Source organism: Xenopus tropicalis, unplaced genomic scaffold (assembly GCF_000004195.4).
Source record: "Xenopus tropicalis strain Nigerian unplaced genomic scaffold, UCB_Xtro_10.0 Sca4, whole genome shotgun sequence".
Taxonomy (NCBI): Eukaryota; Metazoa; Chordata; class Amphibia; order Anura; family Pipidae; genus Xenopus; species Xenopus tropicalis.
Genome location: NW_022279350.1, coordinates 1 through 61141, shown reverse-complemented (window position 1 = coordinate 61141; position 61141 = coordinate 1). Strand labels below are relative to the sequence as shown.

At 56.2% G+C, this 61141-nt stretch overlaps 3 protein-coding genes across 3 annotated transcripts; 2 read left to right on the top strand and 1 right to left on the bottom strand.

Annotated features, from left to right (window-relative positions):
* Positions 1-5908: 5908 nt before the first annotated feature.
* On the top strand, positions 5909-12781 carry LOC116408196 (acanthoscurrin-2-like). The gene is given in 3 exon segments (XM_031894892.1): positions 5909-6170; positions 6218-6364; positions 12690-12781. Coding segments are annotated over 3 exon segments (501 nt in total).
* A 5409-nt stretch (positions 12782-18190) lies between these two features.
* On the top strand, positions 18191-33401 carry grm8l (glutamate receptor, metabotropic 8 like). The gene is made up of 11 exons (XM_018090524.2): positions 18191-18276; positions 22428-22996; positions 27219-27435; positions 27879-28014; positions 28128-28282; positions 28360-28500; positions 29060-29260; positions 30038-30177; positions 30256-31191; positions 32033-32298; positions 33163-33401. Exons 2-10 carry the CDS (start codon positions 22517-22519, stop codon positions 32285-32287), a joined length of 2661 nt encoding a protein of 886 aa, XP_017946013.2. The 5' UTR covers positions 18191-18276; positions 22428-22516; the 3' UTR covers positions 32288-32298; positions 33163-33401.
* Positions 33402-35042: 1641 nt separating this feature from the next.
* On the bottom strand, positions 35043-60565 carry LOC100216185 (caM kinase-like vesicle-associated protein; the record flags this gene model as incomplete). Its single annotated transcript, NM_001142154.1, is given in 8 exon segments — positions 35043-36508; positions 37640-37727; positions 38098-38176; positions 43148-43284; positions 43378-43453; positions 47512-47635; positions 50467-50605; positions 60491-60565. Coding segments are annotated over 8 exon segments (934 nt in total), but the record flags the coding sequence as incomplete, so codon positions are not given.
* Between the last annotated feature and the right edge of the window lie 576 nt (positions 60566-61141).

The following is a 61141-nucleotide window of genomic DNA, read 5'->3' as shown; positions in this document are numbered from 1 at the left end:
GAGATGGCGGGGGCTGGCGAGGCATGGGCAAGAGGGATGGTCGGGGGCAGAGGGCATTGGCAGAGGGGCGGGGGGGGCATTGGGGCAGAGAGGGACTGGGGGGCATGGGGGGGCAGAGAGGGATGCGTGGCAGAGGGAGGCGGCGGGGCCATGGGGGCAGAGAGGGACAGGGGGCATGGGCAGAGAAGGGATGGGGCAGAGAGGGGCATGGGTGCAGAAGATGGACGGGGGCATGGGCAGAGAGGGACGTGGGGGCATGGGCGGCCCAGAGAGGGACAGGGGCATGGGGGCAGAGGGACGGGGCGGCAATGGGGGCAGAGAGGGACAGGGGGCATAGGGGCAGAGAGGGACGGGAGGCTCATGGCAGAGAGGGACGGGGGCATGGGGGCAGAGAGGCGCACGCGGGGGCATGTGGGCAGAAGAGGGATGGGGGAGAAGAGACGGAGGCATTGGGGGGCAGAGAGGGATGGGGGCAGAGGTGAAAGGTGGGGTGGCATGGGGCAGAGATGACAAGGGGCATGGGGCAGAGAGGACGGTGGCAGAGAGGGGCAGGGGGCATGGGGCAGAGAGGGACGGGGGGCAGAGAGGGGCAGGGGGCATGGGCAGAGAGCGGACTGGAGGGCACGGAGAGGGGCAGGGGGCATGGGGCAGAGAGGGACGGGGGCAGAGAGGGGCAGGTGGGCATGGGGCAGAGAGGGACAGGCGGGCATGGGCAGAGAGCGGACAGGGGGCATTGGGGGCAGAGAAGGGAAATGGGGCGCAGAGAGGGGCAGGGGCATGGGGGCAGAGAGGGCACGGGGCAGGAGAGGGGCAGGGGCATGGGGCAGAGGGGCATGGGGCAGGGGGCATGGGGCAGAGAGAGACGGGGGCAGAGAGGGGCAGGGGGCGATGGCGGCAGAGAGGGATGGCGGGCAGAGAGGGGGCAGGGGTTCATGGGGCAAGAGAGGGATGGGGGGCAGGAGAGGGCAGGGGGGACATGGGGCATTCCCACGGTGCCGCCCCCCCTATAAATAATAACGTTACCCCAATGGGGCATTCCCACGGTGCCGCCCCCTCCTATAAATAATAATGTTACCCCAATGGGGCATTCCCACGGTGCCGCCCCCTCCTATAAATAATAATGTTACCCCAATGGGGCATTCCCACGGTGCCGCCCCCTCCTTAAATAATAATGTTTACCCCAATGGGGCATTTCCCGCGGTGCCGCCCCTCCATATAATAATGTTATAGGAGAGGGACAGGGGGCATGGGCAGATTAGGGAGACGGGGGCATGGGGCAGAGGAAGGGATGAGGGGCCATTGGGCGGGCAGAGGAGTACGGAGGGCATGGGGCAGAGAGGGCCGGGGGGCTATGGGGGCAGAGAAAGGGGAGGGGGGCAGAGCTGTGGCGGGGGGATGGGGCAGAGCAGGTGATGGGGCCATTGGAGGACAGAGTAGGGAATGGGGGCAGAGGGGGCGGGGAGGCAATGAAGGCAGAGAAAGAGATGGGGAGGCAGAGAGGGAAATGGGGGGCGGGGGGCATGCGGGCAGAGAGGGATGGGGGGCGGGGGGCATGGGCAGAGAGGACGGGGCTGGGAGCAGACGCAGGGACGGGGGCAGAGAGGGGCGGGGGGCATGGGGCAGAGAGGGACGGGGGGCATGGGCGGCCAGAGAGGGACGGGGGCATGGGGGCAGCAAGAGGATGCGGGACAGAAGTTAGGGATGGGGCCAGACGGGGAAGCGCGGGGCAGGGTGGAGAGAGGGACAGGGGCATCGGAGGGCAGAGAGGACGGGGAGGCATGGGGGCAAGAGAGCGGGACAATGGGGCAGAGAGGCATAGGGGAGTGGACAGAGGGGGCATGGGCAGAAGAGGGACGGGGGCAGAGAGGCATGGGGCGCAGAGCGGGCGCTGGGGGGCAGGCAGGAGTAGGACGGGGCATGGGCAGAGAGGGACCGGGGGGCATGTGGGCAGAGAGGGACGGGGCATGGGGGCAGAGAGGGATGGGCAGAAGGGGGCGGGGGGCCATGGGGCAGAGAGGGACAGGGGGCATGGACAAGAGCAGGCAGGGGCATGAAAGGCGGCAGAGAGGGGATGGGGGGCAGAGGGGCGTGGGGGCATGGCAGAGGCAGTAGATGGGGCAGAGGGCGCAGAGAGGGGTGGGGGGCATGGGGCAGAGCAGGGATGGTGGGCATGGGGGCAGAGAGGGATGGGGGGTGGAGAGGGCTGGGGCAGAGAGGGAGAGGGATGGGCAGAGCGGGAGCGGGGGCATGGGGCAGAGAGGATGGGGGGCAGAGAGGGGGTGGGGGGCATGGGGCAGAGAGGGATGGGGGGCATGGGGCAGAGAGGATGGGGGGGCCGGAGGGCATGGCAGAGATGGGGAGAGAGGGGCAGGGGGCATTGGGCAGAGGGGGCGGGGGCATGGGCAGAGGGAGATGGGGGGCATGGGGGGCAGAAGAGGAAGGGGCATGGGGGCAGAGAGGGACGGGCGGCATGGGGCAGAGAGGGGTGGGGCAAAGAGCGGACGGGGGGCATGGGGGCACAAGAAGGGATGGGGGGGCGGAAGGGATGGCGGCAGGCAGAGGGTGGGGCGGCAGAAGGGGGGCATGGGGCAGAGGGAGAAGGAGGGGCATGGGCAGAGGAGGAACGGGGGGGACAATGCGGAGGACAGAAGAGGGATGGGGGCATGAGGGGCCGGGGGCTATGGGGCAGCAGAGGGACAGGCGGGCAGCGGCAGAGAGGGCATGGGGCGCAGAAGAGGGGCAGGGGGCATGGGGGCAGCATAGAGCGGCAGGGCGGCATAGGGGCAGAGAGGGACGGGGGCATGGGCAGAGAGGGGAACGGGGCGGCATGGGGGACAGAAGAGGGACGGGAGGGCATGGGGGGCAGAGAGATGATGGGGAACAGAGGGGGACGGGGGCATGGGGGCCAGAGAGCGTGCATGGGGGCAAGACGGGGTGGGGGGCATGGGGGCAGAGAGGGACAGGGGGCATGGGGCAGAGAGGGAACGCGGGGCACGAGAGGGGCAGGGGGCATGGGGCAAGAGAGCGGACGGGGTCAGAGAGGGGCCAGGGGGCATGGGCAGAGCAGGACGGGGGGCATGGCGGCCGAGAGGGATGGGGGCAGATGGGGGCGGGCGGCGCATGGGCGGCAGAGAGGACAGGGGGCATGGGGCCCAGAGGAGGATGGGGCCAGAGAGGGGCAGGGGGCATTGGGGCGCAGAGAGGGGCAGGGGGCATGGGGGCAGAGAGCGGACGGGGCATGGGGCAGAGAGGGACGGGGGGGCATGCGCGCGGCAGAGAGGGACGGGGGGCCATGGCGGTCAGAGAGGGATGGGGGCAGAGCAGGGACGGGGGCATGGGGCAGAGAGGGATTGGGGGCAGTCAGAGGGCCGTGGGGGCATGGGGAGCAGAAGAGGACCCAGGTGGCATTGGGGCAGGAGGATGGGGGCAGAAGAGGCATGGGGCAGATGGGGCGCGCGGGGGGCATGGGGCAGAGAGTGGACGCGGGGGCATTGGGAGGCAGAGAGGGATGGGGGCAGAGGGGGCGGGGGGCATGGGGCAGAGAGGGACAGGGGGCATGTGGGCAGAGAGGATGGGCAGAGGAGGGCGCAGGGGGCAGATGGGGCAGAGAGGGGCAGGGCATGGGGCAGAGAGGGAACGGGGGCATTGGGGCAGAGCAGGGTACGGGCGGGGCATGGGGCAGAGTAGGGACGGGGGGCATGGGGGGCATGAGACGGCATGGCGCGGCAGAGAGGGACGCGGCGGGCATGGGGCAGAGAGGGATGGGGGCAGAGGGGGTGGGGGGATGGGGGCAGAGAGGACAGGGGGCATGGGGCAGAGAGGGACGGGGGCAGAGAGGGGCAGGGGGCATGGGCAGAGAGGGACGGGGGCAGAGAGCGCGGCATCGGCATGGCGCGCAGAGAGGGAACGGGGGGCATGGCGGGCAGAGAGGGATGGGGGGCAGGGGTACTATGGGGAGGCGGCTGGGCATGGGGGCAGAGAGGCGACAGGGGGCATGGGGCAGAGAGGCATTGGGGCAGAGAGGGCGGCAGGCGGCATGGGGGAAAGAGGGGCAGGCCGGGCATGGGGCAGAGAGGCGGCAGGGGCAATGGGGGCAAGAGAGCGTAACGGGGGGCATGGTGCAGGAGCGGACGGGGCATGGGGGCAGAGAGGACGGGGGGCATGGGCGGGCAGAGAGGCGATGGGGGCAGAGCAGAGACGGGGGGCAGGGCGGCAGAGAGGATGGCGGGCAGAGGGGGTGGGGGCATTGGGTCGGGACAGAGACGGGGACAGGGGGCATGGCAGAGAGCGGACAGGGGCAGAAGAGGCCGCGCAGGGGAGCATGCGGGCAGAGAGGGACGGGGGCAGATGAGGGCCAGGGGGCATGGGGCGCAGAGAGGGACGGGGGCAGGAGAGGTCGGCAGGGGGCATGGGGCAGAGAGGACGGGGGCAGAGCAGGGACAGGGGCAGGGAGAAGCAGAGAGGGACCAGGTGGGAATGGCGGCAGAGTATGGGATGGCGGAGCAGAGAGTGGCAGGGCGGCATGGGGGCAAAGAAAGGGACGGCAGAGAGGGGCATGGCGGCCAGAGCAAGGGAATGCGGCACGAAGGGGGCACTGGGGGCATGGGGGGACAGAGATGGGACGGGGGCAGAGAGGGGCAGAGAGGGCCATGGGGTCAAGCAGGGGGCGGGGCATGGGGCAGACGAGGGATAGAGGCGGGCAGCACGAGGGGGTGGGGAGGCATGGGGCAGAGAGGAATGGGGGCATGGGGGCAGAAGAGGGCTTGGAGCGGGGGCGGAGGGCATGGGGCAGAGAGGCGAGAGGGGCAGGGGGCATGGGGCAGAGGGGGGCGGGGGGCATGGGGGCAGAGAGGATGGGGCAGTGGCGGGCCAGAGAGGGACGGGGGGGCATGAGGCGGCAGAGCAGGGACGGGGACGGCATGGGCAGAGTGAGGGCATTGGGGGCAGAGATGGACGGGGCATGAGGGGCAGAGAGGAGATGGTGGGGCGCGAGGGCATGGCAGAGGAGGGATGGGGGGCAGAGGGCGGCATGGGGGCAGAGGGGCGGGGGGCATGGGGCAGAGATGGACGCGGGGGCATGGGGCAGAGAGCGGATGGGGGGCAGAGGGCGGGGGCATTGGGCGGCAGAGAGGGACAGGGGCATGGGGCAGAGAGGGAATTGGGGGCATAGGAGGGGCCAGGGGGCAGAGAGGGCAGGCGGGCATGCGTGGGCAGAGAGGGAGCGGGGGGCGATGCGGGAGAGAAGCGGACGCGGGGGCATGGGGGCAGAGGAAGGCACGGAGGGGGCATGGGGCAGAGAGGATGGGGGCAAGAAGAGGACGGGGGGCATGGGGGCAGAGAGGGATGGGGCAGCAGGGGGTGGAGGGCATGGGCCAGATAGGGACAGGGGGCATGGGGCAGAGAGCGAGACGGGCGGCAGAGAGGGCAGGAGGGCATGGGCAGAGAGGACGGGGCAGAGAGGGCAGGGGGCATGGGCAGAGGAGGCGACGGGGTCAGAGAGGTGGCAGGCGAGGCATGCGGCACGAGAGGGGCAGGGGGCATGGCGGCAGAGAGGGGACGGGGGCAGAGAGGGGGCAGGCGGGCATTGGGGCAGAGAGGGTCACGGGCGCGGCATAGGAGCAGAGAAGGACGGGGCAGAGAGGGCAGGGGCATGGGCAGAGAGGGACAGGGGGCATGGGCAGAGAGGGTACGGCGGGCAGAGAGGGGCAGGGGGCCATTCGGAGGCGCAGAGGGGACGGGGCAGAGAGGGGCAGGGGCATGGGGCAAGAGAGGGCGAGAGGGCGAGAGGGCAGGGCATGGGGCAGGAGTAGGGACGGGCGGCAGAGAGGGGCACGGGGGCAATGGGGCAGAGAGGACGGCAGGGCAGAAGAGGGACAGGGGGCATGGCGGGCAGAGAGGGACAGGAGGAATGGGGCCAGAGAGGGCATGGGGGCACGAGAGGGGCACGGGCGCATGGGGCAGAGAGGGACGGGGGCAGAGAGAGCGGCATGGGGCAGAGAGGGATGGGGCAGGAAGAGGGGCAGGGGGCATCGGCGGCAGAGAGGGACGGGGCACGAGAGGGGCCAGGGGGCATGGCGGCAGAAGAGGGATGGGGGGCAGCAGAGGGAATGGGGGGCAGAGAGGGGCAGGGGCAATGGGGCAGAGAGGGATGGGGGGGCAGAGAGGGGCAGGTGGGCATGGGGCATGAGAGGGAATGGGGGGGCATGGGGCAGACGAGGGATGGCGGGCAGAGAGGGGCAGGACGGCATGGGGCCAGAGGAGGAGATGGGGCGAAAGGACATGGCAGGGGGCAGAGAGGGCATGGGGCAGAGAGGAGATGGGGGCAGAGAGAAGGGCAGAACACAATGGGACATGGGCAAGAGAGGTACGGGCAGAGAGGGGCAGCGGGCATGGGGCAGAGAGGGATGGGGGCAGGAGGGGCAGGGGCGCATGGGCGAGAGGGATGGGGCCAGAGAGGGATGGGGCAGAGAAGGGGCATGGGGAACAGAGACTGGGATGGGGGCCAGAAGGGGCAGGGGGGCATGGCGGCAGAGAGAGACAGGGGGCAGAGAGGGACAGGGCATGGCGGGCAGAGAGAGGACAGGGGAATAAGGCGGCAGAGAGGGATGGGGCAGAGAGGCAAGGGGCAATGGGGCAGAGCAGGCCGGACGGGGGCAGAGAGGGCATCCGGCAGAGAGGTGATGGGGGCAGAGAGGGCAGGGGAGGCATGGGGCAGAGAGCGGGCACGGGGGCAGACGAGGGGCAAGGGGGCATGGGGCAGAGAGGGCATGGGGGCAGAGAAGGAGATGGGGAGCAGAGAGGGGCAGGGGGCATGGGGCAGAGATGGGATAGGGGGCAGAGAGGGGCAGGGGGCATGGGGCAGAGAGGGATGCGGGGCCATGGGCAGAGAGGGATGGGGGGCAGAGAGGGGCAGGGGGCATGGGGCAGAGAGGGATGGGGGCAGAGAGGGGCAGGGGGCACAAGTACAAAGCAGACTATCACTGACGAGATCATTAGGAAATTAAAACCTTGTTCATAATTAGAAGCAAGATGTGCGGGTGGGGGGAGGGTATGATGATGCCGGGGGGGGGGGTATAATTAATAGAATGTGGCACAGTGTGGCAGGGAGGGCAGGGATTTGGGAGAAAGTTTAATTCGGGGAGCAGACAGCTGGCCACCAGGCAGGGATTATACACAGAGCTGCGCTGCTCACCCAAAGCTTCTACCCTTCGCCCATTATATCTCGCCCCAACGCCCCTCTATGTTTATGGGAGACTGTAGGGTATTTCCCCCCCCTGCCTGTCCCTGCCCCTTGCCTGTCCCTGACTGCTACCTATTCCTGCCCCTCGCTGTTCCCCCCCCTGCATGTTCCTGCCCCTGCCTGTCCCGCCTCCTGCCCCTGCCTGCTCCTTCCCCTGCCTTTTCCTGCCCCTGCCTGCTCCTTCCCCTGCCTTTTCCTGCCCCTGCCCCTGCCTGTTCCTGCCCCTGCCCCTGCCTGTTCCTGCCCCTGCCCCTGCCTGTTCCTGCCCCTACCGTATTTCTGCCTCCATTCCCTGCCCCTGCCTATATTCCTGCCCCTGCACTGTTCCCATAGCCCCTGCCTGATTCCTGCCGCCTGCCTGCTCCTTTCCCCTCGCCTATTTCCTGCCCCTGCCTGTTCTGCCCTATAGCTCGCTCACTTCCCTGCCTTTTCAATGCCCCTGCCTGCTCCTTCCCCTGCCTTTTCCTGCCCTTGCCTGCCCTATTCTCTGCCCCTGGCTATTCCTGCCCCTGCACTATTCACTGCCCCGCCTGCTCTTCCCCTGCCTTTTCCTGCCCCCTGCCATGCTCCTTTCTTCCTGCCCCTGCCTGCTCCTTTCCCCTGAAACCTGCTTTCCTTTCCCTACCATTTCCTGCCCCCTGCCTATTCCTTGCCCTCTGCCTGCTCCTTCCCCTGCCATATTTCCTTGCCCCTAGCCTGCTCCATCCCCTGCCTGTTCCTGCCCCCTGCCTGTTCCGCCCCTGCCTGTTTCCTGCCCCGCCTGCCCTGCCCCTGCCTTTTTCCAAATGCCCCTGCCTATTCCTGCCCCTGCCTGCTCCTGCCCCTGCCTTTCCTGCCCCTGCCTTCTTTCCTGCCCTCCTGCCTATTCCTGCCCCCTACTTGCCATATGCCCCTGCCTTTTCCTGCCCCTGCCTGCTCCTTCCCCTGCCTTCCTGCCCCTGCTTGCTCGCTTCCCCCTTGCCTGCTCCTTCCCCTGACCTGCTTCCTTACCCCTTGCCTTTCCTGCCCCTGCTTGCTCCTTCCCCTCTGCTCCTTCCCCCTGACCTATTATTCCTGCCCCTGCCATTCCTGCGCCATGCCCTTCCTGCCCCTTGCCTTTTTCCTGTGCCCCTGCCTTTTCCTGCCCCTGCCTTTTCCTGCCCCTGCCTGTTCCTTCCCCTGCCTTTTCCTGCCCCTGCCTGCTCCTTCCCCTGCCTTTTCCTGCCCCTGCCTTTCCTGCCCCTGCCTATTCCCGCCCTGCCTATTCCTGCCCCGCCTGGCTCCTTTCCCCTGCCTTTTACACTTGCCCCTGAACCTGCTCCTTCCCCCTGCCTGTATTCCTGCCCCCTACCTTTCTCCCCTTGCCTATTCCTGCCCCTGCCTATTCCTGCCCTGCCTGCTCTTCCCCCTGCCCTTTTCCTGGCCCCGCCTTTTTCCTGCCCTGCCTTTTCCTTGCCCCTGCCCTTTTCCTGCCCCTGCCTATTCCTTCCCCTGCCTTTATCCCTGGCCCCTGCCTATTCCTGCCCTGCCTAGTTCCTGCCCCTACCACTTATATTGCCCAATTGCTCTATTCCTGCCCCTGCCTGCTCCTTTCCCCTGGCCTTTTTCCTGCCCCTTGCCTGCTCCTTTCCCCCTGCCTTTTCCTGCCCTGCCTGCTCTTCCATGCCTTTTCCTTGCCCCTGCCTATTATCCTGCCCTGCACTTTCTCCTTGCCCCTGGCCTGCGTCCTATCCCCTTGCCTTTTCCTGCCCCTGCCTATTTCCTGCCCCGTGCCTTATTCCTGCCCTGCCTTCCTGCCCCTGCCATGCTCCTACCCCTTGCCTTTTCCTGCCCCTGCCGTATTCCTGCCCCTGCCTTGCTCCTTCCCCTGCCTTTTCCTGCCCCTGCCTATTCCTGCCCCTCCTGCCTCCTTTCCCCCCATGCCTTTTCCGTGCCCCTGCCCTATCTCCATGGCCTGCCATGCTCCTTCCCCTGCCTATTCCTGCCCCTGCCTATTCCTGCCCCTGCCTGCTCCTTCCCCTGCCTTTTCCTGCCCCTGCCTATTCCTGCCCCTGCCTGCTCCTTCCCCTGCCTATTCCTGCCCCTGCCTATTCCTGCCCCTGGCCTATTCCTGCCCTGCCTTTTTCCTGCCCCCTCCTTATCCTGCCCTAGCCTGCTTCCTTCCCCTTGCCTTTCCTGCCCCTGCCTATTCCTGCCCCCTGCCCTGCTCCTTCCCCTGCCTATTCCTGCCCCTGCCTATTCCTGCCCCTGCCTGCTCTTACCCCTGCCTATTTTCCTTAGCCCCTGCCTTTCCTTTGCCCCGCTAATTCCTAGGCCCGCCTGCTCCTTCCCCTCCTTTTTCCCTGCCCCTGCCTATTCCTGCCCCTGCCTATGCTCCTCCCCTGCCTTTTCCTGCCCCTGCCTGCTCCTGCAACCTGGCCTGCTCCTTCCCCTGCCTCTCCATTTCCCCTGCCTATTACCTAGCCCCATTGCCTATTCCTGCCCCTGCCTTATTTCCTGCCCTGCCTATTCCTGCCCACTGCTATTCCTAGCCACCTGCCTATTCCTGGCCCCTGCCTATTTCCTGCCCCTAGCCTGCTCCTTTCCCTGCCTATTCCTGCCCCTGCCTGTCTCCTGCCCCTGCCTGTTTCCTGCCCCTGCCTATTCCTGCCCTGCCTGCTCCTGCCCTACCTATTCCTGCCCCTGCCTGCTTCCTTCCCCTGCCTATTCCTAGCCCCTGCCTGTTCCTGCCCCTGCCGCCCCTGCCTATTCCTGCCCCTGCCTGCCTCCTTCCCCTGACCTATTCCTGCCCTGCCTATTCCTAGCCCCTGCCTGCTCTTCCAACCTGCCTATTCCTGCCCCTGCCTGCTCCTGCCCCTGCTATTCCTGCCCTGCCTGCTCCTGCCCCTACCCTATCCTGCCCCTACTATCCTGCCCTTCCTGCTCCTTCCCTTGCCTTGCTCCTTCCCCTAGCCTATTCCTGCCCCTGCCTGCTATCCTGCCCCTACCTATTCCTGCCCCATGCCTATTACCTGCCCCTGCCTGCTCTGCCCCTACCTATTCCTTGCCCCCTAACCTATTCCTGCCCCTGCCTGCTCCTTCCCCTGCCCTGCTCCTTCCCCTGCCATATTCCCTGCCCCTGCCTGCTCCTGCCACCATACACACTATTCTGCCCTGCCTATAATTCCTGCCCCTGCCTAGCTAATCCTGCCTGCTCCTGCCCCCTGACCCTATTCACTGCCCCTGCCTGCTCCTTGCCCTACCTATTCCTGCCCCCTTGCCTATTACCTGCCCCTGCCTGCTCCTTCCCTGCTATTCCGCCCCTGCCTGCTCCTTGCCCCTACCTATTCCTGCCCCTGCCTGATTCCTGCCCCTGCCTGCTTCCTGCCCCTGACCATGCTTCCTGACCCCTGCCTGCTCTGCCCCTGACTAATTCCTGCCCCTGCCTGTATCCTGCCCCCTGACCTGTTACCTAAGCCCCTGCACTGTTTCCTGCCCTGCCTGACTCCTTAAGCACCCTAGCCTAATATCTGCCCCTGCAACTGTTCTGCACCCTGCCTATTTCTGCCCTGCACTGAATTCCTGCCCCTGCCTATTACCTGCACCCTGCCTGTTCCTGCCACCTGCCTGTTCCTTGCCCACTGCCTGTTCCTTGCCCTACCTTGTTTCCTGCCCCTGGCCTGTTCTCCTGCCCCTACCTGTTCCTGCCCCTGCCTGTTCCTGCCCCTACCTGTTTTCCTGCCCCTGCCTATCCCCTCCTTTTACCACCCCATGCCCCTGGCCTTTGTTCCTGCCACCTTGCCATGTCACTGCCCTGCCTGGTTCCGCTGCCCCTGCCTGTTTCCTGCCCAGACCTATTCCTGCCCCTGCCTTTTCCTGCCCCTGCCTATTTCCTATGCCCCTGCCTGTATCCTGCCCTGCCTTGTTCCTGCCCTGCCTATTCCTGCCCCATCCTGTTCCAATGACCCAATGCCTTATTCCTGCCCCATGGCCTGTTCCTGCCCCTACCTGTTTCCTGCCCCTGCCTATTCCTGCCCCTGCCTGTTCCTGCCCCTGCCTGTTCCTGCCCCTGCCTGTTCCTGCCCCTGCCTGTTCCTGCCCCTGCCTGTTCCTGCCCCTGCCTGTTCCTGCCCCTGCCTGTTCCTGCCCCTGCCCGTTGCTGCCAGTTTCTGTGCTGTTCGTGCCCTGACCCCCTGCCCCGCACATTGCCGTGTAGTTGCCCCGGGGGCACTCGCTGATGACGGCTGCCTCCCTAAATTAAGTGGGAGGTTTCTGGAGCTGAGAAGCTCAGACAATAAGAAGCACTCAGGGGGGGGGGGAGCGAGGAGGCAGGTACTGGCATTAGTCTGCATCTATTATTCCTGCCTCCTATAGTGAAATAATGTGCCCCCCCGACTCCCCCTCACTCTCCCCTGTGCCCCCACAATACGGCCCCTGCCCTCCTGCTGTTACCCCAAAGTGGCCCCAAATAACTGCCCCAGAACTACTCACTGTCTCCTCCCACTACTGGGGCTATTTATTGCTTTTCTTACCTGCAACTCACTGACATAGGGCAAATTCTCTCTCCTGTGCCTCTTACTCCTGTCATGTGACACCTGTGCCCCTTACTCCTGTAAGGAATAGAGGGCACAGGTAATGCTGGGAGGGAATAGGGGGCACAGGTAATGCTGGGAGGGAATAGGGGGCACAGGTAATGCTGGGAGGGAATAGGGGGCACAGGTAATGCTGGGAGGGAATAGGGGGCACAGATAATGCTGGGAAGGAATAGGGGGCACAGGTAATGCTGGGAGGAATAGGCCGGGCACAGGAATGCTGGGAGGAATTAGGGGGCACAGGTAATGCTGGGAAGGAATAGGCACAGGTATGCATGGAAGGAAAGGGGGCACAGGTAATGCTGGGAGGGAATAGGGGGCACAGTAATGCTGGGAGGAATAGGGGCACAGTGTAATGCAGGGAGGGAATAGGGGGCCACAGGTTTAATGCTGGGAGGGAATAGGCGGGGCACAGGGAATGCTGTGAGGGAATTAGGGGGCCACAGGGATATGCTGCGGAAGGAAATAGGGGGCACATGTAATGCTGGAGGAAGTAGGGGCCACAGGGTAATGCTGGGAAGGATAGGGGCACAGGGAAATGCTGGGAGGGAATAGGGGCACAGCGGTAATTGCTGGGGAGGAATAGGGGGCACAGGCTAATGCTGGGGAGGGAATAGCGGGGGCACAGCGTAATGCTGGGAGGGAATAGGGGGCACATAGGTAATGCTGGGAAGGAATTGGCGGGCACAGAAATGCTGGGAGGAATAGGGGGCACAGGGAATGACTGCGGAAGGAATAGGGGGCGACAGATAATAGCTGGGTGAGGAATAGGGGGCACAGCAGGTAATGCTGGGGGAGGAATAGGGGGCACAGGTAATGCTGGGAGGGAATAGGGGGCACAGGGAATGCTGGGAGGGAATAGGGGGCACAGGGAATGCTGGGAGGGAATAGTGGCACAGGTAATGCTGCTGAGGGAATAGGCGGCACAGGTAATGCTGGGGAGGAATAGGGGCACAGGTAAATGCTGGTGGGGAATAGGGGGCACAGGTAATGCTGGGAATGGAATAGGCGGCACAATAATGCTGGGAGGGAATAGGGGGCACAGGGAATTGCTGGAAGGAATAGGCGGGCACAGATTAATGCTGGGAGGGAATAGGGGGGCCCCACAGGTTAATGCTGGGAGGGAATAGGTCGGCGCCAGTAATGCTGGGAGGAATAGGGTGGCACAGGAATGCTGGGAGGGAATAGGGGCACAGGAATGCTGGGAGGGAATAGGGGGCACAGTAATGCTGGGAGGGAAATAGGGCAGGCACAGGTAATTGCTGGGAGGGAATAGGGGCACAGGTAATTGCTGGAGGGAATAGGGGGCACAGGCTAATGCTGGAGGGAATAGGGGGCCACAGGTAATGCTGGGAGGAATAGGGGCACATGCTAATTGTGGAGGGAATAGTGGGGCACAGGTTAATTTAGCTGGCGAGGGATAGGGGGCACAGGGATGCTGGGAGGGAATATGGGGGCAATGGAATGCTGGGGAGGCGAAATAGGGGCACAGGTAATGCTGGGAGGGAATAGGGGGCACAGGTAATGCTGGGAGGGAATAGGGGGCACAGGTAATGCTGGGAGGGAATAGGGGGCACAGGTAATGCTGGGAGGGGAATAGGGCCACAGGTAATGCTGGGAGGAATAGGGGACAGGCGAATGCTGGAGGGATAGGGGGGCACAGGTAATGCTGCGGAGGCGATAGGGGGCACAGGTAATGCTGGGAGGGAATAGGGGGCACAGGTAATGCCGGGAGGAAAGGGGGCCACAGGTAATGCCGGAGGGAATAGGGGGCACACGGTAATGCCGGGAAGAATAGGGGGCACAGGGAATGCTGGGAGGGCAAACTAGAGGGGCACAGGTAATGCTGGGAGGCGAATTAGGGGGCCAGGGAATTGCTGGGAGGCGAATAGGGACAGGGAAATTGCTGGGAGGGGAACTAGGGGGCCAGCAGGCGAATGCTGGCGAGGATATAGGGTGGCAATGTGAATGCTGGGAGGGAGTAGGGGGCATAGGTAATGCTGGGAGGGGAATAAGGGGGCACAGGTAATGCTGGGGAGGGCGAAAGGCGGGCACAGGGAATGCTGGGGAGGGAAATAGTGGGGCACCAGGGGAATGCTGGGAGGAATAAGGGGGCACAGGTAATGCTGGAGGTCTTAATAGGGGCCACAAGGTAATGCCTGGGAGGATAGGGGCACAGATAATGCTGGGGAGGGAATAGGGGGCACAGGTTAATGCTGGGAGGAGTAGGTGGGGGCACAGGTAATGATGCGGAGGAAAGGGGGCACAGGTTAATGCTGGAGGGAATTTAGGGGACACGGGACATGCGGGAGCGAATAGGGGGGCACAGGGATGCTTGGGAGGAATATGGGGGCCACAGTAATTGCGGGAGGAATAGGGGGCACAAGGTAGATGCTGGGAGGGAATAGGGGCACAGGGAATGCTGGGAGGGAATAGGGGCACAGGGAATGCTGGGAGGGAATAGGGGGCACAGGGGAAATGCTGGGAGGGAATAGGGGCACAAGTAATGCTGGAGGGAAATAGGGGCACAGTAATTGCCGGAGGAATAGGGGTACTGAGCGGCACAGGTAATGCTGGGAGGGAATAGGGGGCACAGTAATGCTGGGAGGAATTAGGGGCCACAGGGGAATAGCTGGGAGGGAAATAGGGCGGCACAGGGCAATGCTGGGAGGGAATAGGGGCACAGGTAATGCTTGGAGGAATAGGGGGCACAGGTAATGCTGGGAGAATAGGGGCACAGGAATGCTGGGAGGGAATATGGGGCACAGGCGAATGCTGGGAGGAATTAGGCGGCACAGGGAATGCTGGAGGAATAGGGGGCACAGGGGAATGCTGGGAGCGGAATAGGGGCACAGGGTAGATGCTGGGAAGGATAGGCTGGGCACAGGAAAGCTGGAGGAATAGGGGGCACAGGAATGCTGGGGAGGGAATAGGCGGGCCACAGGTTAATGCTGGGAAGGATTATAGGGGCACAGGAATGCTGGTGAGGGAATAGGCGGGCACAGGAATGCTGGAGGGTAATAGGGCACAGGTAATGCTTTGGAGGGATAGGGGGCACAGGTAGATGCTTGCGAGGAATAGGGGGCACAGGTAATGCTGTTGAGGAATAGGGGGCACAGGTAATGTCGGAGGGAGAATTAGGGCGGCACAGGGTAATGCCGGGAGGGAATAGGGGGCACAGATTATGCCGGGAGGGAATTAATAGGGGGCACAGGTAATGCCGGGAGGGAATAGAGGGGGGCACAGTTAATGCCGGGAGGGAAAGGGGGCACAAAGGGTTATGCCGAGAGGGAATAGGGGGGCACATGGTTAATGCCGGGAGGGAATAGGGGCACAGGTAATGCCGGGAGGGAATAGGGGCCACAGTTAATGCCGGGCAGGGAATAGGGGGCACATGGTAATGCCGGGAGGAATAGGGGGCACAGGTAATGCCGGGAGGGAAAGGGGGCACAGGTAAATGCCGCGCGAGGAATAGGGGGCCACAGTTAATGCTGGGACGAATAGGGGGCACAGGAATGCTGGGAGGGAATAGGGGCACACGGGGAATGCTGGGAGGCGTAATAGGGGCCACAGGGAATGCTGGGAGGAATAGGGGGCACAGGGAATGCTGGAGGCGAAATACGGGGGCACAAGGGAATGCTGGGAGGAACATAGGGGCACAGGAATGCTGGGAGGGAAATAGGGGCCACAGGGAATGCTGGGAGGGAATAGGGGGCACAGGAGATGCTGGGAAGGAATAGGGGGCACAGGTAATTGCTGTAGGATGGATAGGGGGCACAGGTAATGTCGGTAGGGAATAGGGGCACAGGTAATGCTGGGAGGAATAGGGGGCACAGGGAATGCTGGGGAGGGTAATAGGACGGGCACAGGTAATTGCTCGTGAAGGAATAGGGGGGCCACAGCAGGTAATTGCTGGGAGGAATTAGGGGCACAGGTAATGTCGGGAGGGAATAGGGGGCACAAGGTAATGCGGGATGGGAATTAGGGGGCACAAGGGAATGCCGGGAGGATTAGGAGCACAGGTAATGCGGGAGAGGGAATAGGGGCACAGGGAATGCTGGATGGAAATAGGAGGCACAGGGGAATGCTGGGAGGGAAATTAGGGGGCACAGGGAATGCTGGGAGGATATAGGGGGCACAGGGATGCTGGGAGGGAATAGGGGGCACAGGGAATGCTGGGAGGGTAATAGGGGCACAGGAATGCTGGGAGGAATAAGGGGCAACAGGGAATGCTGGGGGAATAGGGGGGCACAGGGAATGCTGGGAGGGAATAGGGGGCACAGTAATGCTGGAAGGAATAGGGGGGCCACAGGTAATGCTGGGAGGGAAATAGGCGGGCACAGGTAATGTCGGGAGGAATAATGGGGGCACAGGTAAGCCGGAGGGATTAGGGGGCCACATGGTAATTGCGGGAGGGAATAGGGCGCACAGGTAATGCCGGGGAGCGGAATAGGGCGCACAGGGAATGCCGGGAGGATAGGGGGCACAGGCGAATGCCGGGAGGGAATAGGGGGCACAGGGAATGCGGGATGGGAATAGGGGGCACAGGGACATGCTGGAGGGAATAGGGGCACAGGGAATGCTGGGATGGGAATAGGGGCCACAGGTAATTGCTGGAATGGAATACGGGGGCACAGGGAATGCTGGAGGAATAGGGGCACAGGAATGCCGGTGAGGGTCAAAGGGGGCACAGGGAATGCCGGGAGGGAATAGGGGCACAGGTAATGCCGGAGGGAATAGGGGGCACAGGTAATGCCGGAGGAATAGGGGCACAGGAATGCTGGGAGGGAATGGGGGCACAGGGATGCCGCGGAGAATAGTGGCACAGGTTAATGCCGGGAGGGAATAGGGCACAGGTAATGCCGGGAAGGAATAGGGCACAGGTAATGCCGGGAGGGAATAGGGGGCACACGGTAATGCGGTGAGGGAATAGGCGGGCACAGGTAATGCCGGAGGGAATTAGGGGGCACAGTAATGCCGGAGAATAGCGGGCACAGGTAATGCCGGGAGGCGAATAGGGGCACAGGAATGCCGGAGGGAATAGGGAGGCAACAGGAATGCCGGGAGGGAATAGGGCGGCACAGGGAATTGCCGGAGGGAATAGGGGGCGACAGGAATGCTGGGAGGGAATTAGGGGGCACAGGGAATTGCTGGGGAGGGAATTAGGGGCACAGGTATGCGGGAAGGAATAGGGGGCACAGGGAATGCCGGGAGGGAATTTTAGGGGCACAGGGAATGCTGGGAGGAATAGGGGGCACAGGAATGCCGGAGGGAATAGGGGGCACAGGTAAATGCGGGAGGGGGAAAAATAGGGGGGCACAGGTTAAATGCCAGGGAGGGAATAGGGGCACAGGGGATCTGGGAGGAATTAGGGGGCACAGGGATGCGATTGCTGGGAAGGAATAGGGGCAAGGTAATGCCGGGAGGAATAGGCGGGCACAGAATGCCGGATGGGAATAGGGGCACAGGTAATGCTGGGAGGGAATAGGGGGCACAGGTAATGCCGGGAGGGAATAGGGGGCACAGGTAATGCCGGGAGGGAATAGGGGGCCACAGGGAATCCGGAGGGAAATAGGGGACAGGCGAATGCCGGAGGGATAGGGGCACAGGAATTGCCGGGAAGGGAATAGGCGGGCACAGGCGCAATGCTGGGAGGGAATGAGGGGGCACAGGGTGAATGCTGGGAGGAATAGGGGCACAGGTAATGCTGCGGAAGGATAGGGGGCACATGGAATGCTGGGAGGTGAATAGAGGGGCACAGGGAGATGCTGGGATGGAATAGGGGCAAGGAATTGCCGGGAGGGAATAGGGGCACAGGTAATGCCGGGAGGGAATTAGGGGCACAGGTAATTGCCGGAGGGATTAGGGGGCACAGGTAATGCTGAGGAATAGGGGCACAGGGAATGCTGGGAGGGAATAGGGGGCACAGGTAATGCCGGGAGGGAATAGGGGGCACAGGTAATGCCGGGAGGGAATAGGGGGCACAGGTAATGCTGGGAGGGAATAGGGGGCACAGGTAATGCCGGGAGGGAATAGGGGGCACAGGTAATGCCGGGAGGGAATAGGGGGCACAGGAGGTTACCCCTACATTACCCTGTGCCTCCCCTTGCCCCGGTTACACCCGGTACGGATGCTACAGACCCCGGCGTTCCTGTGCCCCCCCTGTGCCCCCCCACACTCCCATTAGCCGCACTGGGATATAATGGAAGGGCAGAGGCTTTTCCCACATTAAATCTGTGCGGCTTTTAAGGGATTTAGAGGCACTCAAATCGTAAAGTGACCTCCGAGTGAGAGAGAGAGAGGGGGGAGCGGGGCCCCGGGGGGCGAGAGGGAATGAGAGCGCTGGGAGAGGGGGCCGGACTGAGAGACAGGCGCTAATAATAGGAGCTCATTCCTACAGGAGAGAGAGAGAGAGCAGCACCTGAGCCTGTGGGGAAGGAAGGGTTAACTGGGCCCAGACACAATGAGAGGGGCCCCCACCCCGAGGTACTGTACCCCCACAATATGGCTTCCTCCCTGTACCCCTATCTGTCCTGTGTGTGACCCACTAGTGGGGTATCGGGGGGTCACTGTGCCCCCTATTCCTTCCCAGCGTTCCCTGTGCCCCCTATTCCCTCCCAGCATTCCCTGTGCCCCCTATTCCTTCCCAGCGTTCCCTGTGCCCCCTATTCCCTCCCAGCATTCCCTGTGCCCCCTATTCCTTCCCAGCATTCCCTGTGCCCCCTATTCCCTCCCGGCATTACCTGTGCCCCCTATTCCCTCCCAGCATTACTGTGCCCCCTTTCCTCCGCATTCCTGTGCCCCCTTTCCCTCCCAGCATTACTGTGTGCCCCTTTCCTTCCAGCATTCCGTGCCCCCTATTCCCTCCCCAGCCATTACCTGTGCCCCCTATTCCTTCCCAGCATTCCCTGTGCCCCCTATTCCCTCCCAGCATTACCTGTGCCCCCTATTCCTTCCCAGCATTACCGTGCCCCCTATTCCTTCCAGGCATTTCCCTGTGCCCCTATCCCTCCCAGCATTCCCTGTGCCCCCTTCCCAGCATTCCCTGTGCCCCCTATTTCCCAGCATTCCCTGTGCCCCCTATTCCCTCCCAGCATTACCTGTGCCCCCTATTCCCTCCCAGCATTCCCTGTGCCCCCTATTCCCTCCCAGCATTCCCTGTGCCCCCTATTCCCTCCCAGCATTCCCTGTGCCCCCTATTCCCTCCCAGCATTCCCTGTGCCCCCTATTCCTCCCTATATCGGGCCTGGCAGTAGGGGGGTTCCAGCTGGTACATGTGGGGGCAGTTTGTGCCATATTAGTGCCAGTGTGCCCAGGGTACTGTGTATAATGGGCCTGGCAGTAGGGGGGTTCCAGCTGGTACATGTGGGGGCTCTGGGGGCAGTTTGTGCCATATTAGTGCCAGTGTGCCCAGGGTACTGTGTATAATGGGCCTGGCAGTAGGGGGGTTCCAGCTGGTACATGTGGGGGCTCTGGGGGCAGTTTGTGCCATATTAGTGCCAGTGTGCCCAGGGTACTGTGTATAATGGGCCTGGCAGTAGGGGGGTTCCAGCTGGTACATGTGGGGGCTGTGGGGGCAGTTTGTGCCATATTAGTGCCAGTGTGCCCAGGGTACTGTGTATAATGGGCCTGGCAGTAGGGGGTTCCAGCTGGTACATGTGGGGGCTCTGGGGGCAGTTTGTGCCATATTAGTGCCAGTGTGCCCAGGGTACTGTGTATAATGGGCCTGGCAGTAGGGGGCTTCCAGCTGGTACATGTGGGGGCTCTGGGGGCAGTTTGTGCCATATTAGTGCCAGTGTGCCCAGGGTACTGTGTATAATGGGCCTGGCAGTAGGGGGCTTCCAGCTGGTACATGTGGGGGCTCTGGGGGCAGTTTGTGCCATATTAGTGCCAGTGTGCCCAGGGTACTGTGTATAATGGGCCTGGCAGTAGGGGGCTTCCAGCTGGTACATGTGGGGGCTCTGGGGGCAGTTTGTGCCATATTAGTGCCAGTGTGCCCAGGGTACTGTGTATAATGGGCCTGGCAGTAGGGGGTTCCAGCTGGTACATGTGGGGGCTCTGGGGGCAGTTTGTTCCATATTAGTGCCAGTGTGCCCAGGGTACTGTGTATAATGGGCCTGGCAGTAGGGGGGTTCCAGCTGGTACATGTGGGGCTCTGGGGGCAGTTTGTGCCATATTAGTGCCAGTGTGCCCAGGGTACTGTGTATAATGGGCCTGGCAGTAGGGGGGTTCCAGTTGGTACATATGGGGGCTCTGGGGGCAGTTTGTGCCATATTAGTGCCAGTGTGCCCAGGGTACTGTGTATAATGGGCCTGGCAGTAGGGGGCTTCCAGCTGGTACATGTGGGGGCAGTTTGTTCCATATTAGTGCCAGTGTGCCCAGGGTACTGTGTATAATGGGCCTGGCAGTAGGGGGGTTCCAGCTGGTACATGTGGGGGCTCTGGGGCAGTTTGTGCCATATTAGTGCCAGTGTGCCCAGGGTACTGTGTATAATGGGCCTGGCAGTAGGGGGGTTCCAGCTGGTACATGTGGGGGCTCTGGGGGCAGTTTGTGCCTTATTAGTGCCAGTGTGCCCAGGGTACTGTGTATAATGGGCCTGGCAGTAGGGGGGTTCCAGCTGGTACATATGGGGGCTCTGGGGGCAGTTTGTGCCATATTAGTGCCAGTGTGCCCAGGGTACTGTGTATAATGGGCCTGGCAGTAGGGGGGTTCCAGCTGGTACATGTGGGGCTCTGGGGCAGTTTGTGCCATATTAGTGCCAGTGTGCCCAGGGTACTGTGTATAATGGGCCTGGCAGTAGGGGGGTTCCAGCTGGTACATATGGGGGCTCTGGGGGCAGTTTGTGCCATATTAGTGCCAGTGTGCCCAGGGTACTGTGTATAATGGGCCTGGCAGTAGGGGGTTCCAGCTGGTACATGTGGGGGCTCTGGGGGCAGTTTGTGCCATATTAGTGCCAGTGTGCCCAGGGTACTGTGTATAATGCGCCTGGCAGTAGGGGGGTTCCAGCTGGTACATGTGGGGGCTCTGGGGGCAGTTTGTGCCATATTAGTGCCAGTGTGCCCAGGGTACTGTGTATAATGGGCCTGGCAGTAGGGGGGTTCCAGCTGGTACATGTGGGGGCTCTGGGGGCAGTTTGTGCCATATTAGTGCCAGTGTGCCCAGGGTACTGTGTATAATGGGCCTGGCAGTAGGGGGCTTCCAGCTGGTACATGTGGGGGCTCTGGGGGCAGTTTGTGCCATATTAGTGCCAGTGTGCCCAGGGTACAGTGTATAATGGGCCTGGCAGTAGGGGGCTTCCAGCTGGTACATGTGGGGGCTCTGGGGGCAGTTTGGGACTCAGTATATTCCCATATATTTCTGCCCCCGAGAGGCACGAGAGCGAGGGATGTCTCACAGCTCAGAGAGTGTTACCTCACACTGTTCCCACGCTGTCTCCTCTCCCCACACTCTCTGTGCGTCTGTACGGAACCGCTCTGGTACCAGTACCCCCCCTGGGGCAGGGAAGTCTCATGTAGGCACTGACCCCCACCCGCTGGAGTTATTTCTGCCTCTGTACCGCCGGTACTACTGGGCCTCTAGCAGAATCACTGGTACCAGTACCCCCCCTGGGGCAGGGAAGCCTCATGTAGGCACTGACCCCCACCCGCTGGTGTTATTTCTGCCTCTGTACCGCCGGTACTACTGGGCCTCTAGCAGAATCACTGGTACCAGCAACATGGGGGCCATTATGAAGGTGATTAAGGTATTAACTATTTAATTACCCCTATTATTAAAGCCATGAATTTCCTTTTGGCGCAGTAGGCAGTGAGCGAGGGGGCAGAGGGCTGAGGGGTGGGCATGCTGCCCTATGGCTGAGTGGCACAGAGCCCCCCTAGAGGCTCCCCCAGCCTTGGCTGCCATATGGATTGTGCCCCTGTGTTTATTGGCTGAGGGGTGGGCATGCTGCCCTATGGCTGAGTGGCACAGAGCCCCCCTAGAGGCTCCCCCAGCCTTGGCTGCCATATGGATTGTGCCCCCGTGTTTATTGGCTGAGGGGTGGGCATGCTGCCCTATGGCTGAGTGGCACAGAGCCCCCCTAGAGACTCCCCCAGCCTTGGCTGCCATATGGATTGTGCCCCTGTGTTTATTGGCTGAGGGGTGGGCATGCTGCCCTATGGCTGAGTGGCACAGAGCCCCCCTAGAGACTCCCCCAGCCTTGGCTGCCATATGGATTGTGCCCCTGTGTTTATTGGCTGAGGGGTGGGCATGCTGCCCTATGGCTGAGTGGCACAGAGCCCCCCTAGAGGCCTCCCCCAGCCTTGGCTGCCATATGGATTGTGCCCCTGTGTTTATTGGCTGAGGGGTGGGCATGCTGCCCTATGGCTGAGTGGCACAGAGCCCCCCTAGAGGCTTCCCCCAGCCTTGGCTGCCATATGGATTGTGCCCCTGTGTTTATTGGCTGAGGGGTGGGCATGCTGCCCTATGGCTGAGTGGCACAGAGCCCCCCTAGAGGCTCCCCCAGCCTTGGCTGCCATATGGATTGTGCCCATCTCCATTCCTTGACTGGCTGCCCCTCCATTGTACATTTGTATAGGCGGAGTCTCGCCCGATTGGCCTGAGCAGGACCCTAACTAACCGTGCCACGTTTCTCCCCGCAGGCCTTCCTCAGCCCTGTAGCCATGGATACAGCCTGAATGCCAGAGGCAGCGAGGTGCCCGGGCCCCTTTGGAGGGCATCACACAGAACTATGGGGCCACTGCCATCTCCCAGAATCCTCTTCTTCCTGCTGGTGCAGAGAAGCGTCGGGGTGCAGGCAAGCACCGCCCAGCACTCTATAAAGATCGATGGAGACATTACCCTGGGCGGTCTCTTCCCCGTACATGCCAAGGGCCCGGCAGGGACTCCGTGTGGGGAGGTGAAGAAGGAGGCTGGGGTGCACCGCCTGGAGGCCATGTTGTATGCCTTAGATCAAATCAATGGGGACCCGGAGCTGCTCCCCAATCTGACTCTGGGCGCCCGCATTCTGGACACGTGCTCGCGGGACACGTACGCTCTCGAGCAGTCTCTCACCTTCGTGCAAGCTCTCATTCAGAAGGACACGTCAGATATTCGCTGCTCCAACGGAGACCCCCCCATTCTCAGCCGGCCGGAGAGGGTCGTGGGGGTCATCGGAGCCTCGGCCAGTTCCGTGTCCATCATGGTGGCCAACGTCCTGCGCCTCTTTTCTGTAAGAGATTCCTTAGCTCTCACTCTAGTCATGGTCTTCTCTTGCCCCAGGGGAGGGTAATAATGACAATCAGTGAGGGGCATCTTGTTAGTGACTGGTTGGTATCTATATGTATGTGTTTATTTATATAGCGCTACTTACGTACATATATAGGGGAGACTGTTGCGCCCCCTGTAGGCCTGTATGGTGGCCTATGTGCACCCCTGCCCTTTAGCGTAAAGCTTCCCAGCTCATTGCTCATTGGTCAAGTCTTATCTTACCCTGATAACGAGCACTCACTCTAATTGTAATTAGCAGCCAATGGGGAGTGCCCTCTGCTTCAGCTTAACGCTTTAATAACAGCAGTTATGGTAGAGCTCTGTAGTGAGACTGCCCCTAGTGGAGAAATGAGGGTATGGCAGATGTAGTGAGACTGCCCTAGTGGAGAGTTGAGGGAATGGTAGATGCAGCGAGACTGCCCCTAGTGGAGAGATGAGGGTATGGCAGGTGTAGCGAGACTGCCCCTAGTGGAGAGATGAGGGTATGGCAGATGTAGTGAGACTGCCCCTAGTGGAGAGATGAGGGTATGGCAGATATAGTGAGACTGCACCTAGTGGAGGGATGAGGGTATGGCAGATGTAGTGAGACTGCCCCTAGTGGAGAGATGAGGGAATGGCAGATGTAGTGAGACTGCCCCTAGTGGAGAGATGAGGGTATGGCAGATGTAGCGAGACTGCCCCTAGTGGAGAGATGAGGGTATGGCAGATGTAGCGAGACTGCCCCTAGTGGAGAGATGAGGGTATGGCAGATGTAGCGAGACTGCCCCTAGTGGAGAGATGAGGGAATGGCAGATGTAGTGAGACTGCCCCTAGTGGAGAGATGAGGGTATGGCAGATGTAGCGAGACTGCCCCTAGTGGAGAGATGAGGGTATGGCAGATGTAGCGAGACTGCCCCTAGTGGAGAGATGAGGGTATGGCAGATGTAGCGAGACTGCCCCTAGTGGAGAGATGAGGAAATGGCAGATGTAGTGAGACTGCCCCTAGTGGAGAAATGAGGGTATGGCGGATGTAGTGAGACTGCCCCTAGTGGAGAGATGAGGGTATGGCAGATGTAGCGAGACTGCCCCTAGTGGAGAGATGAGGAAATGGCAGATGTAGTGAGACTGCCCCTAGTGGAGAGATGAGGGTATGGCAGATGTAGTGAGACTGCCCCTAGTGGAGAGATGAGGGTGTGGCAGATGTAGCGAGACTGCCCCTAGTGGAGAGATGAGGGTATGGCAGATGTAGCGAGACTGCCTCTAGTGGAGAGTTGAGGGAATGGTAGATGTAGCGAGACTGCCCCTAGTGGAGAGTTTAGGGTATGGCAGATGTAGTGAGACTGCCCCTAGTGGAGAGATGAGGGTATGGCAGATGTAGTGAGACTGCCCCTAGTGGAGAGATGAGGGTATGGCAGATGTAGCGAGACTGCCCCTAGTGGAGAGATGAGGAAATGGCAGATGTAGTGAGACTGCCCCTAGTGGAGAGATGAGGGTATGGCAGATGTAGTGAGACTGCCCCTAGTGGAGAGATGAGGGTGTGGCAGATGTAGCGAGACTGCCCCTAGTGGAGAGATGAGGGTATGGCAGATGTAGCGAGACTGCCTCTAGTGGAGAGTTGAGGGAATGGTAGATGTAGCGAGACTGCCCCTAGTGGAGAGTTTAGGGTATGGCAGATGTAGTGAGACTGCCCCTAGTGGAGAGATGAGGGTATGGCAGATGTAGTGAGACTGCCCCTAGTGGAGAGATGAGGGTATGGCAGATGTAGCGAGACTGTCCCTAGTGGAGAGTTGAGGGTATGGCAGATGTAGCGAGACTGTCCCTAGTGGAGAGTTTAGGGTATGGCAGATGTAGCGAGACTGTCCCTAGTGGAGAGTTGAGGAAATGGCAGATGTAGCGAGACTGCCCCTAGTGGAGAGATGAGGGTATGGCAGATGTAGTGAGACTGCCCCTAGTGGAGAGATGAGGGTATGGCAGATGTAGTGAGACTGCTCCTAGTGGAGAGATTAGGGTATGGCAGATGTAGCGAGACTGCCCCTAGTGGAGAGATGAGGGTATGGCAGATGTAGCGAGACTGTCCCTAGTGGAGAGTTTAGGGTATGGCAGATGTAGCGAGACTGCCCCTAGTGGAGAGATGAGGGTATGGCAGATGTAGCGAGACTGCCCCTAGTGGAGAGTTGAGGGTATGGCAGATGTAGCGAGACTGTCCCTAGTGGAGAGTTTAGGGTATGGCAGATGTAGCGAGACTGCCCCTAGTGGAGAGATGAGGGTATGGCAGATGTAGCGAGACTGCCCCTAGTGGAGAGATGAGGGTATGGCAGATGTAGTGAGACTGCCCCAGTGGAGAGTTGAGGGAATGGTAGATATAGCGAGACTGTCCCTAGTGGAGAGATGAGGAAATGGCAGATGTAGCGAGACTGCCCCTGGTGGAGAAATGAGGGTATGGCGGATGTAGTGAGACTGCCCCTAGTGGAGAGATGAGGGTATGGCAGATGTAGCGAGACTGCCCCTAGTGGAGAGATGAGGGAATGGCAGATGTAGTGAGACTGCCCCTAGTGGAGAGATGAGGGTATGGCAGATGTAGCGAGACTGCTCCTAGTGGAGAGATGAGGAAATGGCAGATGTAGTGAGACTGCCCCTAGTGGAGAGATGAGGGTATGGCAGATGTAGTGAGACTGCCCCTAGTGGAGAGATGAGGGTGTGGCAGATGTAGCGAGACTGCCCCTAGTGGAGAGATGAGGGTATGGCAGATGTAGCGAGACTGCCTCTAGTGGAGAGTTGAGGGAATGGTAGATGCAGCGAGACTGTCCCTAGTGGAGAGATGAGGGTATGGCAGATGTAGTGAGACTGCCCCTAGTGGAGAGTTGAGGGAATGGTAGATGCAGCGAGACTGTCCCTAGTGGAGAGATGAGGGTATGGCAGATGTAGTGAGACTGCCCCTAGTGGAGAGATGAGGGTATGGCAGATGTAGTGAGACTGCCCCTAGTGGAGGGATGAGGGAATGGCAGATGTAGCGAGACTGCCCCTAGTGGAGGGATGAGGGAATGGCAGATGTAGCGAGACTGCCCCTAGTGGAGGGATGAGGGAATGGCAGATGTAGTGAGACTGCCCCTAGTGGAGGGATGAGGGTATGGCAGATGTAGTGAGACTGCCCCTAGTGGAGAGATGAGGGTATGGCAGATGTAGTGAGACTGCCCCTAGTGGAGAGATGAGGGTGTGGCAGATGTAGCGAGACTGCCCCTAGTGGAGAGATGAGGGTATGGCAGATGTAGCGAGACTGCCTCTAGTGGAGAGTTGAGGGAATGGTAGATGCAGCGAGACTGTCCCTAGTGGAGAGATGAGGGTATGGCAGATGTAGCGAGACTGCCCCTAGTGGAGAGATGAGGGTATGGCAGATGTAGCGAGACTGCCCCTAGTGGAGAGTTGAGGGAATGGTAGATGCAGCGAGACTGTCCCTAGTGGAGAGATGAGGGTATGGCAGATGTAGCGAGACTGCCCCTAGTGGAGAGATGAGGGTATGGCAGATGTAGTGAGACTGCCCCTAGTGGAGGGATGAGGGTATGGCAGATGTAGTGAGACTGCCCCTAGTGGAGGGATGAGGGAATGGCAGATGTAGTGAGACTGCCCCTAGTGGAGGGATGAGGGAATGGCAGATGTAGTGAGACTGCCCCTAGTGGAGGGATGAGGGAATGGCAGATGTAGTGAGACTGCCCCTAGTGGAGGGATGAGGGAATGGCAGATGTAGTGAGACTGCCCCTAGTGGAGGGATGAGGGAATGGCAGATGTAGCGAGACTGCCCCTAGTGGAGGGATGAGGGAATGGCAGATGTAGCGAGACTGCCCCTAGTGGAGGGATGAGGGTATGGCAGATGTAGTGAGACTGCCCCTAGTGGAGAGATGAGGGTATGGCAGATGTAGTGAGACTGCCCCTAGTGGAGAGATGAGGGTATGGCAGATGTAGTGAGACTGCCCCTAGTGGAGGGATCAGGGAATGGCAGATGTAGTGAGACTGCCCCTAGTGGAGGGATCAGGGAATGGCAGATGTAGTGAGACTGCCCCTAGTGGAGAGATGAGGGTATGGCAGATGTAGTGAGACTGCCCCTAGTGGAGAGATGAGGGTATGGCAGATGTAGTGAGACTGCCCCTAGTGGAGAGATGAGGGTATGGCAGATGTAGTGAGACTGCCCCTAATGCCCCTGTTGCCTGCAGATACCCCAGATCAGTTACGCCTCTACGGCCCCCGAGCTCAGCGACAACAACCGATACGACTTCTTCTCCCGCGTGGTGCCCCCCGACTCCTACCAGGCGCAGGCCATGGTGGATATTGTCAAAGCCCTCGGCTGGAACTACGTCTCCACGCTGGCGTCTGAGGGCAACTACGGCGAGAGCGGCGTCGAGGCCTTCATGCAGATCTCCCGGGAGGCGGGTAGGTGCCCCCTTGTCGCCCTTGGCCCATTGGCCACTCAAATGGGACACAATGCCCAGGGCAAATGGGGCAAAGCAAACAGTTTCTGTGTAAGGGCCACAACACTTAGGGCCACAGAGTTTATTGTAAGTGCCCCCTGTAGGGTGGCATTGGCACTGACACCCTAATGTAGGGTTCTGGGTGCGGGGTGCAGGGTGACTGACTGTTGGGCAGAGGGGAGACTATACTGGCCATTGGGGGGGGGCCCATAGATACAGGTGCATGGCTACTTATACATCATTTCAGCCTGCAGACTGGTCAGTTGGCCCCAGAGAGTAGGGGCCACAGGGAAGCAAATGACATAGAGAGAGGCCCCAGAGAGGCTCATGGGAGACCCACCCTGCACACACATGGCCTCGTCCAATCACAGCAGCCGTACATTAGGGGTGTGTTGGTTCCTGCAGGGGGCGTGTGTATCGCTCAGTCCATCAAGATCCCGCGGGAGCCGCGCCCCGGAGAGTTCGATAAGGTGATTCGGAGGCTCCTGGAGACCCCCAATGCCCGGGGCATCATTATCTTTGCCAACGAGGATGATATCAAGTGAGGGAACCTTGACTTTGCCCCCTTGTATTTATTTGCCCCCCCGTCCTCTACTTACAATCTCCCTCCCCCTTTTGTAGCAACTCCCTGCCAAACCTTTTTTCTATTGGTAGGCGTGTCCTGGAGGCCTCCCAACGAGCCAATCAGACAGGACATTTCCTGTGGGTGGGGTCAGACAGTTGGGGCTCCAAGACCTCCCCAGTGTTGGGTCTGGAGGAAGTGGCCGAGGGGGCAGTGACCATTCTACCCAAGAGGGCGTCTATTGAGGGTAAGTGCCACCCTACCCAGCACGGGGGGCTCTAACGCCAGGGGGGTCGCTGACCCGAATCCTTTCTGCCCCCCCAGGCTTTGACCAGTACTTTACCAGCCGGACCCTGGAGAACAACCGGCGCAACATCTGGTTCGCTGAGTTCTGGGAGGACGACTTCAAGTGCAGATTGACCCGATCAGCAGCCCGACCCGAGGACCCCCGGCGCAAGTGTACCGGTACCAGACTGGGGGCCCCTGTATTGTCCCCCGGAACCACTCTCAGCCAATCAGAGACAGGAGTATACTGGCACGACATGTACCAGCTGCACCCCCTTTCCCCATTCCACCTTGAGCCAATCATCACCTTGGGGTACATGTCTGTTGGGGTACCTATGCCTGTCACTTACAAATATGTCTGCCAGCTTGGTACCCCTATACACACTGACTGGCACTGGGTATGTGGGGCTCCCCCAGTTCATACAGACAGGGGGGGTTGGTACCCCTATACACACTGACTGGCACTGGGTATGTGGGGCTCCCCCAGTTCATACAGACAGGGGGGGTTGGTACCCCTATACACACTGACTGGCACTGGGTATGTGGGGCTCCCCCAGTTCATACAGACAGGGCAGGGTTGGTACCCCTATACACACTGACTGGCACTGGGTATGTGGGGCTCCCCCAGTTCATACAGACAGGGCAGTTTGGTACCCCTATACACACTGACTGGCACTGCCCTTGGGTACAGGATATACATGGGCCGGTGCCAGTCTGAGTGCCCGGCGTCTCATTGCAGGGGGGGAGCGGATCGCCAAGGACTCGGCGTATGAGCAGGAGGGGAAGGTGCAGTTCGTTATCGATGCCGTTTATGCCATGGCACATGCCCTACACAACATGCACGTGGATCTGTGCCCCGGGCACAGCGGGGTCTGTGACAAGATGGACCCAATCGAGGGGCGGCTGCTCCTGCGCTACATCCACCGGGTCAACTTCAACGGTGAGACCAGCCGAAGCCATAGGCCGTGGTGTCAGGGCTTCCTATTGGCTCCCGTATGTACCTACCTGTCTGTACCCACCTGTCTGTCTGTACCCACCTGTCTGTCTGTACCCACCTGTCTGTACCCACCTGTCTGTCTGTACCTTCCTGTCTGACTGTACCTACCTGTCTGTCTGTACCCACCTGTCTGTACCCACCTGTCTGTCTGTCTGTCTGACTGTACCTACCTGTCTGTCTGTACCCATATGTCTGTACCTACCTGTCTGTCTGTACCCATGTCCTACCACCTGTCTGACTGTATCTACCTTCCTGACTGTACCCACCTGTCTGTCTGTACCCACCTGTCTGTCTGTACCTTCCTGTCTGACTGTACCTACCTGTCTGTCTGTACCCATATGTCTGTACCTACCTGTCTGTCTGTACCCACCTGTCTGTACCCACCTGTCTGTCTGTACCCACCTGTCTGTCTGTACCTTCCTGTCTGACTGTACCTACCTGTCTGTCTGTACCCATATGTCTGTACCCACCTGTCTGTCTGTACCCACCTGTCTGTCTGTACCTACCTTCCTGACTGTACCTACCTGTCTGTCTGTACCCACCTGTCTGACTGTACCTACCTACCCACTGTTGTGTAGACCACCCAGCAAGTTCTCCCACCACTCTGTTTTGGTTGCTTATGTTGCTGGCACTGAGTGGGGCACTGAGTGGGGCATTGAGTGGGGCTTGAGTGGGGTCTCCCTCTCTGTAGGCTGAATTTCTAATGTATTTGTACCGCAGGCAGCGCTGGGACCCCCGTGATGTTCAACGAGAATGGCGACGCCCCCGGCCGCTATGACATCTTCCAGTACCAGATGGCCAATGACAGCGCCCCTTCCTATCGCGTCATTGGCCAGTGGACCGAGTATCTGCGGCTCAGTGTAAGTGACTGGCATCCAGATGCCCAGGAGAAGGTTCCTGCCATTCTGTTGTGCCAACCTTTGCCCTTTCCCTTGCAGATTGAGGAGATGCAGTGGTCCGGTGGGCAGTCGGACATCCCCTCCTCTGTGTGCAGCCTCCCCTGCCAGCCTGGCGAGAGGAAGAAGATGGTGAAGGGGGTGCCCTGCTGTTGGCACTGCGAGTTATGTGACGGGTACCAGTTCCAGCTGGACGACTTCACCTGCCAGCTTTGCCCATTTGATATGAGACCCAATGAGAACCGGACCGCCTGCCGGGCGACGCCTATTATCAAGCTGGAGTGGACCTCTGCCTGGGCAGTCCTGCCCCTCTTCCTGGCCATTGTGGGCATCCTCAGTACCCTGTTTGTGGTGGGCACTCTCGTACGCTTCAACGACACGCCCATAGTGCGGGCATCGGGGAGGGAGCTGAGCTACGTGCTCCTGACGGGCATCTTTCTCATGTACGCTATCACCTTCCTGATGATGGGCGAGCCGGGGGTGGCAGTGTGCGCCCTCCGCAGGTTGTTCCTGGGACTGGGAATGTGCATCTCCTACGCCGCCCTCCTCACCAAGACCAACCGCATCTACCGCATTTTTGAGCAGGGAAAGCGCTCGGTGACTCCCCCCCGTTTCATTAGCCCCGCCTCCCAGTTGGTCATCACATTCAGCCTCATCGGGGTCCAGCTGGTGGGGACGTCCGTGTGGTTGGCGGTGCTGCCCCCCCACAGCTTCATTGACTACGAGGAGCAGCGAACGCCCAACCCTGAGAACGCCAGGGGGGTCCTGAAGTGCGACATGTCCGACCTGTCCCTGGTCAGCTGCCTGATGTACTCCATCCTGCTCATGGTCACGTGCACGGTGTATGCGGTCAAGGCCCGGGGGGTCCCCGAAAACTTCAACGAGGCCAAACCAATCGGCTTCACCATGTACACCACGTGCATTGTGTGGCTGGCATTTGTGCCCATCTTCTTTGGCACCGCCCAGTCTGCAGAAAAGGTGAATGCAACGTCATCATGTCACATGACTCCCCTTCATGACATCACATCTGTCCCTCATGACATCACTTTCATCATGCGCATTGTGGGATAGCTGGGTGGTCAAGAATTTTGGCTTCCATTGGTCCAGAACTTTTCCATTAATCCACTGGTTCCTCCCCCACTGGTTCCTACTGACCTTCCATCTCCATGACCTGGTTGGGTGTGGGATAGCTGGGCGGGGAGTCAATGATGTTGGCTTCCATTGGTCCAGAACTTTTCCATTGATCCATTGGTTCCCACCGCCTGTGGTACTGACCTTCCATCTCCATCACCTGGTTGGGTGTGGGATAGCTGGGCGGGGAGTCAATGATGTTGGCTTCCATTGGTCCAGAACTTTTCCATTGAGCCACTGGTTCCCACCGCCTGTGGTACTGACCTTCCATCTCCATCACCTGGTTGGGTGTGGGATAGCTGGGCGGGGAGTCAATGATGTTGGCTTCCATTGGTCCAGAACTTTTCCATTGATCCATTGGTTCCCACCACCTGTGGTACTGACCTTCCATCTCCATCACTTGGTGGGGTGGATAGCTGGCGGGGAGTCAATTGATGTTGGCTTTCCATTTGTCAAACTTTTCCATTGATCCACTGGTTCCCACCGCCTGTGGTACTGACCTTCCATCTCCATCACCTGGTTGGGTGTGGGATAGCTGGGCGGGGAGTCAATGATGTTGGCTTCCATTGGTCCAGAACTTTTCCATTGATCCACTGGTTCCCACCACCTGTGGTACTGACCTTCCATCTCCATCACCTGGTTGGGTGGGCTTCAGAAGCAGGAGATGCTGAGGGTCTCTTCCCTTCAGATCTATATCCAGACCACCACCCTGACGGTGTCTATGAGCCTGAGTGCGTCGGTCTCGCTGGGGATGCTCTACGTGCCCAAGGTCTACGTCATCATCTTCCACCCCGAGCAGAACGTGCAGAAACGCAAGCGAAGCTTCAAGGCTGTGGCCACCGCCGCCACCATGTCCACCCGTCTGTCCCAGAAGAACAACAACGAGCAGCAGAATGGGGAGAGCAAAGCCCCCGCCGGGAAGAGCCTCCCTGAGAGCAAGTGACCCACATGGGGGTAAGTACCTGAGCCTCCATGGAGGCCTCACCTAACCAATAGCAATCATTGTGTTTCCCCTGTATTCAGTGTTACACAGGGTTCTGGTTCTGTTCTGGTTCCAAGTAAGAACCCTCCCCTCTCTCTCCTGCCCTACTTACCTTCTCCTACAACAGGACCGGCACCCTCCCCTCTCTCTCCTGCCCTACTTACCTTCTCCTACACAGACCGCAACCCTCCCCTCTCTCTCCTGCCCTACTTACCTTCTCCTACACAAACCGGCACCCTCCCCTCTCTCTCCTGCCCTACTTACCTTCTCCTACACAAGACCGGCACCCTCCCCTCTTCTCTCCTGCCCTATTACCTTCTCCTACACAGACCGCACCCTCCCCTCTCTCTCCTGCCCTACTTACCTTCTCCTACACAGACCGGCACCCTCCCCTCTCTCTCCTGCCCTACTTACCTTCTCCTACACAGACTGGCACCCTCCCCTCTCTCTCCTGCCCTACTTACCTTCTCCTACACAGACCAGCACCCTCCCCTCTCTCTCCTGCCCTACTTACCTTCTCCTACACAGACCGGCACCCTCCCCTCTCTCTCCTGCCCTACTTACCTTCTCCTACACAGACTGGCACCCTCCCCTCTCTCTCCTGCCCTACTTACCTTCTCCTACACAGACCCTCCCCTCTCTCTGTGGCAGAACCATAGGGGTGAGTTCCTGGTGCCTCGGTGCCATGATTAGGGGCAGGTTAATGAGAGAGAACAGTGCATCATGGGTGAGGGTAGATTTATACTTGCCCTGGAGTAGGGCAGAGGAACTGGCAGGGGGGTGGGATGGGGAGGATTTACAAATAATCAAACGTTCCCCCCTTTGTGCCCACACAGGTCTATGGGCAGTACCACGTCCCCCTGTTGAGGGATTAAAGGACCCCGACAGCAGCTCCATGTGACCTTCAGCTGTGCCAGTGGGACAACCAAGGGGTGATAATGTACCCCCAACTCCGGCTGCCACTGTACCCCCAACTGCTGCTGCCACTGTACCCCCAACTCCTGCTGCCACTGTACCCCCAACTCCTTGCGCCACTGTACCCCCAACTCCTGCTGCCACTGTACCCCCAACTCCTGCTGCCCACTGTACCCCCAACCCTGCTGCCACTTACCCCCAACTCCGGCTGCCACTGTACCCCCACTGCTGCCACTTACCCCAACTGTGACCCCAACTCCTGCTGCCACTGTACCCCCAACTCCTGCTGCCACTGTACCCCCAACCTCCTGCTGCCACTGTACCCCCAACTCCTGCTGCCACTGTACCCCCAACTCCCTGCTACCTCCCAACTGCCACTGTACCCCCAACTGCTGCTGCCACTGTACCCCCAACTCCGGCTGCCACTGTACCCCCAATCGGGCTGCCACTGTACCCCAATTGCTGCTGCCACTGTACCCCAACTCCTGCAGCCACTGTCCCCCAACTCCTGCAGCCCACTGTACCCCCAACTCCTGTGCCACTGACGCCAATTCCTGCAGCCACTGTACCCCAACTCCTTGCCCTGCCACTTGTACCCCCAACTCCTGACCACTGACCCCCAATTCCTGCAGCCACTTACCCCAACTCCTGCTGCCACTGTACCCCCACTCCTTGCGCCCCACTGTACCCCCAACTCCTGCAGGCCACTGTACCCCCAACTCCTGCGCAGCCACTGTACCCCCAACTCCTGCAGCCAACTGTACCCCCAACTCCTGCTGCCACTGATACCCCCAAGCTCCTGCAGCCACTGTACCCCCAATTCCTGCAGCCACTGTACCCCCAACTCCTGCACCACTGTACCCCCAATTCCTGCAGCCACTGTACCCCCAAACTCCTGCTGCCACTTACCCCCAACTCCTTGCTGCCACTACCCCCAACTCCTGCGCCCACTGTACCCCCAACTCCTGCTCGCACTGTACCCCCAATTCCTGCAGCCACTGTACCCCCAACTCCTGCTGCCACTGTACCCCCAAACTCTGCTGCAGCCACTGTACCCCAATCCTGCTGCACCACTGCAACTCCGTGCTGCCACTGTACCCCCAACTCCTGCTGCAGCCACTGTCCCCAACTCCTGCTGCAGCACTGTACCCCAACTCCTGCGCACTGCAACCCAACCTGCTGCAGCCACTGTACCCCCAACTCCTGCTGCAGCCACTGTACCCCCAACTCCTGCTGCAGCCACTGTACCCCCAACTCCTGCGGCCACTGTACCCCCAACTCCTGCTGCAGCTCCCCTTAATGTCCCCCAGATCCTTGTATCCCTTAGTAACGGGTTGTTACCCCAATTTTGGCAGCTTAGGAGCTAAACTGGACCCCCAGAGCAAGTGGGGCTTTGCTGATGACTTTGGGGGTGACAGTGGCGCCCCATGTTCCTGTATATAAATCTCTAAAGACACCAGAACCATTTGGGGCCCAACCTTCCCGGGCAGTTTCCGGACTCTTCGGGTCACATCGGGGGGTTCTGCTCAAGTTCTGCAATAAACCCGTTCAGCTCCAGGAAGGAGTTTTCATTGGTTATTGCCCTGTGTGGGCACAGTGGGCACCGACGGGCACAGCCACCTCTACAGATACCCCTGGGGCTGGCACCGCCCAGCTGCCCCATCATTGGGCCTGAGCTTTGCTCCTTGGGGCAGAAGGGGCGGGGCCAATGCCTGAGGGGAGGAGGCACAAATGCTAGAAATAAGCCAATGGCTGTGCATCGGCTGAGTGTGGGCGTGGATTAAATGCACACAGAGCAACGTTGGGTTAGTTTGCCTTTATTTGGGTTCAGCCCGTCTCTGCTGTGGGGTCCAGCCTGTGGCAGATATGGGCCCCCCACCCGGAGCCACTCCCATAAGGGTCTGCAGGATGCCATGCCCCTCCCCCGGGGGCAGATGGGGCAGCTGGGACTCTCGGGATGTGAGGCAGTTCCCTGACCAATGGCCTAGTTACCCCCCCGGGGGCCAGATGGGGCAGTTGGGGGAGGGGAGACTCTCTGGGATGTGAGGCAGTTCCCTGACCAATGGCCTAGTTACCCCCCCCGGGGGGCAGATGGGGCAGTTGGGGGAGGGGAGACTCTCTGGGATGTGAGGCAGTTCCCTGACCAATGGCCTAGTTACCCCCCCGGGGGGCAGTTGGGGGAGGGGAGACTCTCTGGGATGTGAGGCAGTTCCCTGACCAATGGCCTAGTTACCCCCCGGGCCAGATGGGGCAGTTGGGAGGGGGGACTCTCTGGGAGTGAGGCAGTTCCCTGACCAATGCCTAGTTACCCCCCGGGGCCAGATGGGCAGTTGGGAGGGGGGACTCTCTGGGATGTGAGGCAGTTCCCTGACAATGCCTAGTTACCCCCCCGGGGTGCCAGATGGGGGCAGTGGGAGGGGGACTCTCTGGGATGTGAGGCAGTTTCCCTGACCAATGCCTAGTTACCCCCCGGGGGGCCAGATGGGGCAGTTGGGAGGGGGGACTCTCTGGGATGTGAGGCAGTTCCCTGACCAATGGCCTAGTTACCCCCCGGGGGGCCAGATGGGGCAGTTGGGAGAGGGGGGACTCTCTGGGATGTGAGGCAGTTCCCTGACCAATGGCCTAGTTACCCCCCCGGGGTGCCAGATGGGGCAGTTGGGGGAGGGACTCTCGGATGTGAGGCATTCCCTGACCAATGGCTTAGTTACCCCCCCCGGGGGGCCAGATGGGGCAGTTGGGGGAGGGGGGACTCTCTGGGATGTGAGGCAGTTCCCTGACCAATGGCCTAGTTACCCCCCCAGGGGGCCAGATGGGGCAGTTGGGGGAGGGGGGACTCTCTGGGATGTGAGGCAGTTCCCTGACCAATTGCCTTGTTACCCCCCCTGCCCCTCTCTGTGGGGTAATTGGTGCCCTTGGTGAGTGTGAATGCCCTACCTGCCCCACCCTTTGCCCCGGGGTAAGTAACGTAGGCCCCAATGGGTCTGGGCCAGAGGTTCCGGTACTGAGTCCTTTGTGCGGTTCTACCCCTCTGACCCTGGGGCAGTTTCCAGTTTATGAGGGGGGCAGGGGGCACGGAGCCTTCAGACTCTCAGTCGGGTCAGAACCGCAGGCGGGTTCCTCTGTGCAGGGAGGGGGGTGCCGGGAGGGGGAAGCGGGTGCCACCGTCACCTCGTGGGAGACACTCATGGAGGAGCGGGGGGTGACGGGCAGCCGGGCACCTTCTGGGGCCCTCAGTCTCTGCATGAAGGTGGTCACACGTATGGCTTTCTGGGGGGGGGAAGCACAGGGTTATTGTTAGGGACACGGCACCCACATACAACTGTACCCGCTGTACCCACTGGGCAAATGTACCCACTGTGCCCACTGTACCTGCTGTACCCACTGTGCCCACTGTCTGAGTACTGGGCAAATGTACCCACTGTACCCACTGCCTGAGTACTGGGCAAATGTACCCACTGTCTGAGTACTGGGCAAATGTACCCACTGTACCCACTGGCACTGCGGGCAAATGTTGTACCCACTGTCTGAGTACTGGGCAAATGTACCCACTGTCTGAAAACTGGGCAAATGTACCCACTGTACCCACTGTCTGAGTACTGGGCAAATGTACCCACTGTGCCCACTGTCTGAGTACTGGGCAAATGTACCCACTGTCTGAGTACTGGGCAAATGTACCCACTGTACCCACTGTCTGAGTACTGGGCAAATGTACCCACTGTGCCCACTGTCTGAGTACTGGGCAAATGTACCCACTGTCTGAGTACTGGGCAAATGTACCCACTGTACCCACTGTCTGAGTACTGGGCAAATGTACCCACTGTCTGAGTACTGGGCAAATGTACCCACTGTACCCACTGTCTGAGTACTGGGCAAATGTACCCACTGTACCCACTGTCTGAGTACTGGGCAAATGTACCCACTGTGCCCACTGTCTGAGTACTGGGCAAATGTACCCACTGTGCCCACTGTCTGAGTACTGGGCAAATGTACCCACTATGCCCACTGTACCCGCTGTACCAACTGTGCCCACTGTACCCACTCTACCCACTGCCTAAGTACTGGGCAAATGTACCCACTGTACCTGCTGTACCCACTCTACCCACTCTACCCACTGCCTAAGTACTGGGCAAATGTACCCACTGCCCAAGTACTGGGCAAATGTGCCAAGAGAGCGGGCACGTGGGAGCGGCAGCTTCACTTATTCATACCCTGCACCTAATTGCCATGTTTGCCACTCCCACCCCCCACCCATGTATGCCAGTCCCACCCCCACCCATGTTTGCCACTCCCACCCCCAGCCCACATATGCCACTCCCACCCCCCCATGTATGCCTGTCCCCCCCCAGCCCCCATATGCCAGTCCTGCCCCCCCAGCCCACCGTGCCCGTCCCTACTCACTCTCCATTTGGCTTTGGCAAAGTTCTTCTCAATCTGGGCACAGACCCCCTCCTTCAGGTTCCGCTCTGACGCCGCATTCCCTGAAATCCTGTGGGTGAGAGGGTGGGGGCACCAACAGGGCAGGAAGCCATTATGGGTGGTATGGAAATAAAATTAGCCCCCCGGCCCCCCAGTACCCCCTCCCTGTAATATCCAAGTGTTTGGGCATCACCATAATACCCCGACCCCTAACAGCAGAACCTCATAATCCAAACCGAATGCTGTGCCTGAGGCAATTAGTGGGGCAACTTGTGGGGTAGCGCGGGGCACACAGTTCTTCCTGTCTGGGGGGCACTGAAATGACCCCTGAGACCCCCCCAGCGGTGATTGTTGGCCCCAAGTCTCCCAGTGAGGATCCACCTGCCCCTCTGGGTACAGCGCCAAGTACAATTGCCCCCACAGCTCCGAGCGGGACTCACCAGGTGTGGGCGAGGGCATCCTGTGCTGTGATTCGCTGCTCCTGATCCATCTCCATCAGCCGCGATACAAGGTCCTTTGCTGCCAGGAAAGAGAACATTACCCTAATTGCCCCACAGAGCAACCTGCCCCACTAACCTGCCCCTCTCAGGGCAATTGTGCAGCTTCCCAATATCACTGTGACACAAAGCTATATCAAAATGGGGTGCCCTGGGTTTATGGGGGTCACAGAGTGCAGGAGATTCCCAGGTCCCTGTGCATCGCTGTGGCAGGAGAGGGAGCACCATTGTACTGCATGGAGCCATACACCCCAATGCTGAGGAACAGAAGGGTGGGGGGAGTTTACCGGGAGGTGGGACACTGGCAATGGGGACATGAATCCGGCACAATCCCTCTTGCCACCCACAAACCCAGTCCCCTAGCCGAGCGGAAGCTGCCATACTGGTACCTATAACAGCCCTGAATGTGCCCCCATTGGGCAAATGTACAGAGAGAGGCGTGGTTACAAGAAAGTGACCAATCAGGAGCTCCCTAATAAAGTGATTGGCGTAATATTCAAGATTGTGGGTGTTGGTTGGGACCCTGTTCTCTGGGGATTGGGGTTTTTGTGTATATATTTATGAAATCTTAATTCCCAAGGGGCCCCCCCAGCCCTTCCCAGCATCCCCGGCACCATCAGGATAAAGCTGCCCAGCAGTGAATGGGTGCTCAGCAGGCTAAGCAGGGATTTAGCCCCCGGGGGGATTACTGGGGGGAGGGAAGGTGCCGGATTATTGTATCTACATTCACCAACCAGAGACCCCCCATCCCTGCCGTCTTCTTCTGCCTCTGGGGGGACGGAGTGGAGAAACACCAAAGGGTCCAAACTGCCCCATTACCCCCTTCCTTCATTCACTACAGGACTAATGAATCACAGGGGGGCCCCCAACAGAACTAATGACTCATGGGGCCCCCCCAACTGAACTAATGAATCATGGGGAGCCCCCAACTGAACTAATGAATCACGGGGAGCCCCCAACTGAACTAATGAATCACGGGGAGCCCCCAACTGAATAATGAACTAAGAATCAGGGGGAGCCCCCAACTGAACTAATGAATCACAGGGAGCCCCCAACTGAACTAATGACTCATGGGGGCCCCCCAACTGAACTAATGAATCATGGGGAGCCCCCAACTGAACTAATGACTCATGGAGGCCCCCCAACTGAACTAATGAATCATGGGGAGCCCCCAACTGAACTAATGAATCAGGGGGAGCCCCCAACTGAACTAATGAATCATGGGGAGCCCCCAACTGAACTAATGAATCACAGGGAGCCCCCAACTGAACTAATGACTCATGGGGCCCCCCCAACTGAACTAATGAATCATGGGGAGCCCCCAACTGAACTAATGAATCACGGGGAGCCCCCAACTGAACTAATGAATCACTGCGAGCCCCCAACTGAACTAATGAATCACGGGGAGCCCCAACGGAACTAATGAATCATGGGCCCCCCAAAACTGAACACGGGGCAGCCCCAACTGAACTAATGAATCACGGGGAGCCCCCAACGGAACTAGATGAATCGATGTGGGGAGCCCCCAACTGAACTAATGAATCACGGGGAGCCCCCAACGGAACTAATGAATCATGGGGAGCCCCCAACGAAAACTAATGAATCATGGGGAGCCCCCCAACTGAAACTAATGAATCACGGGGACCCCAACGAACTAATGAATCATGGGGAGCCCCCAACTGAACTAATGAAATCAAGGGAGCCCCCAACGAAAACTAATGAACATGGGGCCCCCAACGGACTAATGAATCAGGGGGAGCCCCCAACTGAACTAATGAATCACTGCAAGCCCCCAACTGAACTAATGAATCACGGGGAGCCCCCAACTGAACTAATGAATCATGGGGAGCCCCCAACTGAACTAATGAATCATGGGAGCCCCAACTGAACTAAGAATCACGGGAGCCCCCAACTGAACTATGATCAGGGGAACAATGAATCACAGGGAGTCCCCAACTGAACTAATGAATCAGGGGGCCCCCAACTGACTAATGAATCATGGGGAGCCCCCAACTGAACTGGGAAGCCCCAACTGAACTAGTGATCATGGGGCCCCCCAACGACTAGATGAATCATGGGGAGCCCCAACTGAACTAATGAATCACGGGGACCCCCAACTGAACTAATGAATCACTGCGAGCCCCCAAACTAACTAAGAATCACGGGGAGCCCCAACGGAACTAATGAATCATGGGGCCCCCCAAGCGAACTAAGAATCACGGGGAGCCCCAACTGAACTAATGAATCACGGGACCCCCAACGGAACTAATGAATCATGGGGAGCCCCCAACTGAACTAATGAATCACGGGGAGCCCCCAACGAACTAATGATCATGGGGATCCCCCAACGAACTAATGAATCATGGGAGCCCCCAAACTGAACTAATGAATCACGGGAGCCCAACGGAACTAATGAATCATGGGGAGCCCCCAACTGAACTAATGAATCAGAGGGAGCCCCCAACTGAACTAATGAATCATGGGGGCCCCCCAACGGAACTAATGAATCAGGGGGAGCCCCCAACTGAACTAATGAATCACGGGGAGCCCCCAACTGAACTAATGAATCATGGGGAGCCCCCAACAGAACTAATGAATCACGGGGAGCCCCCAACTGAACTAATGAATCACGGGGAGCCCCCAACTGAACTAATGAATCATGGGGAGCCCCCAACGGAACTAATGAATCACGGGAGCCCCAACCTGAACTAATGAATCACGGGGCCCCCAACTGAACTAATGAACAGGGAGGCCCCAACGAACTAAGAATCATGGGAGCCCCCACTGAACTAATGAATCACGGGACCCCCAACTAAAAACTAATGAATCAGGGGGAGCCCCCAACAGAACTAATGAATCACAGGGAGTCCCCAACTGAACTAATAATATGGGGCACCCCAACGAACTAATAATCACGGGGGAGCCCCCAACTGAACTATGAATCACGGGGAGCCCCCAAACTGAACTAATGAATTCAGGGGGCCCCCAACTAACTAATGAATCATGGGGAGCCCCAACGAACTAATGAATCACGGAGCCCCCAACGAACTAATGAATCAGGGGGAGCCCCCACAAAGACTAATGAATCACAGGGAGTCCCCAACTGAACTAATGAATCATGGGGGACCCCCAACGGAACTAATGAATCACGGGGAGCCCCCAACGGAACTAATGAATCACGGGGAGCCCCCAACTGAACTAATGAATCACAGGGAGCCCCCAACTGAACTAATGAATCACGGGGAGCCCCCAACAGAACTAATGAATCACGGGGAGCCCCCAACTGAACTAATGAATCACGGGGAGCCCCCAACAGAACTAATGAATCACGGGGAGCCCCCAACTGAACTAATGAATCACGGGGAGCCCCCAACAGAACTAATGAATCATGGGGGACCCCCAACGGAACTAATGAATCACGGGGAGCCCCCAACAGAACTAATGAATCACAGGGAGCCCCCAACTGAACTAATGAATCACGGGGAGTCCCAAGAGAAACTAATGAATCACAGGAACCCCAACTAACTAATGAATCACGGGGAGTCCCCAAGAGAACTAATGAATCAGGGGAGCCCCCAACAGAACTAATGAATCACGGGGAGCCCCAACAGAACTAAATGAATCACCGGACCCCCAACTGAACTAATGAATCATGGGGACCCCAACGGAACTAATGAATCACGGGAGCCCCCAACTGAAACTAATGAATCAGGGGGACCCCCAACGAACTAAGAATCACGAGTCCCCAACTGAACTAATGAATCATGGGGAGCCCCCAACTGAACTAATGAATCATGGGGAGCCCCCAACTGAACTAATGAATCATGGGGAGCCCCCAACGGAATTAATGAATCACGGGGAGCCCCAACTGAACTAATGAATATGGGAGCCCCAAACTAACTAATGAATCACGGGAGCCCCCAACTGAACTAATGAATCACGGGGAGCCCCCAACTGAACAATGATTCACGGGAGCCCCAACTGAACTATGAATCACGGAGCCCCCAACTGAACTAATGAAATCATGGGGAGCCCCCAACTGAAACTAATGAATCACGGGGAAGCCCCCAACAAAACTAATGAATCAGGGGAGCCCCCAACAGAACTACAGAATCACGGGGAGCCCCCAAAGAGAACTGATAATCACGGGAGGGAATCACGGGGACCCCCAACAGAACTAGAAACGGGGAGCCCCCAACGGAATAATGAATCATGGGGGAGCCCCCAACTGAACTAATGAATCACGGGGAGCCCCCAACTGAACTAATGAATCACGGGGAGCCCCCAACAGAACTAATGAATCATGGGGAGCCCCCAACAGAACTAATGAATCATGGGGGACCCCCAACGACAAGATGGTACTGGCCTTTACCAACAAGGGGCCTCTGAAATCTCCTCCAATCACAGTAATCCTCCTGTTGCCCCAGTCACACAATAAATATGGGCACGGGGGGCCCCGGGGTTGGCAGAGATTGGCTGTTACTGTGGGGCCACTTTTTCCTTCTGCAGCGCCAAATATAAGGGAAAACGCAGGGCCCCCCATGAGAGATGAAGTCATGTGACCTGGTACAAGCCTCCCTGTGCCTCAGGCACATTAGAGAGTAAGCTCTGTGGGACAGAGGCCCCCCATGCCCAGTTTACGATAACAATAACCCTTTCTAGGCACAGTACCCAGGTTTGGCCAGTAGAGGGCACTCCTTAGCTGAACATGGGCTAATACCTGAGCTTTGCCTGTGGGATCTGATGGAAGAGCAGGAATTAGTGGGAGTGAGGGGGTAAATCCCATGCCCCCCCCCCCCCGGGCTAAAGGCTTAGCCCAATAATGTGTCCGGTCCATATTGTGCATCTGGAGATTGGGGAGAAGGGGGAGGAGTTGTGATACATGGAGCCTTGCTGGGTATTGGGAGCTGCACAGGGAATCATGGGAGTTGTAGTGCAAGGGCAGGTTGGACAGTGGCCCCTGTGGCCCCATGGGGCTATAATAATACCCTACCTGAGGCAGAGATGACGTCCCAGTAGGGGGAATCGAACTCGTACTCCCCGGCCAGAATCTTCCGGAAGATTTTCCTATTGTGACTCTCACTGTTTTCTTCCTCATTCTCGTCATAAAAAGGGGGGTTTCCTGAGAGGCTGGAAAGGGAAAGGAGGGGTGTCACACTAAATGGGGGGGATCATGGGTGACTTTGTGACAGAGACAGAAAGAGAGACCTTAGTAACACTCACAGGATGAACATCACAACTCCAACTGCCCAACAGTCGACTGGGCGCCCATATCTGTGTCTGGATACCACCTCCGGGGCTGTGGGCACAGACAGTGGGTCACTCTGGGTCATCAGAAGCCCCCCCACCCTGTCAGTACCCCTACTGTACTGATACCCCCTCATTCTGTCCCCCCTACTGTACTGATACCCCCTCATTCTGTCCCCCCTACTGTACTGATACCCCCTCATTCTGTCCCCCCTACTGTACTGATTCCCCCTCATTCTGTCCCCCCTACTGTACTGATACCCCCTCATTCGTCCCCCCACTGTACTGGATACCCCCTCATTCTGTCCCCCCTACTGTACTGATTCCCCCTCATTCTGCCCCCCTCTGTACTGATACCCCCTCATTCTTCAACCCCTACTGTACTGATTCCCCCTCTTCTGTCCCCCCTACATGTTACATACCCCCTCATTCTTCCCCCTACTGTACCGATTCCCCCTCATTCTGTCCCCCCTACTGTACCGATACCCCCTCATTCTGTCCCCCCTACTTACTGATACCCCTCATTCTTTCCCTACTGTACTAACCCCCTCATTCTGTCCCCCTCTGTACTGATTCCCCCTCATTCTGTCCCTCCCCTACTGTACTGATACCCCCTCATTCTGCCCCCTACTTGTACTGATTCCCCTTATTTCTGTTCCCCTCTACTGTACTAATACCCCCTCATTCTGTCTCCCCCACTGCTACTGATTCCCCTCATTCTGTCCCCTACTGTACTATACCCCTCATTCTGTCCCCCCTACTGTACCATGCCCCCTCATTCTGTCCCGCCTACTGTCTGATTCCCCCTCATTCTGTCCCCTACTGTACTGAATACCCCCTCTTTCGTCCCCCTACTGTACTGATACCCCCTCGATTCTGTCCTCTCTACTGTACTGATTCCCCCTATTCTGTCCCCCTACTGTACTGATTCCCCTCATTTCTGTCCCCCTACTGATACGCATACCCCCCTCATTTCTGTCCCCACTACTGACCGATTCCCCTCATTGCTGTCCCCCCTACTGTACTGATACCCCCTCATTCTGTCCCCCCAACTGTTACTGATTCCCCTCATTCTGTCCCCCCTACTGTACTGATACCCCCTCATTCTGTCCCCCCTACTGTACTGATACCCCCTCATTCTGTCCCCCCTACTGTACCGATACCCCCTATACTGTCCCCCCCACTGCTACTGATACCCCCTCATTCTTCCGCCTATGTACTGATACCCCCTCATTCTGTCCCCCCTACTGTACTATACCCCCTCAGTTTTCGTCCCCCCTACTGTACTGATGACCCCCTCATTCTGCTCCCCCCTACGTACCGATTAAAACCCCCTCATTCTTGTCCCCCTACTGTACTGATACCCCCTCATTCTGTCCCCCCTACGTGTACCGATACCCCCTCATTCTGTAACACCCCCTACTGACCGATACCCCCTCATTCTGTCCTCTCTACTGTACTGATACCCCCTCATTTCTGTCCCCCCAACTGTACGATAAACCCCCTCATCTGTCCCCCCTACTGTACGTGATACCCCCTCATTCTGTCCCCCCTACTGCCTACTGATACCCCCTCATTCTGTCCTCTCTACTGACTGATACCCCTCATTCTTGTCCCCCCTACTGTACCTATTCCCCCCTCATTCTGTCCCCCCTACATGTACCAATACCCCCTCATTCTGTCCCCCCTACTGTACCGATTCCCCTCATTCTGTCCCCCCTACTGTACCGAACCCCCTCATTCTGTCCCCCCTACGTGTACCGATTCCCCCCTCTTTCTTTCCCCCTACTGTACCGATACCCCCTCATTCTGTCCCCCTACTGTACCGATTCCCCCTCATTCTTGCCCCCCTACTTGAACTGATACCCCCTCATTCTGTCCCCCCTACTGCTACTGATTCCCCCCTCATTCTGTCCCCCACTACTTTACTGATTACCCCCTCATCTGTCCCCCCTACTGTACTGATACCCTCATTCTGTCCCCCCTACTGTACTGATACCCCCTCACATTCTGTCCCCGCTACTGTACTGATACCCCCTCATTTCTGTTCCCCCTACTACTGATACCCCTCATTCTGTCCCCCCTACTATACTATACCCCCTCATTCTGTCCCCCCAAGCGTACATACCCCCTCATTCTGTCCCCCTACGTGTACCGATACCCCCTATACTGTCCCCCCCACTGTACTGATACTCCCTCATCTGTCGCCCCCTACTGTACTGATACCCCCTCATTCTGTCCCCCCTACTGCTACCAGATTACCCTTATTAACTGTCTCCCCCCACTGTACTATACCCCTCATTCTGTCCCCCCTACTGTACCGGAAACCCCCTCATTTTGTCCCCCCCTACTGTAGCCGATTCCCCCTCATTCTGTCCCCCCACTGTACCGATACCCTCATTCTGTCCCCCGCTACCATGACCAATTCCCCCTTTCATCTGTCCCCCCTAACTGTACTGATACCCCCTCCATTCTGTCCCCCTACTTGTACTGAATTCCCCCTCTTCTGTCCCCCCTACTCTACTATACCCCCGTCATCTGTCCCCCCATACGTAGTAACTGATACCCCCTCATTCTGGTCCCCCCTACTTAACTGATACCCCCTCATCTGTCCCCCCTACTGTACTGATACCCCCTCATTCCTGTCGCCACTGTACTGATACCCCCTCATCTGTCCCCCCTACTGTACTGATACCCCCTCCATTCTGTCCCCCCAACTGTTACTGATACCCCCTCATTCTGTCCCCCCTAACTGTACCATACACCAGCCCTTATCTGTCCCCCCCCATGACTGATACCCCCTCATGTCTGTCCCCCCTACTGTACTAATTACCCCCTCATTGCTGTCCCCCCTACATGTGCCGATTCCCCCTCATTCTGTTCCCCCCCCCTACTGTACTAATACCCCCCTCATCTGTCCCCCCTACTGTACCGATTCCCCCTCATTCTGTCCCCCCCTACTGTACTGATACCCCCTCATTCTGTCCCCCAAACTGCTACTTGATACCCCCTCATCTGATCCCCGTACTGTGTACGATACCCCTATATGACGTCCCCCCCACGTTTACTGATACCCCCTTCATTACGTGTCCCCCTACTGTACTAATACTCCCCTCATTCGTCCCCCCTACTTGTACCGATTCCCCCTCATTCTGTCCCCCCCACTGTACTAATAACCCCTCATTCTTCCCCCCGTACTGTACCGATCCCCTCAATTCTTGTCCCTACTGCTACGAACTACCCCCTCATTCTGTCCCCCCTACGTACTGATTACCCCTTCATTCTGTCCCCCCTACTGACCGCATACCCCCTATTCTGTCCCCCTACTGTACTGATTCCCCCTCATTCTGTCCCCCTACTTTCTGATACCCCCTCATTCTGTCCCCCCAACTGTACCTGATACCCCCTCATTCTGTCCCCCCCTACTCGTACCGGATACCCCTCCCCTATACTGTCCCCCCCCACTGTACTGATACCCCCCATTCTGTTCCCCCCTACATGTACTAATACCCCTCATTCTGTCCCCCCTACTTGTACGATTCCCCTCATTCTGTCCCCCCTTACTTGTGTACCAAGACCCCCTCATTCTGTCCCCCTACATGTACGATTCCCCTCTTCGGTCCCCCCCTACTTACTGATAACCCCCTCATTGTGCCCCCCCTACTTAACATAGAACCCCCTTCATGTCTGTCCCTTCTACTGTACTGCATTCCCCCTTCATTCTGTCCCCCCTACCTGTACTGATTCCCCCTCATTGTGTCCCCCCTACTTGTACTGATACCCCCTCATTCTGTCCCCCCTACTGTTCTAATACCCCCCATTCTGTCCCCCCTACATGTACCGATAACCCCCTCATTCTGTCCCCCTACTGTACTGATCCCCCCTCGATTCTGTCCCTCCCCTACTGTACCGATACCCTCATCTGCCCCCCTACGTACCGGATACCCCCTTATTCTGCCCCGCTACACTGTACCTATACCCCCCATTCTGTCCCCGCTACTGTTCAATTACCCCCTCATTCTGTCCCCCACTGTACTGCATACCCCCTCATTCTGTCCCCCCTTACTTACTGATACCCCCTCATTCTGTCCCCCCGATATATCACTTTACCCAAGCGTACTTCGGGGGTCCCACAAGGTTCTGTGATTTCTCCACTTTCGAAGCACGAGAGGTAAAAATCCCGCAGAACCACCTTTGAGTGATTGTTCTGATTATAATACATCAAATTCTCCAGCTGCGGAAACAGGAAAATGAATCAGATTTGCCCCAATTACCCCCACGCCCCCCAAAAACTAACTTGGTAGATGAGAGCAGGGAATGAAGCAGGAAGGGTTCTATGTGTAACAGATCCTGTCAGACGAACTGAATTGCCCTCTATGAGGAGCGGATCCCTCGGCTCTGGGATGGCAGTGAATGGGATCTACTGGGCTTTTGTTTAACCCAAAGTAACTATGTAACAATATCATTCAGTTTGCCCAGAATGCATATCCTGGGGCATCAGTACAAATATACAGAGAGGGAATGCTCTGGGCACACAATAAGCTGTACCCCCATACTGTACTGTCTAACGGAAACCACTATGGCACCCCCTACCCATATGTATAATACAAATATACAGAGAGGGAATGTTCTGGCTACACAATAAGCATGTAACCCCCATACTGTACTGTCTAAGGGAAACACTATGGCACCCCCTACCCATATGTATAAATACAAATATACAGAGAGGAATGTTTTGGCACACAATAAGCTGTACCCCCCATTACTGTACTGTCTAAGGAAACACTATGGCACCTCCTACCCATATGTATAAATACAAAATATACAGAGCAAGGAATGTTCTGGGCACACAATAAGCTGTACCCCCATACTGTACTGTCTAAGGGAAACACTATGGCACCCCTACCATATGTATAAATACAAATATACAGAGAGGGAATGTTCTGGGCACACAATAAGCTGTACCCCATACTGTACTGTCTAAGGGAAACACTATGCACCCCCTACCCATATGTATAAATACAAATATACAGAGAGGAATGTTCTGGGCACACAATAAGCTGTACCCCCATACTGTACTGTCTAAGGGAAACACTATGGCACCCCCTACCCATATGTATAAATACAAATATACAGAGAGGAATGTTCTGGGCACACAATAAGCTGTACCCCCATACTGTACTGTCTAAGGGAAACACTATGGCACCCCCTACCCATATGTATAAACAAATATACAGAAGGGAAATGTTCTGGCACACAATAAGCTGTACCCCATACTGACGTCTAAGGGAATACCCACTATGGCACCCCTAGCCCATATGTATAAATACAAATATACAGAAAGGGAATTGTTTCTGCGGCATAACAATAAGCTGTACCCCCATTACTGTACTGTATCTTAAGGGGAAACACTATAGCACCTCCTACCCATATGTATAAATACAAATATACAGAGACGGAATGTTTGGCACACAATAAGAGCTTTGTAACCCCCATACTGGTACTGTCTAAGGGAAACACTATGGCACCCCCTACCCATATGTTATAAATACAAATATACAGAGAAGGAATGTTCTGGGCACACAATAAGCTGTACCCCCATACTGTACTGTCTAAGGGAAACACTATGGCACCTCCTACCCATATGTATAAATACAAATATACCAGAGAGGGAATGTTCTGGCGACACAATAACTTACCCCCATACTGTACTGTTCTAGGGAAACACTATTGGCCCCCCTACCCATATGTGATAAATACAATATACAGAGAAGGAATGTTCTGGGCACACAATAAGCTGTACCCCCATACGATGTTACTGTCTAAGGGAAACACTATGCAACCCCCTACCCATATGTATAAATACAAATATACAGAGAGGGAATGCTCTGGGCACACAATGAGCAGTAAGTTGTTTGCAGGTCACATGGCAGATGGCCAGTTAATATAACGATTAGCCGCGCACTAATTATTTCCTCTCACTAATGACAGTAATTGGGGCAGGAGGCAGCGGATGAGCTCGGGCCGGTGACACTCAGGACTAATCCCGTATAAACGAGAGACAGGAGCCTTAGGGCTTGGGTGAGAATGTATTATCTGTATCAGCCAATGAGAGCTCAGTATTCAGCGGGTCTGTATGGGCTCGTTAACCCTTTAGACTACAACTCCCATGAGCTTGAGTTGAAGAGAAGCTGCCAGACTGCCCCTCCCCAAGAGAGAAGTGGCCCCCTGGGGGTTGCAGAGACAATATAGGGCCGAGGGCCTGGCCACCCATCGGGGGGGGGGGGCAGATTCATGTGAGAGACACCCACGTGCCCCCCTCCTTGGGGTAAATAATCAGGTCAGAGCTTCTCGCATGAGCGGAGCCATCGCCGGGTGCCAGGCTGGGGCTTTAATATTTTATCTGCCCCCGTGTGTCACGTGCCCAGCCCTGACCCCTTCCTCCATCAGTACCAGCAGCATCCCTGTGCCTCCTCCTTAGCAACAGCATCCCTGTGCCTCCTCCTTAGCAACAGCATCCCTGTGCCTCCTCCTTAGCAACAGTATCCCTGTGCCTCCTCCTTAGCAACAGCATCCCTGTGCCTCCTCCTTAGCAACAGCATCCCTGTGCCTCCTCCTTAGGCACAGATCCCTGGCCCTTTTAGCAACAGTGTATCCCCTGTGCCTCCTTAGCAACAGTATCCCTGTGCCTCCTCCTTAGCAACAGCATCCCTGTGCCTCCTCCTTAGCAACAGCATCCCTATGCCTCCTCCTTAGCAACATCATCCCTATGCCTCCTCTTTAGCAACAGCATCCCTGTGCCTCCTCCTTAGCAACAGCATCCCTGTGCCTCCTCCTTAGCAACAGCATCCCTATGCCTCCTCCTTAGCAACATCATCCCTGTGCCTCCTCTTTAGCAACAGCATCCCTGTGCCTCCTCCTTAGCAACAGCATCCCTGTGCCTCCTCCTTAGCAACAGCATCCCTATGCCTCCCTACTCAGCATTAGTACCAACAGTACCAATATGTAACCCCCTGCTACCCAGCCACAGACCCCCCCCCCCCCCCCGGGCCCCGGGGTAAGTACCTTGAGGTTCCGGTGCACAATACGCAGGCTGTGTAGGTAGGATACGGCCTCTAGGAGCTGCCGGAGAACATTACTGGCGTCTCTCTCTGAGTAATATCCCTGCGCCGAGATCCAATCAAATACGTCTCCGCCTGTGGCCCTGTGAGATAGAGGGGCCCGTCATACTCACTACCCATATACGCGCTGCCCATATACTCACTACCCATATACTCACTACCCATATACGCGCTGCCCATATACTCACTACCCATATACTCACTACCCATACTCCACTACCCTATACGCCTGCCATATACTCACTACCATATACTCACTACCATATACTTCCCACTACCCATATACGCGCTGCCCATATACTCACTACCCATATACTCACTACCCATATACGCGCTGCCCATATACTCACTACCCATATACTCACTACCCATATACGCGGCTGCCATATACTTCATACCCATATACTCACTCCCATATACTCACTTACCCATATACGGCTGCCCATATACTCACTACCCAATCTCCTACCCATATAACCTCTGCCCATTATACTCACTACCCATATACTCACTACCCATATTACGTCTGCCCATATACTCCTACCCAATATACTCCTGCCATATACTCACACCCATATACACTCTGCCCATATTACACCTGCCCATATACTCACTACCCATATACGCTCTGCCGCATATACTCACTACCCATTATACCACTCTGCCCATATAGCACTCTGCCCATATTACTCACACCCATATACGCGCTGCCCATATACTCACTACCATATACTCACTACCCATATACTCACTACCATCATACGGCTGCCCATATACTCCTACCCATATACGCGCTGCCCATAACTCATACCCAATATACACTCTGCCATATAACTCACTACCCATATACGCGCTGCCATATACTCACACCATATACGCGCTGCCCATATACTCACTACCCATATACGCGCTGCCCATATACTCACTACCCATATACGCGCTGCCCATATACTCACTACCCATATACACTCTGCCCATATACTCACTACCCATATACAACTCTGCCCATATTACTCCACTACCATAATACACTTCTTGCCCATATACTCACTACCACTATACACTCTGCCATATTACTCACTACCCATATACACTCTGCCCCATATACGCGCTGCCCATATATACTCACTACCCATTAGTACTCACTACCCATATACGCGCTGCCCATATTACACCTGCCATTACTCACTACCCATATACTCACTACCCATATACGCGCTGCCCATATACCACTACCCATATACTCACTACTCCATATACGCGCTGCCCATATACTCACTTACCCATCATACCACTACCATATACTCACTTACCCATATACGGCTGCCATATACTCATACCCATATACTCACTAACCCATATACGCTCTGCCCATATACGCACTTACCCATATACAACTACCCATTATACGCTCTGCCCATATACTCACTACCCATAACACTCTGCCCAATACTCACTACCCATATACACTCTCCATAACACTTCTGCCAGTATACCACTACCCATATACGCTCTGCCCATATACTCACTCCCATTACACTCTGCCCATATACACTCTTTGCCCATATACTCATACCATATACGCGCTGCCCATATACGCACTACCCATATACTCACTACCCATATATCACTACCCATATACCGCGCTGCCCATATACTCACACCCATATACGCGCTGCCCATTATACTCACTTACCAATATACACTCTTGCCATATACCACTACCCATATACACGCTGCCCATATACACTACCATATACACTCTGCCCATATACTCATACCCATAGTACACTGCTGCCCATATACGCGCTGCCATTATACTCACTAGCCCATATACTACTACCCATAATACGCGCTGCCCATATACACTCTGCCCCATATACTCACTACCCCATATACGCTCTGCCATATACTCACTACCATAAACGCTCTTGCCCATATACTCACTACCCATATACGCGCCTGCCATAACTCACTTACCATATACGCGCTACCCAATACGCGCTGCCCATATACCACTCTGCCCATATAATCACACCCATTACTCCACTACCCATATACGCGCTGCCCATATACTCACTACCCATATACTCACAACCCATTATACACGCTGCCAATACTCACTTACCATATATCACAACCCATTAACTCCCACTATCCCATATACGCGCTGCCCATTATACTACTACCCCCATATACGCGTCTGCCAATACCACTACCATATACACTCTGCCCATATACACTCTGCCCATATACTCACTACCCATATACACGCTGCCCATATACTCACTACCCATATACACTCTGCCCATATACTCACTACCCATATACACTCTGCCCATATACTCACTACCCATATACTCACTACCCATATACACTCTGCCCATATACTCACTACCCATATACACTCTGCCCATATACTCACTACCCATATACTCACTACCCATATACACTCTGCCCATATACTTCACTACCCATATCACTCTGCCCATATACTCCACTCCCACTAATACAACTCTGCCCATATACTCAACTACCCATATACACTCTGCCCCATGATACTTCACTACCCATATACTCACTACCCATTATAACACTCTGCCCAATATACACTCTGCCCATGAACTCACTACCCAGATTACACTCTGCCCATATACTCACTACCCATATACACTCTGCCCATATACTCACTACCCATATACACTCTGCCCATATACTCACTACCCATATACACTCTGCCCATATACTCACTACCCATATCACTCTTGCATATACTCCACTACCATTACACTCTGCCCATATACTCCTACCATATACGCTCTGCCCATATACACTCTGCCCATATACACTCTGCCCATATACTCACTACCCATATACTCACTACCCATATACACTCTGCCCATATACTCACTCCACCATATTACAACTCTGCCTATTACTCACTACCAATATACGGCGTGCCCATATACTCACTACCCATTACACTCTTGCCCAGGACCTCACTACCCATATACACTCTGCCCCATATACTCACTACCATATACGCTCTTGCCCATATACTCACTAACCCATATACACTCTGCCCATATACTCCTACCCATTATCACTTCGCCCATATTACACTCTGCCCATAATACTCACTACCATATACGCTCTGCCCATTTACTCATACCATATACCCACTCTGCCCCAATACACTCTGCCATTACTCACTACCCTATACGCGCTGCCCATATACTCACTACCCATATATCACTACCCATTACCTCACTACCCATATACCGCGCCCATATACTCACTACCCATATACGCGCTGCCCATATTATCACGACCCATATACACTCTGCACCATATACTCACTATCCCATATACGCGCTTGCCATATACTCACTACCCATATACGCGCTGCCATATACTGCACTACCCATATACGCGTCTGCCCATATACTCACTTAAACAATACCCATATTACGCGCTGCCATATACTCACTACCATAATACACTCTGCCCATATACTCACTACCCATATTACACTCTGCCCATGATACGCACTACCCATATACCTCTGCCCATATACTCACTACCCATATACACTTCTTGCCATATACTCACTACCCATATACACTCGCCCATATACGCGCTGCCAATTACTCACTACCCATACTAACTCACTACCCATATACCGCGCTGCCATATACACTCTGCCCATATACTCACTACCCATATACCTCACTACCCATATACGCGCTGCCCTATTACTCACAACCAAACTCACTACCCAATACGCGCTGCCATATACTCACTCCCATATAACTCACTACCCCATTATACTCACTACCCATATACGCGCTGACCCTATACTCACTACCCATATTACTCACTACCATATACGCTCTGCCATATACTTCACTTACCATAACTCACTACCCATATACGCTCTTGCCATATACTCACTACCAATATCACTTTGCCCATATACATCTGCCCATATAGCTCAGCTAGCCCAATAACGGCTCTGCCCATATAACACTCTGCCATATAGCTACTACCCATATACACTCTGCAATACTCCACTACCCATATACACTCTGCCCATATACACTCTGCCCATATACTCACTACCCATATACGCTCTGCCCATATACTCACTACCCATATACACTCTGCCCATATACACTCTGCCCATATACTCACTACCCATATACGCGCTGCCCATATACTCACTACCCATATACTCACTACCCATATACTCACTACCCATATACGCGCTGCCCATATACTCACTACCCATATACGCGCTGCCCATATACTCACTACCCATATACACTCTGCCCATATACTCACTACCCATATACCACTCTGCCCATATACGTCACTACCCTATACACTCTGCCCATATACTCACTACCATATACCACTCTGCCATATACGCGCTTGCCATCATTACTCACTACCCAATACTCACTACCCATATAGCGCTCCCATATACACTCTTGCCCATATACTCAGCTACTTACTCACACCCATATACGCGCTGCCCATATACTCACTACCCATATACTCACTACCCATATACGCGCTGCCCATATACACTCTGCCCATATACTCACTACCCATATACTCACTACCCATATACGCGCTGCCCATATACTCACTACCCATATACTCACTACCCATATACACGCTGCCCATATACTCACTACCCATATACTCACAACCCATATACTCACTACCCATATACGCGCTGCCCTATTACTCATACCCAATATACGCGTGCCATTATACTCAGCTAGCCCATATACACTCTGCCCATATACACTCTGCCGATATACTCACTACCATATACACGCTGCCATATACCACTACCCATATACACTCTGCGCCAATATACTTCACTACCCATATACACGTCTTGCCCATATACTCACTTACCCGATATACTCACTACCATATACACTCTGCCCATATACTCTACTAACCCATATACACTCTGCCCATATTACTCACTACCATATACTCACTACCCTATACACTGCTGCCCATTATACTCACTACCCATATACACTCTGCCCTATATCACTACCAATACACTCTGCCCATATACTCACTACCCATTACACTCTGCCGCATATACTCACTACCCAGATACTCACTACCCATATACACTCTGCCCATTACACGTCTGCCCATATACTCACTACCCATATACACTCTGCCATATCTCACTACCCATATACACTCTGCCCATATACTCATACCATTATACACTCTGCCCCCATATAACTCACTACCCATATACTTCACTACCCATATACACTCTGCCCCTAACTCCACTACCCATATAACTCACTACCCATATACACTCTGCCCATATACACTCTGCCATATACACTCTGCCCCATTATACACTCCTGCCCATATACACTCTGCCCAATACTCACTACCAATATCACTACCCATATACACTCTGCCCCATTATACTCACTACCCATATACCACTCCTGCCCATATACTTCACTACCCATATACACTCTGCATTAACTACTACCATATATCACACCCATATTACCCACTCTGCCCTATACGCGCTGCCCATATACTCACTACCCATATACTCCACTACCCATATACACTCTGCCCATATACTCACTACCATATACTCCTACCATATTACCACTCTGCCCCCATATACACTCTGCCCATTACACTCTGCCCATATACCTCACTACCCATATACTCACTTACCCTATACACTCTGCCCAGTATACACGCTGCCCATATTACACTCTGCCCATATACACTCTGCCCATATACACTCTGCCCATATTACACTCTGCCCATTATACACGTACCATATACACCTCTGCCCATATACACTCTGCCCATATACACGCTGCCATATTACACTTTCTGCCCATATACACTCTGCCCATTTACACTCTGCCCATATACTCACTACCCATATACTCATCCCTATACACTCTGCCAATAGCAACTCTGCCCATATTACACGGCTGCCCATATACCACTCTGCCCATATACTACTCTGCCCATATTACTCACTACCCATATACTTCACTACCCATATACACTCTGCAATACACTCTGCCCATATACACTCTGCCAATATCACTCTGCCCATATACCACTCTGCCCATATCACGCTGCCCATATAACTCTTGCCATATACACTTGCCATACACTCTTGCCCCATATACACGCTGGCCCATATCACTCTGCCCATATCACTCTGCCCATTACACGCTGCCCATCATACTCATACCCTATATACACTCTTGCCCATATTACACTCTGCCCATAACACGCTGCCCATATACACTCTTGCCCATATACCGCGCCCATATACACTCTGCCCATATACCGCTGCCCATATACACTTGCCATATACACTCTGGCCATATACACTCTGCCCATATACACTCCTGCCATATACCTCTGCCAATACACTCTGCCCATATACTCACTACCCATATACACTCTGCCCATATACTCACTACCCATATACACTCTGCCCATATACTCACTACCCATATACACTCTGCCCATATACACTCTGCCCATATACACGCTGCCCATATACACTCTGCCCATATACACTCTGCCCATATACACTCTGCCCATATACACTCTGCCCATATACACTCTGCCCATATACACTCTGCCCATATACACTCTGCCCATATACACTCTGCCCATATACACTCTGCCCATATACACGCTGCCCATATACACTCTGCCCATTACACTTGCCCATACAACTCTGGCCCATATACACGCTGCCCATATCTCTCTCTCTCTGCCCAGTATACTCACTACCCATATTACACTCTGCCATTACTCACTACCCATATACACTATCCCATATACTCACTACCAATACACTCTGCCATATACTCACTACCCATATACACTCTGCCCATATACTCACTACCCATATACACTCTGCCCATATACCCACTCTGCCCATATACACTCTGCCCATATACACTCTGCCCATATACACTCTGCCCATATACACTCTGCCCATATACACTCTGCCCATATACACGCTGCCCATATACACTCTGCCCATATACACTCTGCCCATATACACTCTCCCAGTATTGACACTCTGCCATATACACGCTGCCCATATACACCTCTGCCATATACACTCTGCCATATACACTCTGGCCATGTACAGCGTGCCCATATACACTTGCCTTACACTCTGCCATATACTCACTTACCCATATACACTCTGCCCATATACTCAATACCCATATACACCTGCCCATAACTCACTACCCATATACACTCGCCATATACCATACCCATATACACTCTGCCCATATACTCACTTACCATATACACTTGCCCATATACACGTGCCCATATACACTCTTGCCCATATACACTCATGCCATATTACACTCTGCCATACACTCTGCCCATATAACTTGCCATATACACTCTGCCCATATACACTCTGCCCATCTACCTTGCCCATATCACTCTGCCCATATACACTGCTGCCCACATACACCTCTGCCCATTACACTCTGCCCATATACACTCTGCCCATCTACACTCTGCCATATACCACTCGCCCACATACACTCTGCCCATATACACTCTGCCCATATACTCACTACCCATATACACTCTGCCCATATACTCACTACCCATATACACTCTGCCAGTATACCATAACCCATATACACCTGCCCATATACACTCTGCCCATATACAACTCTGCCAATATACCACTCTGGCCCATATACACTCTGCCATTATACTCACTACCATTAGTTACACTCTGCCATATACTCACTACCCATATACACTCTGCCCATATTACACTTGCCCTATACACTCTGCCAAATATACACTCGCATATACACTCGCCCATTTAACTCACTACCCATATACACTTGCCCATATACTCACCTACCATATACACTCTGCCCATATACTCACTACCCATATACACTCTGCCAATACTCACTACCCATTATACAACTCTGCCATATACACTCTGCCCATATACTCACTACCCTATACACTCTGCTCCCATATACTCACACCCATATACACTCTGCCCCCCATTATACTCACTACCCAATACACTCTGCCCTATACTCACTACCCAATATACACTTGCCATATACTCACTACCATTATACACTCTGGCCCATATCTCACTACCCATGATACCACTTGCCCATTATACTCACTACCCATATACACTTGCCCATATACTCACTACCCATATACACTCTGCCCTTATACTCACTAAACCCATTACTTCAACTACCATATACACTCTGCCCATTATACTCACGCCCATATACACTCTGCCTAACCTCTGCCGCTATACGACTCTGCCCATAGTACACTCTGCCCATATACACTCTGCCCATATACACGCTACCCATTTACACTCTGCCCATATACACTTCTGCCCATATACACGCTGCCCATATACACTCTGCCCATATACACCTGCCCATATTACACGCTCCCATATACACTCTGCCCAATACACTCTGCCCATATACACTCTGCCCATATACATGCTGCCCATATACCTCTGCCCATATCCCACGTCTGCCCATATACACTCTGCCCATATACACTCTGGCCCATATACACGCTGGCCCATATACACTCTGCCCATATACACTCTTGCCATATACCACTCTTGCCCATATACACTCTGCCCAATACACTCTGCCCAGTATATCACTAGCCCATATACACTCTGCCATGATACTCACTAGCCCATATACACTCTGCCCATATACTCACTACCCATATACACTCTGCCCATTATTGATTCTGATACCCATATACACTCTGCCCTTACTCACTACCCTATACTCAACCCATAACAGCTCTGCCCATATACTCACTTACCCATATTACTCACTACCCATTATACACTCTGCCCTTTACTCACTACCCTATGATCACTACCCATATTACACCTGCCCTAGTTTACTCACTACCCATATACTCCTACCCATATAACACTCTGCCCAAACACGCTGCCCATATACACTCTGCCCATATTACACTCGCCATATTACTCACTACCCATATTAACTCTGCCCATATACAACTTGGCCATATTTACACTCTGCCCATATACACTCTTGTGCCCATATACTCCACTACCCATATACACTCTGCCCATATACACTCTGCCCAATACACTCTGCCCAATTATACACTCTCCCATATACACCTGCCCAATACTCACTACCCATATACTCAGTACCCATATACTCACTACCCATATACTCACTCCATATACTCACTACCCATATATCACTTTGCCCATATACACCTCTGCCCATATACACTCTGCCCATATACACTTGCCAGATACACCTCTCCCATATTTAACTCTTGCCCATATACCCACTCTGCCCATATACACTCTGCCCATATACACTCTCCCATATACACTCTGCCCCATATATCACTACCATAACTCACTACCCATATACACTCTTGCCATATACACTCTGCCCATATACACTCTGCCCATATACACTCTGCCCATATACACTCTGCCCATATACACTCTGCCCATATACACTCTGCCCATATACTCACTACCCATATACTCACTACCCATATACACTCTGCCCATATACATCTGCCCATATACACTCTGCCCATTATACCACTCTGCCATATACACTCTGCCCATATACACTTGCCCATATACACTCTGCCCAATACACTCTGCCCAATACACTCTGCCCCATTATACACTCTCCCATATTACATCTGCCCGATATACAACTCTGCCCATATACACTCTTGCCCATTATACTCACTACCAAACTCACTACCATATACACTCTGCCCATATACACTCTGCCCATATACACTCTGCCCATATACTCACTACCCATATACTCACTACCCATATACACTCCCACCGCACCACTCACAGCTCTTGAATGATGTAGAATTCCTTCTTGGTTTCAAATGTGTCGATCAGCTGCAAAATGTTGGGGTGATTCACCCTATAAAAGAGGGGGCACATTTATCAACCTTGGCCTTGAGCCCATAGATTAGTGCATGAATGGATGGGCTCGTCCTGCCTGAACCCCATCTGCCCCCCAATGAGTGATAAGGGCAGTCAGGTTATGGGGTTCCCTACCAAGAGAGGGGGAATGAGTGATACATTGGGGGTGGGGGGAAAGGGGATCTCACCATCAGCATAGGAAGGGGTTCCTTACTGTAAGGGCATCAGGTTATGTGGTTTCCCTACCCAGAGAGGGGGAATGAGTTGATACATTGGGGGTGGGAGGAAAGGGATCTCACCATCAGCATAGGAAGGGGTTCCTTTACTGTAAGGGCAGTCAGGTTATGGGGTTCCCTACCAAGAGAGGGGGAATGAGTGATACATTGGGGGGGGAGGAAAGGGGATCTCACCATCAGCATAGGAAGGGGTTCCTTACTGTAAGGGCAGTCAGGTTTATGGGGTTCCCTAACCAGAGAGGGGGAATGAGTGATAACATTGGGGGTGGGGAGGAGAAGGGGATCTCACCATCAGCATAGGAAGGGGTTCCTTACTGTAAGGGGCAGTCAGGTTATGG

Coding starts and splice junctions, on each gene's coding strand:
- grm8l (XM_018090524.2), top strand. CDS start 22,517: ATGGGGCCACTGCCATCTCCCAGAATCCTCTTCTTCCTGCTGGTGCAG. Junction 28,283..28,359: donor CAAGAGGGCGTCTATTGAGG/GTAAGTGCCACC, acceptor CTGCCCCCCCAG/GCTTTGACCAGTACTTTACC. Junction 31,192..32,032: donor CCGCCCAGTCTGCAGAAAAG/GTGAATGCAACG, acceptor TCTTCCCTTCAG/ATCTATATCCAGACCACCAC.